Genomic DNA, 60,948 nt, shown 5'->3' on the forward strand with positions numbered 1-60,948 from the left:
GGCAGTGTGCAGTGTGATGGCTGTTGCATCGTCTGTGGATCTATTGGGGCTGTAAGCAAATGGAAGTGTGGCGAGGGTGTCAGGCAAGGAAGAGGTGATATGATCCTTAACTAGTCTCTCAAAGCACTTCATGATGACAGATGTGAGTGCCACGGGGCGATAGTCATTTAGTTCAGTTACCTTCTTGGGTACAGGAACAATGGTGGACATCTTGAAGCAAGTGGGGACAGCAGAGGGGGATAGGGAGAGAGTGATTACGTCCGTCAACACTCCAGCCAGCTGGTCTGGACATGCTCTGAGGATGCAGCTAGGGATGCCGTACAGGGCCAGCAGCCTTGCGAGGGTTAACATGCTTAAATGTCTTACTCACATCAGCCACGGAGAAGGAGAGCCCACACTCCTTGGTAGTGGGCCGTGTCGGTGGCACTGTGTTATCCTCAAAGTGGGCGAAGGTGTTTAGCTTGTCCGGGAGCAAGACGTCGGAGACCGCGGTGTGGCTGGCTTTCCCTTTGTAATCCGTGACTGTCTGGAGTCCCTGCCACATACGTCTCGTGTCTGAGCCGTTGAATTGCAACTCCACTTTGTCTCTATACTGACATTTGTCTGTTTGATTACCTTGTGGAAGGAATAACTACACTGTTCGTATTTGGCCAAACTCCCAGTCACCTTTCCATGGGTAATTGTGGTGGTTCGCACTTTCAGTTTTGCGCGAATGCTGCCATCTATCCACGGTTTCTAGGGTAGGTTTTAATAGTCACAGTGGGTAGAACATTTCCTTTTCACTTCCTGATAAACTCAGTCACCGTGTCCGTGCATTCCTCAATGTTATTCTTAGAGGCTACCCGGAACATATCCCAGTCCCTATGGGGTGCCAGGAAAATACCCTCTCACTCAATGTTGACAAAACAAAGGAGCTGATTGTGGACTTCAGGAAAGAGCAGAGGAAGCATGCCCCTATCCACATCAATGGGACAAGAGTGGAGCAGGTGGAAAGCTTGAAGTTCCTTGGTGTGCACATCACCAACGATCTGAAATGGTCCACCCACACAGACAGTGTGTTGAAGAAGGCGCAACAGCGCCTCTTCAACCTTAGGAGGCTGAATAAACTACACCTGCAAAGACATCAAATCAAATAAAATGTATTTATAAAGCCCTTCTTACATCAGCTGATATCTCAAAGTGCTGTACAGAAACCCAGCCTAAAACCCCAAACAGCAAGCAATGCAGGTGTAGAAGCACGGTGGCTAGGAAAAACTCCCTAGAAAGGCCAAAACCTAGGAAGAAACCTAGAGAGGAACCAGGCTATGAGGGGTGGCCAGTCCTCTTCTGGCTGTGCCGGGTGGAGATTATAACAGAACATGGCCAAGATGTTCAAATGTTCATAAATTACCAGCATGGTCAAATAAATGACATCTGCTAAAAATGTGTATGTGACCAATAAAATTTGATTTAGTTTCAGCCATTATACATGTATCTTGTTGTACTAAAGGAGAGCACAGCAGAGCCCTCCCAGTAGTATTCAGGTATTACATTTATTGTAAAACTTCTCTATTGATTTATAGAATGCACTCATACAGTATATACATGTTCCTACTGTATAAAGTATTTTGTTATATTTTGTGATAAAATATATTTTATTTATGTGTGCTACATTTGCATAAACACAACAGGCATATTTGCATATATGAATACATGTATGTTAAAGTGGAGGATCTGTCTACTGGCCTCCAGGCAGCCTCTCTACCTGCTTTCTTTCAGCGCATCTCATTTGTAAACATTTCAACTGTATATTTACTTTTTTCAATTCCACAAAAAATGAACACCCATCAAAATACCCATGAAAACCACCTCTCAAACACAGGAAATAGATAGCTGAAAAACACTCCTCAAACACAGGAAATAGATAGCTGAAAAACACTCCTCAAACACAGGAAATAGATAGCTGAAAACCACCCCTCAAACACAGGAAATAGACGGCTGAAAAACACCCCTCAAACAGGAAATAGACGGCTGAAAAACACCTCTCAAACACAGGAAATAGATGGCTGAAAAACACCTCTCAAACACAGGAAATAGACGGCTGAAAAACACCTCTCAAACACAGGAAATAGATGGCTGAAAAACACCTCTCAAACACAGGAAATAGATGGCTGAAAAACACCCCTCAAACACAGGAAATAGACGGCTGAAAAACACCTCTCAAACACAGGAAATAGATGGCTGAAAAACACCTCTCAAACACAGGAAATAGATGGCTGAAAAACACCCCTCAAACACAGGAAATAGATGGCTGAAAAACACCTCTCAAACACAGGAAATAGACGGCTGAAAAACACCTCTCAAACACAGGAAATAGATGGCTGAAAAACACCCTCAAACACAGGAAAAAATCAAACACAGAAATGGCTGAAAAAAAACACCCCTCAAACACAGGAAATAGATGGCTGAAAAACACCCTCAAACAGGAAATAGACGGCTGAAAAACACCTCTCAAACACAGGAAATAGATGGCTGAAAAACACTCCTCAAACACAGGAAATAGATGGCTGAAAAAAAAACACTGAAAAACACCCTCAAACACAGGAAATAGAGAAAAACATGAAATAGATGGCTGAAAAACACCCCTCAAACACAGGAAATAGATGGCTGAAAAACACCCCTCAAACACAGGAAATAGATGGCTGAAAAACACCCCTCAAACACAGGAAATAGATGGCTGAAAAACACTCCTCAAACACAGGAAATAGATGGCTGAAAAACACCCCTCAAACACAGGAAATAGATGGCTGAAAAACACCCCTCAAACAGGAAATAGATGGCTGAAAAACACCCCTCAAACACAGGAAATAGATGGCTGAAAAACACCCCTCAAACACAGGAAATAGATGGCTGAAAAACACCCCTCAAACACAGGAAATAGATGGCTGAAAAACACCCCTCAAAACAGGAAATAGATGGCTGAAAAACACCCCTCAAACACAGGAAAAACTGAAAAACACCCTCAAACACAGGAAATAGATGGCTGAAAAACACCCCTCAAAACAGGAAATAGATGGCTGAAAAACACCCTCAAACCAGGAAATAGATGGCTGAAAAAACCCCTCAAACACAGGAAATAGATGGCTGAAAAACACCCCTCAAACACAGGAAATAGATGGCTGAAAAACACCCCTCAAACAGGAAATAGATGGCTGAAAAACACCCCTCAAACAGGAAATAGATGGCTGAAAAACACCCCTCAAACAGGAAAAAGACAGATCCTCAAGTGGGCGGGGCATGTGCGTTGCTAGAACGTCTATTGAGACTGAAACCTTAGTACAATAAACTCCATGAAATGAAACGTCATCAAGATCACCAGTGTGCTTCTTATCCTAGTTTGCACAACCTTTTGAAGAAGGTAGTGTCTGTTTCCCCAGCACATTTCAAACAAAAATAGACAGGTAGGCCGTCAATGTAAATAAGAATTTGTTCTTAACTGACTTGCCTAGTTAAATACAATAAAACGTATGGCATTGTATAAGTGGTATGTTCTTGCTGGTGAATGAAGAGGGTAAGGGTACTATCATTTCAATGTTGTGTAATGAGGCTCCCTCATAGATCTGTGTCCCAAATGGCACCCTGTTCCCCATGGACCCTGGTCTAAAGTTGTGCACTATAAAGGGAAAAGGGTTCCATTTGGAACACCCCCCAGGGTTCTCAGTGGGTCATGCATTGTGTTGGTTGGCCCTCAGTGTTTGGTACCATGGTAACTGGAGGTTGGCCCTCAGGGTTTGGTACCATGGTAACTGGAGTTGGGCGACATGCTAGAGAGTTCTCTGAAGGGACCGACAGCTTCCCTTCTCCTTGGGCTCATCCCTATACTCAGCAGTCCAGGGGGACTGACGGAAGACAGACACACGGATGCAAGGATATGTGAATACACACACACACACACACACACGGACAGACGGTCACACACGCACTCAAGCACACACCTTTTTCCCAAAGGGCTGACAGAAGACCAACTAGTCTAGACAACACTGGTACCATCCCTCAGGATAGACTGTGTGTGTGTGTTAACATGTGTACTTTGACTAGTATGATGCAACTGTGTCAAGACATTAACTCAGTCGCTAATCAAGGAATCACACTAGGAGCTAAAGAGAGTTATTAAGAACATAGAGTTAGAAATGTTTTAAAGTGTCACTGCACAATAATACATTCATTGACAAAAAAACACATTGCAGACTACTAAGATAGCTTTTTGAGACACTAGGTAGACAAAGTAGGCAAGCCGGTACAATTGAAAAGTTTAGAACACCTACTCATTCAAGGGTTTTACTTTATTTTTTACAACTATTTTCTACATTGTAGAATAATAGTGAAGACATCAAAACTATGACATTTTATTTTACCACGTAAGTCAGTAAAGAACAAATTCTTATTTACAATGACAGCCTAGGAACAGTGGGTTTAACTGCCTTGTTCAGGGGCAGAACGACAGGGTCAGTACCTTTCGGTTACTGGCCCAACGCTCTAACCACTAGGCTACCTGCCTCCCTGTAACGCTCCGGGTGTCGTGGGTGTGGATTCAGACGCAGGAAACAGAGAGTCCAATGCTGTGCTCTTTAATGCACAAACGCACCACAGGGTGCTCACAACCAAACGGCCCCAAACACGGGGGACGAAAATAGTACAACTGAAATACACGACCAGGAACAAACACGTTCCTCTACTACAGAACCGAAGCCACCCGACCGGGAAGGGGAGCCACCCTCGGTCGGACTCGTGACACTCCCCCAAATAACACATATGGAATCATGTAGTAACCAAAAAAGTGTTAAACAAATCAACATATATTTTATATTTGAGATTCTTCAAATAGCCACCCTTTGCCTGGATGACCGCTTTGCACACTCTTGGCATTTTCTCAACCAGCTTCATGAGGTAGTCACCTGGAATGCATTTCAGTTAACAGGTGTGCCTTCTTAAAAGTTCATTTGTGGAATTGATTTCCTTTTTAATGCGTCCGAGCCATTCAGTTGTGTTGTGAGGTAGGGGTACAGGTAAGGGTGGTATACAGAAGATAGCCCTATTTGGTAAAAGACCAAGTCCATATTATGGCAAGAACAGCTCAAATAAGCAAAGAGAAACGACAGGCCATCATTACTTTAAGACATGAAGGTCAGTCAATCAGGAAAATTTCAAGAACATTTAAAGTTTCTTCAAGTGTAGTCCCAAAAACAATCAAGCGCTATGATGAAACTGGCTCTCATGAGGACTGCCACAGGAAAGGAAGACCCAGAGTTACCTCTGCTGCAGAGGATAAGTTCATTAGAGTTACCAGCCTCAGACCCAGAGGTACCTCTGCTGCAGAGGATAAGTTCATTAGAGTTACCAGCCTCAGAAATTGCAGCCCAAATAAATGCTTCACGGAGTTCAAGTAACAGACACATCTCAACATCAACTGTTCAGAGGAGACTGCGTGAATCAGGCCTTCATGGTCAAATTGCTGCAAAGAAACCACTACTAAAGGACACCAATAATAAGAAGAGACTTGTTTGGGCCAAGAAACACGAGCAATGGACATTAGACCAGTGGAAATCTGTCCTTTGGTCTGATGAGTCCAAATTTGAGATTTTTGGTTCAAACCGCCGTGTTTTTGTGAGATGCAGAGTAGTTGAACGGATGATCTCCGCATGTGTGGTTTCCACCGTGAAGCATGGAGAAGGAGGTGTGATGGTTTGGGGGTGCTTTGCTGGTGACACTGTGTGTCTTTGTGTAACGTGGTCTGGGTGAACGGATGATCTCTGCATGTGTATTTCCTACCGTGAAGCATGGAGGAGGAGGACATGTGATGATGCTTTGCTGGTGACACTGTCTGTGATTTATTTAGAATTCAAGATGCACTTAACCAGCATGGCTACCACAGCATTCTGCAGCGATACACCATCCCGTCTGGTTTGCGCTTAGTGGGACTATCATTTGTCATTTTCAACAGGACAATGACCCAACACACCCACAGGCTGTGTAAGGGCTATTTTACCAAGAAGGAGAGTGATGGAGTGCTGCATCTGACCTGGCCTCCACAATCCCCCGACCTCAAACGAATTGAGATGGTTTGGGATGAGTCGGACTGCAGTTAAGGAAAAGCAGCTAACAAGTGCTCAACATATGTGGGAACTCCTTCAAGACTGTTAGAAAAGCATTCCAGGTGAAGCTGGTTAAGAGAATGCCAAGAGTGTGCACGGTCATCCAGGAAAAGAGTGGCTATTTGAAGAATCTCAAATATAAAATATTGTTTGATTTGTTTAACAATTTTTTGTTACTAGTGATTCCATATGTGTTATTTCATAGTTTTGACGCCTTCACTATTTTTTAACAATGTAGAAAATAGTAAAAATGAAGAAAAATCCTTGAATGAGTAGGTGTTCTAAAACTTTTGACCGGTAGTGTACATATGAAGAATGAGGTAACCCATTTCTTATCAAGACAGTAGATTTTGTTTTCATTCTTATTTCATTCTTTGGATAAAAAGATTGGCATACATATCTGTCACGGGTCAAACTGTATCCCTTTACAACAAGTTAAATATCTGTCACGGGTCATACTTTATCCCTTTACAACAAGTTAAATATCTGTCACGGGTCATACTTTATCCCTTTACAACAAGTTAAATATCTGTCACGGGTCAAACTGTATCCCTTTACAACAAGTTAAATATCTGTTAAGGGTCATACTTTATCCCTTTACAACAAGTTAAATATCTGTCACGGGTCAAACTGTATCCCTTTACAACAAGTTAAATATCTGTCACGGGTCAAACTGTATCCCTTTACAACAAGTTAAATATCTGTTACGGGTCATACTTATGGGTCACGTGATGTATTGTTATCTCTACCTTCTTGCCTTCTGTGCTGTTGTCTGTTGCCCAATAATGTTTGTGCCATGTTGTGCTGCTACCATGTTGTGCTGCTACCATGTTAATGTCATGTGGTGTTGCTACCATGCTGTGTTGTCATGTGTTGCTGCCTTGCTATGTTGTTGTGGTGTCTCACTTGTCATGATGTAAGTTTTGTCCTATATTTATTTAAAAAAAACGTTTTTTAAATTCCAGCCGACCTTTGCCTTTTGTTAGGGCACCATTGTAAATACTTTGTCCTTTTACAACAAGTCAAATATCAAAATCCTGAATGCACGCACACACATACACACGCACGCACACACACACACACACGCACGCACGCACATACACACGCACGCACACACACACACGTACGCACGCACACACACACACACACACACACACACGCAAGCGCGCATAAACACACACATGGGCGTCTCCTGGATAGTATACATTTTAACGTGCCATTACAGAAGGAAATCTTAAATCCAATGTTGTGGTATCGTATCTCAGATAGGACTGTAATACATGAAGTAAACAAGAGAGAGAGTAATACCAGCTCTCCCTGTCCATGGCCAACCATTAACTATATTAGGATGAAAGAAGTTGAACAAAACCAGCTCTCTCCCTCCATGGCCAACCATTAACTATATTAGGATGAAAGAAGCTGATTAACTAAAGACTATGAACTGTCTGTGACACCGTGTGTCAGCGTGCTAGCTTGCATGTGTGAGGACGTTTTCAGCTTTGACACTGTAATCCAAAGTTCTCCCGGCCAGTTCAGTCAACATGTCTGACACATATTTTGGGATGGGACAACATCATGTAGTGTGGATCAAACTAAAGACAATTCTACAACAATCACAACACCTCCTCTGTCTCCTTATTCAATTCGACAAGACAAAGCTGCCCTTCCTCCCGGGGAAGTCCTGCCCGCTCCAAGACCGTTGACAACTCCACAGTGTCACGGACTTCTCCACGGTGTCTCCCACCCACAGTGCAAAGAACTTTGCCGTGACCCTGGACAACACCCTGTTGTTCTCCACAAACATCAAACCAGTGACTCAGTCCTGCAGGTTCATGCTCTAAAACATCCATAGAGTACGACCCTCCCTCACACAGGAAGAGAAACATCCGTAGATTACCACCCTCCCTCACACAGGAAGAGGAACATCTGTAGAGTACGACCCTCCTTCACACAGGAAGAGGAACATCCGTAGAGTACGACCCTCCCTCACACAGGAAGAGGAACATCTGTAGAGTACGACCCTCCCTCACACAGGAAGAGGAACATCCGTAGAGTACGACCCTCCTTCACACAGGAAGAGGAACATCCGTAGAGTACGACCCTCCCTCACACAGGAAGAGGAACATCTGTAGAGTACGACCCTCCCTCACACAGGAAGAGGAACATCCGTAGAGTACGACCCTCCCTCACACAGGAAGAGGAACATCTGTAGATTACCACCCTCCCTCACACAGGAAGAGGAACATCCGTAGAGTACGACCCTCCCTCACACAGGAAGAGGATTCTCATAATAATGGCCGGAACACAGCCAATAGAATGGCAGCCAACACATGGAAACCATGGAAACCAATGTGTTTGATGTATTTGATTCCATTCCACCAATTCTGCTCCAGTTCTTACCACCAGCCCGTCCATCATCCTCCTGTGATGGACAGTACGTGTAACTACATTACAAACTGACGTTTTGACCGCATGGAATTGGGGAGAATTACACATCCCTTTGACCTCAGATTGGTGATGTTGGTAGAAGAGCTTACAGTTAGCACGATGACACAATATTAGTTGCTTTAAACAGATCGATATCTTTGGTTCTGTACTGTTGATTATGTCATACGCGCTGGGGGTTGCAGCTATTATTTTCTTTCTCAAACGGCAAGGATCATTTCTGGGAGGTCTTTCTATAAGAGTTGCTGACCGCACACCAACACATGGATTTGAGAGTCAAACTGTCAACGAATAAGATTTTTGCAACAATCCAAAATGCAGCTGGCTGTCTTCTACAACTTGCACTCTAACCAGTAATATAAATATTATTCCCAGATTCTGTGTGTTTTTATAGTAAGGTTAGTTTGAACAGGACGTGTTCAAGAGGAGGCTGGTGGGAGGAGCTGTAGGAGGACGGGCTCATTGTAATGCCTGGAATGGAATACATGAAACGGTATCAAACACCGTGAACTCAGTTCCATTGATTCCATTCCAGCCGTTACAATGAGCCCGCCCTCCTATAGTTCCTCCCACCAGCCTCCTCTGAACCCCTTATTCTATTGAATGCAATGTAATATCAATATGAGTGATTGATAAGTAAGTGTTGCGTTTCTCTTTCCATTTTGACTATGCATCACTCCAATGGAGCTGACTGTCCTCTACATGTTGTCCTCTAACCAGTAATACATATCTCCAGTTGCCATGGTTTTTTGGTTAGTTTCAACAGAGTGTACAACCTTGATTTCCCCCCTAATCAATATGAGTGATGACTTGCCACTTGTCAAAATAAGTGTTTTTGGTGTGTGTGCAGTTTAAAAGGGGTTATTTTAAAATATAACAGTAATATGATTACTATTGTTTCACATGTATCGGTAGGCATAACATTTTCTATTTAGGTTTTCAATATATCACTAACTGTTTCTGCATATTGGTTATTGATTTGGACATGTTAAAACTGTGTTTTGACATTGGGACTATTTATCCAAACGTCTTGTCAACAGGAAGCAGCAACAGCATCATTTTCAACTTAAGTTAACACTTAATAGGAATATAAATTGAACTTTACAAAATGTATTTCCAATGGTATTGTACTTAATGAGGTAATAAGTGATGAATGAATCCCAAAACGTGCTGCGGGTGATTGAAGTCAACGTGTTCGCCCTGCTTAGGGCAATACTACAATACTCTGACTCCTGGAAAATAATGAAAGCCTTTTCGATTTTATTATTTTCTGTGAATCTTTGAACATTTCCCAGACAAATCTGTAAGAGCGTGTGTGTAGGTGGCAGGGAAGTCAGGCGGAGGAGAATCGAACTTGGTATAAATGGAGTTGTTTAGTAAACTATACAAAACTCCATAACCAAAAGTACAAAGGACCCGTCGCGCACCAACACATTATACACCAACATACAATAAAACAATCTCCAACAAGAACATGAGGGGAAACAGAGGGTTAAATACACAACATGTAATTGATGGGATTGGAACCAGGTGTCTGGGAAGACAAGACAAAACCAATGGAAAATGAAACATAGATCAATGATGGCTAGAAGGTCGGTGACGTCGACCGCCGAACACCGCACGAACAAGGAGAGGGACCGTCTTCGGCGGAAGTCGTGACAAAGTCGCTATTGATAAAGTGCAGAATATGTCCAAACTGATGTGTAAAGGTACATAACTTTCTATAAGAATGAGCGAGGCCACTGTCCAATATGATGTACAATGCCAAGGATTCTTTGGGCTACTTTCAGCTTGACACTTTATTCCTTTATGAAGACATAGTATTTATTCCTTTATGAAGACATAGTATTTATTCCTTTATGAAGACATAGTATTTATTCCTTTATGAAGACATAGTATTTATTCCTTTATGAAGACAGTATTTATTCCTTTATGAAGACAGAGTTGTCACGTTCTGACCCTAGTTATTGTGTTAATTGTTTGTTTTAGTTGGTCAGGACGTGAGTTGGGTGGGCATTCTATGTTTTGTGTGTCTAGGTTGTTTTTCTGTGTTCGGCCTAGTATGGTTCTCAATCAGAGGCAGGTGTCATTAGTTGTTTCTGATTGAGAATCATATTTAGGTAGCCTGGGTTTCACTGTTGTTTTGTGGGTGATTGTTTCCGTGTCTGTGTTTTACACCACACGGTACTGTTGTCGGTTTTCGTTATTCACGGTACGTTTATTGTTTTGTGTGGAGTGTTCAGTTTATGTGTTTAATAAACAACCATGGACACTTACCACGCCGCATATTGGTCCTCCGATCCTTCTCGCCTCTCCTCTTCAGACGAAGAGGAGGAAAACCCTTACAATAGTATTTATTCCTTTATGAAGACATAGTATTTATTCCTTTATGAAGACATAGTATTTATTCCTTTATAAATACATAGTATTTATTCCTTTATAAATACATAGTATTTATTCCTTTATGAAGACATAGTTTTATTCATTTATGAAGACATAGTATTTATTCCTTTATGAAGACATAGTATGTATTCCTTTATGAAGCCATAGTATGTATTACTTTATGAAGACATAGTATTTATTCCTTTATGAAGACATAGTATTTATTCCTTTATGAAGACATAGTATTTATTCCTTTATGAAGACATAGTATTTATTCCTTTATGAAGACATAGTATTTATTCCTTTATGAAGACATAGTATTTATTCCTTTATGAAGGGAATAAGGTTCTATTTGTAGTGCACTATGTAGGGAATAAGGTTCTATTTGGGACGTAGACCTCATCCACTCCTGTACGATTACCTGTATTCCATCTCAGAACATTCCTTTTCCTGGTCATGACGGACGGTGACCTGTATTCCACCTCAGAACATTCCTTTTCCTGGTCTTGACGGAGGGTGACATGTATTCCATCTCAGAACATTCCTTTTCCTGGTCTTGACGGAGGGTGACATGTATTCCATCTCAGAACATTCCTTTTCCTGGTCTTGACGGAGGGTGACCTGTATTCCATCTCAGAACATTCCTTTTCCTGGTCATGACGGAGGGTGACCTGTATTCCATCTCAGAACATTCCTTTTCCTGGTCATGACGGAGGGTGACATGTATTCCATCTCAGAACATTCCTTTTCCTGGTCTTGACGGAGGGTGACATGTATTCCATCTCAGAACATTCCTTTTCCTGGTCTTGACGGAGGGTGACCTGTATTCCACCTCAGAACATTCCTTTTCCTGGTCTTGACGGAGGGTGACATGTATTCCACCTCAGAACATTCCTTTTCCTGGTCTTGACGGAGGGTGACCTGTATTCCACCTCAGAACATTCCTTTTCCTGGTCTTGACGGACGGTCCTTTGAACAGCAGGTTTCTCTGATTGTGTTCTCTGCTTTATTGAAATGTGACTTTCTCCTCACATACCATGGGAGGGCTTTTCACATACCATGGGAGGGGTTTTCACATACCATGGGAGGGCTTTTCACATACCATGGGAGGGCTTTTCACATACTATGGTGGAGGCTTTTCACAATGTCAAGCTCTGATGTACTAGCCTAATATACATTAGTCTAGTGAGGCCAGAAGTGAACTGGTTAAATCACAGCTCCTGGGTAGCCTGTTAAATCACAGCTCCTGGGTAACCGGTTAAATCACAGCTCCTGGGTCACCGGTTAAATCACAGCTCCTGGGTCACCGGTTAAATCACAGCTCCTGGGTCACCGGTTAAATCACAGCTCCTGGGTAACCGGTTAAATCACAGCTCCTGGGTAACCGGTTAAATCACAGCTCCTGGGTAACCGGTTAAATCACTGATCCTGGGTAACCGGTTAAATCACAGCTCCTGGGTAACCGGTTAAATCACAGCTCCTGGGTAACCGGTTAAATCACAGCTCCTGGGTCACCGGTTAAAACACAGCTCCTGGGTAACCGGTTAAATCACAGCTCCTGGGTAACTGGTTAAATCACAGCTCCTGGGTAACTGGTTAAATCACAGCTCCTGGGTAACCGGTTAAATCACAGCTCCTGGGTAACCGGTTAAAACACAGCTCCTGGGTAACCGGTTAAAACACAGCTCCTGGGTAACCGGTTAAATCACAGCTCCTGGGTAACCGGTTAAATCACAGCTCCTGGGTAACCGGTTAAATCACAGCTCCTGGGTAGTGTCTTGGCTTCTAATTACTTCATTGCACCTTTAGTTACCCTTTTAATTAAGTCCCATACACTACCCCATATACAGGTCTCTGGTATAAAGTAGTGCACTATATAGGGAAGATGGTTCTATAGGGCTCTGGTCTAAAGTAGTGCACTATATAGGGAAGATGGTTCTATAGGGCTCTGGTCTAAAGTAGTGCACTATATAGGGAATAGGGTTCTATAGGGCTCTGGTCTAAAGTAGTGCACTAAATAGGGAATATGGTTCTATAGGGCTCTGGTCTAAAGTAGTGCACTATATAGGGAATATGGTTCTATAGGGCTCTGGTCTAAAGTAGTGCACTATATAGGGAATATGGTTCTATAGGGCTCTGGTCTAAAGTAGTGTACTATATAGGGAATAGGGTTCTATAGGGCTCTGGTCAAAAGTAGTGTACTATATAGGGAATATGGTTCTATAGTGCTCTGGTCTAAAGTAGTGTACTATAAAGGGAATATGGTTCTATAGGGCTCTGGTCTAAAGCAGTGTACTATATAGGGAATAGGGTTCTATAGGGCTCTGGTCTAAAGTAGTGTACTATATAGGGGATATGGTTCTATAGGGCTCTGGTCTAAAGCAGTGTACTATATAGGGCTCTGGTCTAAAGTAGTGCACTATATATCGGGAATAGGGTTCTATAGGGCTCTGGTCTAAAGCAGTGTACTATATAGGGCTCTGGTCTAAAGTAGTGCACTATATAGCGGGAATAGGGTTCTATAGGGCTCTGGTCTAAAGCAGTGTACTATATAGGGCTATGGTCTAAAGTAGTGCACTATATAGGGAATAGGGTTCTATAGGGCTCTGGTCTAAAGTAGTGCACTATATAGGGCTATGGTCTAAAGTAGTGCACTATATAGGGAATAGGGTTCTATAGGGCTCTGGTCTAAAATAGTGTACTATATATCGGGAATAGGGTTCTATAGGGCTCTGGTCTAAAGTAGTGTACTATATAGGGGATATGGTTCTATAGGGCTCTGGTCTAAAGCAGTGTACTATATAGGGCTCTGGTCTAAAGTAGTGCACTATATAGGGAATAGGGTTCTATAGGGCTCTGGTCTAAAGTAGTGTACTATATAGGGGATATGGTTCTATAGGGCTCTGGTCTAAAGCAGTGTACTATATAGGGCTCTGGTCTAAAGTAGTGCACTATATAGGGAATAGGGTTCTATAGGGCTCTGGTCTAAAGTAGTGTACTATATAGGGAATATGGTTCTATAGGGCTCTGGTCTAAAGTAGTGTACTATATATCGGGAATAGGGTTCTATAGGGCTCTGGTCTAAAGCAGTGTACTATATAGGGCTATGGTCTAAAGTAGTGCACTATATAGGGAATAGGGTTCTATAGGGCTCTGGTCTAAAGTAGTGCACTATATAGGGAATAGGGTTCTATAGGGCTCTGGTCTAAAGTAGTGCACTATATAGAGAATAGGGTTCTATAGGGCTCTGGTCTAAAGCAGTGTACTATATAGGGCTATGCTCTAAAGTAGTGCACTATATAGGGAATAGGGTTCTATAGGACTCTGGTCTAAAGTAGTGTACTATATATCGGGAATGTGGTTCTATAGGGCTCTGGTCTAAAGCAGTGTACTATATAGGGCTCTGGTCTAAAGTAGTGCACTATATAGGGAATATGGTTCTATAGGGCTCTGGGCATAAGTAGTGTACTATATAGGAAATAGGGTTATATAGGACTCTGGTCTAAAGTAGTGTACTCTATATAGGGAATAGGGTTCTATAGGACTCTGGTAGTGTACTCTATATAGAGTTCTATAGGGCTCTGGTCTAAAGTAGTGTACTATATATAGGGAATAGGGTTCTATAGGACTCTGGTCTAAGTAGGGTACTATATAGGGAATAGGGTTCTATAGGGCTCTGGTCTAAAGTAGTGTACTATATAGGGAATAGGGTTCTATAGGACTCTGGTCTAAAGTAGTGTACTATATAGGGAATAGGGTTCTATAGGGCTCTGGTCTAAAAGTAGTGTACTATATAGGGAATAGGGTTCTATAGGGCTCTGGTCTAAAGTAGTTTACTCTATATAGGGAATAGGGTTCTATAGGACTCTGGTAGTGTACTCTATATAGGGTTCTATAGGGCTCTGGTCTAAAGTAGTGTACTATATAGGGAATAGGGTTCTATAGGGCTCTGGTCTAAAAGTAGTGTACTATATAGGGAATAGGGTTCTATAGGGCTCTGGTCTAAAGTAGTGTACTATATAGGGAATAGGGTTCTATAGGGCTCTGGTCTAAAGTAGTGTACTCTATATAGGGAATAGGGTTCTATAGGGCTCTGGTCTAAAGTAGTGTACTCTATTTAGGGAATAGGGTTCTATAGGACTCTGGTCTAAAGTAGTGTACTCTACATAGGGAATAGGGTTCTATAGGGCTCTGGTCTAAAGTAGCGTACTATGTACAATGACATTGAGGTGCTTAATTGTTACTCAGAAGTGATTTGATGTTGAGATAAAAACGCCTGCATTGGACCTTTAACGTTGAGCTCATTCTTGTTCTATTGTTTAACTCCGCCTATAGACCTTTTAACCCCGCCTATAGGCTAGATCACAGACCTTCCCTCCCTTGTCTTGTCTGTCGCTTATTGGTTGAATCCTTTCCCTCCGAACCCAGCGGACTTCGAGCAGTTAACAGCACAGATGATGAAAACATATCGGCATACTAGGCAATGTAGATCGCGTTCAGGATTCCAATAATTTTACCTGACATTTGAGTGAATGACATCATTTGGTCTGGTAAATCCTCGCCGTGCAATCGGAAGCAGCATGTTTCGATTAGTTTATCTGACTGTTTCATGGATTCCTTGCGGGAATTTTGTTCAGTAGTCTACTCAGAATAAAGAGGTAAGTTGACGTTTTGTAACTGAAGTTTATTTGTTATTAGTCTGACCGACTTTGCACCGCTAATGATTATTTGAAGATGATTGATCATGTCAATCTCGATATTAGAATGTGGATTTCTTTTCACAGGTCACGATTGCTTAGAGAACATTTTGTTGAACTTCAGTGACCCATTGGCGCACGCAGCCACGTGAAAAGTAACGCTGATACTTTGTATCGATGGATGCAATCATGAAACTGTCGCAACAACTGCCGCGTTCAAAATAACTGGGAACTCGGAAAACTCCGACTTCAGTTTTTTCAAGACAAATGATAAATTGCAAAAAATGAACTCCCACTGGGAAAATTCGTTTTGTACGGTCATCCAACTCGGAATTCCACGATGGGAACTCGGCATCTTTCTGTGGCTCTGACTTTCCGAACAGAAGATCACGAACGTTATGATTTTTACAGCGGTCTTGGAAGCGCCAAACGTCCACTAGAGCACGTTTTGCATGGCCTGGTGCCCGGGTGGATGGAGATTTCACTTCATGACCAATGAAATGGTCTAAATAATTTAATTCCGCCCCTCCGGCGCACCGGGCCATGCAAAATCGATCCGCCCATTGTAGCGCGTTGAATCACCAAGCCAGACAACGTTCACATGCTAGTTGGAACAACGAAACTCAGATTTCCGACTTGCGGATCTTACATGTTGTAGTTAAAGGAGAATTGGTTCTGGAAACCAAAACAGCTAAATACTCCATCTAAACATGAATCGATTCTCAAATGTGGTGTGGTTTTAGAAACATAAGTTCCTCTACTTTCATATCACATCAAAATAATGTCACGAATGCAAAATACATTTACTGCTCACAGTTTTAACCTGGTTTATCAGTTGTAGCCGAGAGTGTTTTTTCAGTGACAACAGGTTTGTGGTGTCTGTCTTCCCTTTACACGCAGGTGTTCAGAGACGCAGATGGCTAATTAGCACAGGTAGTCAGTTCTGTCTTCCGTAAACAAGCGCTGTAAAATGGAAATATGCCCGTGTGGGAACGTTAACCCTATAAAGGCCTGTATCAATTTCACTTTTTTTATTTATTTTGTATTATTTCTTGCTATTATGAAAGATAATGTCCGTATGCTTTCATCCAAACACTCTGTAATGGAATGGAACTCAGAATCATGATCACGGGCTAGGGAGCTTCAGGATGGCTGCATCAGTTGGTTGAATCTTATAAACCTGTGCATGGTTTTACATAGTGACATTTGCATACTTTCCCTAAGAGGCTATTCATGCAAACAGCTATTAGACTATTCTGTGTCAAAGGTAGCCTACGTATTTGCAAATGCATCAACTTAATTTGCTTTAGAAAGTTGAGCTTCTTTGCAAACCTTTCTTTGTTGCAGCAGGAGGTATGACAATGACATGTCAGAGGCTAGACATGTAAATTCGTTATCTAGACTCCATTGGCACGTCTAGCATATACAGTATGTGTGTGTATATACATATGTACAGTACCAGTCAAAAGATTGGAAACCTACTCATTCAAGGGTTTTTCTTTATTTGGACTATTATCTACATTGTAGAGTAGTGAAGATGTCAAAACTATGAAATAATATACAGTTGAAGTCGGAAGTTTACATACACTTAGGTTGGAGTCATTAAAACTCGTTTTTCAACCACTCCACAAATTTATTGTTAACAAACTATAGTTTTGGCATGTCGGTTTGTGCATGACGCAAGTAATTTTTCCAACAATTGTTTACAAACAGATTATTTCACTTATAATTCACTATCACAATTCCAGTGGGTCAGAAGTTTACATACACTAAATTGACTGTGCCTTTTAAACAGCTTGAAAAATTCCAGATAATAATGTCATGGCTTTAGAAGCTTCTGATAGGCTAATTGACATCATTTGAGTAAATTGGAGGTGTACCTTTGGATGTATTTCAAGGCCTACCTTCAAACTCAATGCCTCTTTGCTTGACATCATGGGAAAATCAACAGAAATTAGCCAAGACCTCAGAAAATAAATTGTAGACCTCCACAAGTTTGATTCATCCTTGGGAGCAATATCCAAACGAGGTACCACGTTCATCTGTACAAAATTGTCTGTACAAACAATAGTATGCAAGTATAAACGCCATGGGACCACGCAGCCGTCATAACGCTCAGGAAGGAGACGCATTCTGTCTCCTAGAGATGAACGCACTTAGGTGCGAAAATCCCAGAACAGCAAAGGACCTTGTGAAGATGCTGGTGGAAACGAGTACAAAAGTATTTATATCCACAGTAAAACGAGTCCTATATCGACATAACCTGAAAGGCCGCTCAGCAAGGAAGAAGCCACTGCTCCAAATCCGCCATAAAAAAAAGCCAGACTACGGTTTGCAATTGCACATGGGGACAAAGATTGTACTTTCTGGAGAAATGTCCTCTGGTCTGATAAAACAAAAATAGAACTGTTTGGCCAGAATGACCATCATTATGTTTGGTGGAAAAAGGGGGATGCTTGCAAGCCAAAGAACACCATCCCAACTGTGAAGCATGGGGGTGGCAGCATCATGTTGTGGAGGTGCTTTGCTGCAGGAGGGACTGGTGGGACTGGTGCAAAATAGATGGCATCATGAGGATGGAAAATTATGTGGATATATTGAAGCAACATCTCAAGACATCAGACAGGAAGTTAAAGCTTGGTCCCAAATGAGTCTTCCAAATGGACAATGACCCCAAGCATACTTTCAAAGTTGTGGCAAAATGGCTTAAGGACAACAAAGTCAAGGTATTGGAGTGGCACTGACCTCAATCCTATAGAAAATTTGTGGGCAGACCTGAAAAGCATGTGTGAGCAAGGAGGCCTACAAACCTGACTCAGTTACACCAGCTCTGTCAGGAAGAATGGTCCAAAATTCACCCAACTTATTGTGGGAAGCTTTTGGAAGGCTACCCAAAATATTTGTCCCAAGTTAAACAATTTAAAGGCAATGCTACCAAATACTAATTGAGTGTATATAAACTTCTGACCCATTGGGAATGTGATGAAAGAAATAAAAGCTGAAATAAATCAATCTCTCTACTATTATTCTGACATTTCAATTCTTTAAAAAAGTGGTGATCCTAACCAACCTAAAACAGGGATTGTTTACTAGGATTAAATGTCAGGAATTGTGAAATACTGAGTTTAAATGTATTTGGCTAAGGTGTATGTAAACTTCCAACTTCAACTGTGTATATTAGTCATGAATCAATTGGACATTTTTAATAAGAAAGGAAGATGTTCTTAACCAAATACAGTTTGTTTTATTTCCTCAGATGTATAAACTGAAGGTAGAAGCCTAAGTATTATTGTTTATTAGTTTACTCCAATTGGGGGAAGGGTTGTTGGGGGGTTGTTGGGGAATATTTTACCCCAAAAAGATATGGGGGATTGGAAATGATGCAGACAGTTGCATTGTTGCTTCCATCAATCTTTCCTCAATATTAAGCTGATCCACCCCTTTAAAAAATATATAAAACAATTAACTGCAGAGGGTATCCACATCCAATGGACAGCAGTGGAGAAGGTGGAAAGTTATAAGTTCCTAGGCATACACATCACAGACCAACTGAAATGGTCCAGCCACACAGACAGCGTGGTGAAGAATGCGCAACAGGCGCCTCTTCAACCTCAGGAGGCTGAAGAAATTTGGCTTGTCACCCAAAACCCTCACAAACATTTACAGGTGCACAATCGGGCTGTATCACATCCTGGTATGGCAACTGCACCGCCCTCAACCACAAGGCTCTCCAGAGTGTGGTGCGGTCTGCACAACGAATCACTGGGGGCAAACTACCTGCCCTCGATGACACCTACAGCACCCGATGTCACAGGAAGGCCAAAAAGATCATCAAGGACATCGACCACCCGAGCCACTGCCTGTTCACACTGCTACCATCCAGAAGGATATATATATATATGGAATCATGTAGTAATTTCTAAACAAATCAAAATATATTTTAGATTCTTCAAAGTAGCCACCCTGTACCTTGATGACAGCTTTGCACACTCTTGGCATTCTCTCAACCATCTTCACCTGGAATGCTTTTCCAACAGCATTGAAGGAATTCCCACATGCTGAGCACTTGTTGGCTGCTTTTCGTTCACTCTGCGGTCCAAGTCATCCCAAACCATCTCAATTGGTTTGACGCCGGGTGATTGTGGAGGCCAGGTCATCTGACGCAGCACTCCATCACTCTCCTTCTTGGTCAAGTAGCCCTTACATAGCCTGGAGGTGTGTTGATCATTGTCCTGTTGATGGGATGGCGTATTGCTGCAGAATGCTATGGTAGCCATGCTGGTTGTGTGCTTTGAATTCTAAATAAATCACAATGTCACCAGCAAAGCACCCCCACACCATCACACCACCTCCTCCATGCTTCACGGTTGGAATCACACATGTTGAGACCATCCATTCACCTACTCTGTGTCTCACAAAGACACAGTGGTTGGAACTAAAAATCTCACATTTGTCCATTACTTGTGTTTTTTGGCCCAAGCAAGTCTCTTCTTATTATTGGTGTCCTTTAGTAGTTGTTTCTTTGCAGTAATTTGACCATGAACGTGTGATTCACACAGTCTCTTCTGAACAGCTGATGTTGAGATGTGTCTTTTACTTGAACTCTGTGAAGCATTTATTTGGGCTGCAATTTCTGAAGCTGGTAACTCTAATGAACTTATCCTCTGCAGCAGAGGTAACTCTGGGTCTTCCTTTCCATGAGAGTCAGTTTCATCATAGCGCTTGATTTTCTAAAAGTAATAATGGACTATTGTTTCTCTTTGCTTATTTGAGCTTTTCTTGCCATAATATGGACTTGGTCTTTTGCCAAATAATCTTCTGTATATCACCCCTACCTTGTCACAACAACTGATTGGCTCCAACGCCTTAAGAAGGAAAGAAATTCCACAAATTAACTTTAACATCTACTTGATCCATGTGTCCCCCCTCTAACTGCACTGTCCAATTTACAGTGAAAGAATACCATGCTACTGTTTGAGGAGAGTGCACAATTATGAACTTTAAATGTATTAATAAACCAATTAGGCACATTTGGGCAGTCTTGATACAACATTTTGAAGAGATGTGCAATGGTTGATTGGATCAGTCTAAAACTTTGCACATACACTGCTGCCATCTTGTGGCCAAAACCTAAATTGCACCTGGGCTGGCATAATACATTATGTCCTTTCTCTTGCATTTCAAAGATGGTACAAAAAATATTTTTCTCCTACATTCATTTCACATTTCCACAAACTTCAGTGTTTCCCTTTTCAAATGGTATCAATAATATGCAAATCATTGTGTTAGGTCCTGAGATACAGGCAGTAAGATTTGGGTATGTCATTTTAGGCGAACATTTGAAAAAAGGGTCGGCTCCATTTAAACAAGGCACACCTGTTAATTTAAATGCATTCCAGGTGACTACCTCATGAAGCTGGTTGAGATAATGCCAAGAGTGCGCAAAGATGTCAAGGCAAAAGGTGGCTACTTTTTTATTTATTTTTTATTTGACCTTTATTTAACCAGGTAGGCTAGTTGAGAACAAGTTCTCATTTACAACTGCAACCTGGCCAAGATAAAGCATAGCAGTGTGAACAGACAACACAGAGTTACACATGGAGTAATTAATTAATTAACAAGTCAATAACACAGTAGAAAAATATATATATATTTTTTAAAGAGTCTATATACATTGTGTGCAAAAGGCATGAGGAGGTAGGCGAATAATTACAATTGAGCAGATTAACACTGGAGTGATAAATGATCAGATGGTCATGTACAGGTAGAGATACTGGTGTGCAAAAGAGCAGAAAAGTAAATAAAAACAGTATGGGGATGAGGTAGGTAAATTGGGTGGGCTATTTACTGATGGACTATGTACAGCTGCAGCGATCGGCTAGCTGCTCAGATAGCAGATGTTTAAAGTTGGTGAGGGAGATAAGTCTCCAACTTCAGCGAATTATTATTATTATTATTATTATTATTATTATTATTATTTTTTATTTTTTTTTGCAATTCGTTCCACTCACAGGCAGCAGAGAACTGGAAGGAAAGGTGGCCAAATGAGGTGTTTGCTTTAGAAGAATCTCAAATCTAAAATATATTTGGATTTCTTTAACGTTGTTGTTGTTGTTGCTTACTACATGATTCCTTATGTTTTGTTTCGTAGTTTGGACGTCTTCGCTATTAATCTAAGTAAAGAAAACCCCTGGAATGAGTAGATGTGTCCACACTTTTGACTGGCAGTGTGTGTGTGTGTGTTTTGTATGTATCCACACACTGAGTATAACAAACATCAGGAACACCTTCCTAATATTGAGTTGCACCCCCTTTTGCCCTCAGAACAGCCTCAATTGCCGGGGCATGGATTCTACAAGGTGTCAAACATTCCACAGTTATGCTGGCCCATGTTGACTCTGATGCGTCACAGTTGTGTTAAGTTGGCTGAATGTCCTTTGGGTGGTGGACCATTCTTGATACACACGGGAAAACTTTTGAGTGTGAAAAACCCAGCAGCGTTGCAGTTCTTGCATCTACTACCATACCCCGGTCAAAGGCATTTAAATCTTTTGTATTGCCCATTCACCCCCTGAAGAATCCTTCTTTAACCCGTCTCTTCCCCTTCATCTACACTGATTTGAAGTGGATTTAACAGGTGACATCAATAATGTCATGGAAAGAGCAGGTGTTCCTCATGTTTTGTTCACTCAGTGTATGGATAACACCTAGTAAAATTAAATGATCATCCAGTCCTTTGTCCTCTCTTCCCAACTCCAGGGGTGGGTTGGGGCCGACTCCAGGGTTGGGTGGGTTGGGGTCGACTCCAGGGGTGGGGTGGGGGGTCCAGGGGTTGGGGTTGACTCCAGGGGTGGGTGGGGTTGGGGTCGACTCCGTGGGGTGGATTGGAAAGAGCAGGTGTTCCTCATGATTTGTTCACTCATTGTATGGAAAGCATCTAAAGGACCCTCAGACTATCCCTACGGTGAAGCCTAGTGGTGGCAGCATCACGCTGTGGGGATGTTTTTCAGCGGCAGGGACTGGCAGACCAGTCAGGATCGAGGCAAAGACGAACGGAGCAAAGTACAGAGAGATCCTTAATGAAAACCTGCTCAAGAGCGCTCAGGACCTCAGACTGGGGCGAAGGTTCACCTTCCAAAAGGAAACAACCCTAAACACACAGCCAAGACAATGCAGAGTGGCTTCAGGACAAGTCTCTGAATGTCCTTGAGTGGCCCAGCCAGAGCTCGGACTTGAACCCGATCAAACATCGCCGGAGAGACCTAAAAATAGCTGTGCAGCGACGCTCCTCATCCAACCTGACTTGAGAGGATTTGCAGAGAAGAATGGGAGAAACTCCCCAAATACAGGTGTGCCAAGCTTGTAGCGTCATACCCAAGAAGACTCGAGGCTGTAATCGCTGCCAAAGGTGCTTCAATACAGTACTGAGTAAACTGTCTGAATACTTATGTAAATGTCATTTTTCAGATTTTTATCATGCAGTATTGTGTGTAGATTGAGGGACAAATAACAATTGAATCAATTTTAGAATAAGGCTGAAACAATCTGGAAAAAGTCAAAGGCTCTGGATGCTTTCCGAATGCACTTCGTGTGCATATATACAAAAGTATGTACCCTTCATATTATTGGATTCGGCTATTTCAGCCACACCCGTTGCTGACAGGTGTATAAAATCCAGCACACAGCCATGCAATCTCCATAGACAAACATTGGCAGTAGAATGACCTTACTGAAGAGCTCGTGACTTTCAATGTGGCACCGTCATAGGATGCCACCTTTCCAGCAAGTCAGTTCATCAAATTTCTGCCTTGCTAGAGCAGTCAACTGTAAGTACTATTATTGTGAACTGTTAACATCTAGGAGCAACAACGGCCCAGCCATGAAGTGGTAGGTCACACAAGCTCACAGAATGGGACCGCTGAAGTGCGTAACGTGTAAAAATCATCTGTCCTTGGTTGCAACACCCAGGAGAAAGCTACCTGCCCGAATGCATAGTGCCAACTGTAAAGTTTGGTGGATGAGGAATAATAGATTGGGCCTGTTTTTCATGGTTCGGGACCCTTAGTTCCAGTGAAGGGAAATCCTAACGCTACAGCATACCATGACATTCTTGACGATTCTGTGCTTCTAACATTGTTGCAACAGTTTGGGAAAGTCCCTTTCCTAGTTCAACATGACAATGCCCCGTGCACCAAGCAAGGTCTATAGAGAAATAGTTTGTCGATAGTTGTGGAAGAACTTGACTGGCCTGCACAGAGCCCTAACCTCAACCCCATCAAACACCTTTGGGATGAATTGGCACGCAGACTGCGAGCCAGACCTAATCACCATAAATCAGTGCATGACCTGTTGGTAAAATTCTGATTAAATGACTGAACAAATCATTTTAAATGGAACTGTAACTAAGTAAAACTTATACTCTGTTTTATTATATCTGATTTAACAATATGAGTTCATAAGAAGGGGTTGTGAGACACGGACAAGGAGTAATTAAAGTTAATGAACACCATTCCAACTAGGAAGAAACAAATGGGTTGGGGACTGTGTAAACCCATAAGGTCGTTAGCCTATGGTTGACCCTACAGAAACTTAGCTCTGGGGTTTTTAGATAAGACAGTGAGTGCATTCCTAAGTTTTCTGTTAATTAGAACTGTCAGCTCAGTGGTGATCGATAATGTTGAGGGGTCAAAAGTTATCTGGGAGTGTGTTAGTAAGTTAGAATTAACTTTTCACCTCACTTTGTCCCGGTCCAGAGGAGGGGATTCTGTTAAAGCAATGAAATGACGTCATGATCTGTATATAAACTGTTGCTCGTGGTTAAGTGTCAGCACGCTCCGAGAATAAATTCTGTTACCTATTATTGAAAGACTGGTCTGCGTCTTTTATGCAAACAAGTATCTTACAATTCTCATAAAATAGATTAAGGGTTTTCAATTAATGAAAGCACATTGGCATAATTAAATTACAGTAACAGACCTCACTAAATATCTAACATCTAGTGGAAAGCCTTCCCAGAAGTGTGGAGGCTGTTTTATAGCGGCAAAGGGGAAACATCTCAATATTAATGCCTATGATTTTGGAATGAGATGTTAGACGAGCAAGTGTCCACATACAGTTGGTCGTGTAGTGTATGTAACCTCACAATGTACTGTGGTTCATAGACTTACTGCTTTCCTTGGTATCGGTCAATCAATGTGCCCGTTTTCTTCCTGCGTTGTTTCACTGATAATACAATGTTGTGTTGAAGAGAATGTAATGTTGTGTGACAGCAGAATGTTGTATTGAAGAGAATGTAATGTTGTGTGACAGCAGAATGTTGTGACAGCAGAATGTTGTATTGAAGAGAATGTTGTGTGACAGCAGAATGTTGTATTGAAGAGAATGTTGTGTTGTGACAGCAGAATGTTGTATTGAAGAGAATGTAATGTTTGTGACAGCAGAATGTTGTGACAGCAGAATGTTGTATTGAAGAGAATGTTGTATTGAAGAGAATGTAATGTTGTGACAGCAGAATGTTGTGACAGCAGAATGTTGTATTGAAGAGAATGTTGTGTTGTGACAGCAGAAATGTTGTATTGAAGAGAATGTTGTGTTGTGACAGCAGAATGTTGTATTGAAGAGAATGTTGTGTTGTGACAGCAGAATGTTGTGACAGCAGAATGTTGTATTGAAGAGAATGTTGTGTTGTGACAGCAGAATGTTGTGACAGCAGAATGTTGTATTGAAGAGAATGTTGTGTTGTGACAGCAGAATGTTGTATTGAAGAGAATGTAATGTTGTGACAGCAGAATGTTGTGACAGCAGAATGTTGTATTGAAGAGAATGTTGTGTGACAGCAGAATGTTGTATTGAAGAGAATGTTGTGTTGTGACAGCAGAATGTTGTATTGAAGAGAATGTAATGTTGTGACAGCAGAATGTTGTATTGAAGAGAATGTTGTGTTGTGACAGCAGAATGTTGTATTGAAGAGAATGTAATGTTGTGTGACAGCAGAATGTTGTATTGAAGAGAATGTTGTGTTGTGACAGCAGATTGTTGTATTGAAGAGAATGTTGTGTTGTGACAGCAGAATGTTTATTGACAGCAGAATGTTGACAGCAGTGTTGTGACAGCAGAATGTTGTATTGAAGAGAATGTTGTGTGTGACAGCAGAATGTTGTGACAGCAGAATGTTGTATTGAAGAGAATGTTGTGTTGTGACAGCAGAATGTTGTATTGAAGAGAATGTTGTGTTGTGACAGCAGAATGTTGTGACAGCAGAATGTTGTATTGAAGAGAATGTTGTGTTGTGACAGCAGAATGTTGTATTGAAGAGAATGTTGACAGCAGTGTTGTGACAGCAGAATGTTGTATTGAAGAGAATGTTGTGTTGTGACAGCAGAATGTTGTGACAGCAGAATGTTGTGTTGTGACAGCAGAATGTTGTATTGAAGAGAATGTTGTGTTGTGACAGCAGAATGTTGTATTGAAGAGAATGTTGTGTTGTGACAGCAGAATGTTGTGACAGCAGAATGATTGAAGAGAATGTTGTATTGAAGAGAATGTTGTTGTGACAGCAGAATGTAATTGTGACAGCAGAACGTTGTGTTGTGACAGCAGAATGTTGTATTGAAGAGAATGTAATGTGTGTGACAGCAGAATGTTGTGACAGCAGAATGTTGTATTGAAGAGAATGTTGTGTTGTGACAGCAGAATGTTGTATTGAAGAGAATGTAATGTTGTGTGACAGCAGAATGTTGTATTGAAGAGAATGTAATGTTGTGTGACAGCAGAATGTTGTGACAGCAGAATGTTGTATTGAAGAGAATGTTGTGTGACAGCAGAATGTTGTATTGAAGAGAATGTTGTGTTGTGACAGCAGAATGTTGTATTGAAGAGAATGTTGTGTTGTGACAGCAGAATGTTGTGACAGCAGAATGTTGTATTGAAGAGAATGTTGTGTTGTGACAGCAGAATGTTGTGACAGCAGAATGTTGTATTGAAGAGAATGTTGTGTTGTGACAGCAGAATGTTGTGACAGCAGAATGTTGTATTGAAGAGAATGTTGTGTTGTGACAGCAGAATGTTGTATTGAAGAGAATGTTGTGTTGTGACAGCAGAATGTTGTATTGAAGAGAATGTAATGTTGTGTGACAGCAGAATGTTGTGTGACAGCAGAATGTTGTGTGACAGCAGATACTGAACTCTAAGGTCCACCCCTGAACTCACTGCAGGAAGGATAATTATTAATTGGTCACGCTGGTCAGACTGACCCCGTACCGGAACCTGCTTTTCTACGTGTCAATAAGTAATATGTCATGAATCATAAGCCAACATCTCTCTTCAGTTGGTGTGTGTGTGTGTGTGTGTGTGTGTGTGTGTGTGTGTGTGTGTGTATACACACCTCTGCTCTATCCTCCTGACGTGTGGCTAGCTAACCACCAGTCCCTCCTGCCTGAGGTGTTGGAGAGATGAGACTGTAGAGCGCCTCGGCGTGGGCTGTAGAGCGCCTCGGCTTGGGCTGTAGAGTGGGTGGGCTGTAGAGCGCCTCGGCATGGTATGTAGAGTGGGTGGGCTGTAGAGCGCGTGGTATGTAGAGTGCCTCGGCGTGGGCTGTAGAGCGCCTCGGCGTGGGCTGTAGAGCGCCTCGGCGTGGTATGTAGAGTGGGTGGGCTGTAGAGCGCGTGGTATGTAGAGTGCCTCGGCGTGGGCTGTAGAGTGGGTGGGCTGTAGAGTGCGTGGTATGTAGAGTGCCTCGGCGTGGGCTGTAGAGCGCCTCGGCGTGGGCTGGTAGAGCGCCTCGGCGTGGGCTGTAGAGCGCCTCGGCGTGGTATGTAGAGTGGGTGGGCTGTAGAGCGCGTGGTATGTAGAGTGCCTCGGCGTGGGCTGTAGAGTGGGTGGGCTGTAGAGCGCGTGGTATGTAGAGTGCCTCGGCGTGGGCTGTAGAGTGCCTCGGCGTGGGCTGTAGAGCGCCTCGGCGTGGGCTGTAGAGTGGGTGGGCTGTAGAGCGCCTCGGCGTGGGCTGTAGATTGGGTGGGCTGTAGAGTGTGTGGGCTGTAGAGCGCGTGGTATGTAGAGTGCCTCGGCGTGGGCTGTAGAGCGCCTCGGCGTGGTATGTAGAGTGCCTCGGCGTGGGCTGTAGAGCGCCTCGGCGTGGTATGTAGAGTGCCTCGGCGTGGGCTGTAGAGCGCCTCGGCGTGGGCTGTAGAATACCCCTGTGCGCTAGATGGGGCGACCTGTCTACGTCTGTGGTTAGGTTGTGGCCCACATGAGTTAAATGTAGGTGACTGTTTACGTCACCATGATGGTATTTCCATGTCCTCTGCAAAGAGGTTGATAACACATCTCAGTATTACTGACAAAGCATCGGTGGTGTTTCCTTGAGAAGGTTTGAAATACATTCTTGAGTTTACTCCCCCTCAATATGTTCTGCAGTTACAGTTCTGTGGTGAAGGGGGATTTAATCACGTTTGTGTGAAGCAGAGATGACAGAGGGCAGGACAGAGGGCAGAACACATGTGGAGTCTCCATTCCAACCTCACCACAGTAAATGGCGTGAGTCATACGTGTTGCCTATTGCCTTATATAGCAAAACACAAGACAGGAATGGGCTGGAGACTTACAGCACTGTTTGGAGATGTAGAAGGTGGTACTTTAAACAGAGGCTGCTTTAAACTACTGTACTTTACTTCTTGTCCAGCTATTTTGGAACAAATGCTATTTTATGGTGATCTGTTTTTTTTCTTCCTCACAAGCTCCCAAGGCCTTGTGATGTTGTACTTGTCTTCTCTCTGAACAGGAAGAGGTGGATGCTTGTATTTTCAACAGATGTACTTATTCTTGTTTTGGTAGTTGACTGTGAGTTGAGATGTTTTGTTGTTGCTCGTAAGTGAACAGAGGTAGCCTGGTTCCTAGTCTGTTTGTGATAATATTCCACTCCTGTTTGACATATGACACGGAGTGGAATGTTAGCACAAAACAGGTCTGGATTTCAGGCTAGATCAGAAGAACTAAAACGTTGAACTTTTGACTTGAGTGACCTCATGTCTGAGACCTCTTTTTAACAGAAACACTCTATATTATTGTGCTTTTTGCTTGTATTTGAAAGACATGAACATTAATATTCATCATATTTGTAACCATAGAGTTGATCAAATGGGGACAGAGGAGCTAGTAACTCACTAGAACTTCAACTTTTGAAATCATTTGAACCGAACGACCTCATATCTGTTAAGCACTTTAAGCATTTGTAGTGAGAAATGTGCTGTATAAACATCTATTCTCTCCTGTGTCTCAGATCCTGGTCTATTATCGGACCACCACAGAGTCAACACATGATGAGCAACAGCAGTAAACGAGTTCAGCCAAGCTTCACCGTAGCCCCGGTGGTCCAGAGCAAGATGCCCCGGCTGGAAGGGCCCATCACTGGTAGCGTGGCGTCTACAGAGGCAGGAGGGCTCTCTAAACCAACCAGCCTGGCTCACTACCCCTCTGCCCCCCACCACACACCCCAGACCCAGGCTCTGCAGAACAACAGGGCCTACTTCACCTATGACCTTGGGGTTCACGACCTCTCTGACCCTGACCTCCGACCTTCCTGGAGCCCCTCTGAGGGGTTGCTGCTGAACAGGAGGAATGTGGGGGTTTCCCCTCAGAGTGTGGAGGAGGGGTCGTTACGAAACCACATAGTTTACAGCAGGGCAGAGACTTTTTCTACTGAGAGTAGTAGTGTTAGTGGTAGTAACTCTGTCTCTGCTACTGCTCAGGACACTCCAGCTAAGCAGGGTTTTACCTACTACACCAGGAGCCCAGCCGGGCTGAGGAGTCCCACCAGCGGGCCTGGGACCATCGCTATGCCCATTGCTGTGAGGAAGCAGCCCCCTGTTGGAGGAGTTAGCCTCTCCCCTCAGTCTGAGAACTCTGTCTGTCTGAGTCTGGCTGTTCCCAAACCGCTCTACGGACACCCCTCCCCTTGCTGTTCTGAGTTGGGCTGTACTGTAGGACAGAGGCACAGTCTGGAGCAGAGGGGGGGAGTACACAGGATCCATCCCCATCTTAATGTGTATGAGGGGTGGATGTATAGTCCTAGCTCCCACCACCACCCCAGGGCTCTGCAGCCGGAGCACGGTGTTGAGACAGAGAGACTATCAGACAGATTGCCTCTAAAAGATGGCAAGGACCACCAACACCACCCCAATGGAATCCCCAACAGAGCAGCATCAGCACAAAGGTTTCCTGTCTTCATGGAACCAACCTACAGCATTGGTTACCCATGTTCCCCGGCCCGTGCCGTACTAAGCCCCTCCTCATTTACATGTGACCCCCTCTCTTCACAGTTAAGCGCCTCCTCTTATGGGGCTGATCAATGTCAACGTCTACAAATCCCTTCTAAACGTCCAACCTATCACAGCTTGGTCTCTTCCCACCCCTCCTGCTCTTCCTCTCACCCCTCCTGCTCTTCCTCTCACCCCTCCTGCTCTTCCTCTCACCCCTCCTGCTCTTCCTCTCACCCCTCCTCCCATCCCTCTCACCCCTCCTCCCATCCCTTTCACCCCTCCTCCCATCCCTTTCACCCCCTCCTCCCATCCCTCTCACCCCTCCTCCCATCCCTCTCACCCCTCCTGCCATCCCTCTCACCCCTCCTGCCATCCCTCTCATCCCTTCCACCCTACAACATACAAACCCATGACCCCTTTGCACCATGGCGTTCCGGTAACATCACAGGTTTATCAGGGCCGCTCTCCTCCCAATGTGGCCAAATACAGCCAGCTCCCAGTCACACAGCCCATGTTTTACTACCACCCTCAGGCAAATGTGGAGGGAGAGAGTTGTGGAGCAGGGTTTAAAGATGCAGGAGGAGGAATGCACCGAGACTGGGAGGATGTTATGGTCCCTAAAGGTTCTAAACGACCCCTACCTCCCAGTTCCACCCAGACAGGACCCCACCTAGCTTCTCATCTTCCCAGCACAGCAACCCCCTCCCACTACCTTGTCACCCAGTCTATGTACAGTACTGATGTCCCCATGTCTGGCCACATGGCTCCTAGTAGCCACCCATACCTCAGGAGTTTTGACCAGCCCTCCTATCATCAATTGTACAGGATGCCCCTGAATGCAGCAGGTCAGATGAGAGCCCCTGCTATAGCCCCAGAGAGACCCTGTGCCTCTCCATCTCCCCCCAGCAGCCTACAGCGGACTGAGAGACCCCTGGACTACTCCCTGCCTCAGTACAGATCTCCAGTCACCTCTCCTCAGGTCTCCTCCCCCAGGAGACACCACCTATCTCGGGGAAACTCTGACTCCACACTCCCTGGAGCCCCACTGACTGTCTCCACCACACTGTCATGGGCTGACTATGGCCATCACAACCACCCAGCCAACCACCACCACAGCAACAACCATGCTACTACAGCCATGTGTACAACTGCTGTAAACTATGGCAACCACAACCACCACACAACTACAGCCAACCAGAACAACCACCAACACACAACTACACGTAACCATCACAACGCCACGTGTCGGGGAATGACTGGTTCTACTGTAGTGAGGCTTCGAGACAGTCCTGTCCCTCAGTCTAATGTGCATGGAGACATGATCACTACTGGTACAGAAACGCTGAAGAGATGGGCCTCGGACTCAGACCGACCCATCAACATAGACTCTCCCTCACCAAAACACACACAGGACAATGGGGATGACGTCATTGATGTGGAACTGTATCAGAGACGACAGAAGATGAAGACGAATGCAGAGGGAGATATAGCAGAGGGAGATATAGCAGAGGGAGGGAGAGCAGAGGGAGATATAGCAGAGGGAGGGAGAGCAGAGGTGAACGGAGAGGGAGGCGGACTCGATAGCTGTCAGTCTCCCTCTCCTCCCATGCCAGTCATCAACAATGTTTTCAGCCTGGCTCCATACAAGGCTTACCTAGAGGCTGCTGGCATGCTGTCTCTACCTGTTAGAGGATCTCAGAGAACTGACCGCCATCCTTCTGGACACCATACTTCTGGACGCCATCCTTCTGGTGTGCTCAAACCTGAGACCCAATCAGACCCTCACAGACGTCATCAACACAGACAGGAAACAGGCCCTACATCTGACCCACAAAGGCCTGAGAGAGACCCTGAACGAGAGGAAGGGAAGCCTGTATCAATCAATCACAGGATTGGTAACCATGTAGTCCGACCAGCCTCAGAACAGCAGAGGCCTGTAGTCCAGCAGAGGATTCTGGGTACTGTAGTCAGATCAGACAATACACAGAAGAAGCCTGTAGTGCCTGTTTTTAGTGAACCACCGCAGGAACCAGAGAGGGAGGTGGAAGTGAAGACTGACGATTTGCAGATTAAAGTGGTTAAGGAAGAGGAGGAGGAACCACAGCAAGAACCAGAGAGGGAGGTGGAAGTGAAGACTGATGACGACATGCAGACTAAAGTGGTTATTAAGGAAGAGGAAGAGGAAGAGATGGAGGTGGCAGCAGCAACAACAGAGCCGGGTGTGTTTGTACATGATCTCACCGTGGGTGTTATTAAGAAATGTGAATCTGATCAACTGGACAGTAAATTGTCAATAGCGTCAGATAAATATATTTCTATTATGTCGGCTACAGATAGATGTGTGATGGAAGGATCTTTTACTTACAACGAGCACCACCATCAGTCCCAAACTCCGCACCACCATCAGTCCCAAACTCCGCACCACCATCAGTCCCAAACTCCGCACCACCATCAGTCCCAAACTCCGCACCACCATCAGTCCCAAACTCCGCACCACCAGTCCCAAACTCCCAAACCACCATCAGTCCCAAACTCCGCACCACCATCAGTCCCAAACTCAGCACCACCATCAGTCCCAAACTCCGCACCACCATCAGTCCCAAACTCAGCACCACCAGCCCCTGTCCAACCACCATCCATCCCAGCCCCTGTCCAACCACCATCCATCCCAGTCCGACCACCATCCATCCCAGCCCCAGTCCGACCACCATCCATGCCAGTCCGACCACCATCCATGCCAGTCCGACCACCATCCATGCCAGTCCGACCACCATCCATGCCAGTCCGACCACCATCCATGCCAGTCCGACCACCATCCATCCCAGTCCAACCACCATCCATCCCAGTCCAACCACCATCCATCCCAGCCCCAGTCCAACCACTATCCACCCAATCCGCCGCAGCCCCACCTACGTCCCAAATCAACAACTCCACCCCAACCCCTCTCAATAAGGCATAGGATAGTTGGCGCGTTCACCCATAACATGCACCACCCTCCCCAGGCCCATCAGAAGCCCTATGACCAGACTGCTACACCACACCCCAAATCATCCAGCCCTCCCCAATCCACCAACCCAGCCACCACCAAACTGAACCTTCAAAACATCCCTCCTCAATGTCTCAAACTATCCACTTATAAGATCGTCCTGCCAGATAACATGCTCCGGGCTGTTGCTCCCCCTCCCTGCTCTACAGAGGTCCCACAGTCACCCACTGACCCTACAGCTGTAGCCAAATCCAGCCGCAGCCCTCGTGCCCTTTCAGACAGCAACTACAGCTCCCGACCAGCCAGACAGCACTTCCTAGAGCTGCACCTCTTACTTTGTAACCTGGTTTCCAGCTGTGTGTCCCACACCCCACCCACAGAGCTCCAAACCTGGCTGTCCCAGCTGGACATCTCCCTTACCTCCACCGCCATTTCCCCACCCAAGGCCCAGAAGGTGACCTCTCTGCTGGGTTCTGAGGCCAGGGAGGTGTGGCTGAGGGGACCAGAGACCCAGTCTGCCCTCCAGAATGTGCTCCAGAGACTGGGGCAGTATGTAGCCCAGAAGCAGTGTCCCTTCCCCCATGTGATGAGGGCAGGTGCGGTGTTTGTTCCCATGCTGGTGGTCAAGGAGCTGCTCTTCCCTCAGGTCCAGGGGGTCTACATCGACCAGGTTCTCCAGGTACAGTTGTGACGTACTGGATCTCGATCTAATCTTAAATCAATACATTTTAGCACCACATATAATACATAACGTCACTCATTTCATTACACGTGACAGGTCACTCATTTCATTACACGTGACAGGTCACTCATTTCATTACACGTGACAGGTCACTCATTTCATTACACGTGACAGGTCACTCATTTCATTACACGTGACAGGTCACTCATTTCATTACACGTGACAGGTCACTCATTTCATTACACGTGACAGGTCACTCATTTCATTGCAGTGCATTCGGAAAGTATTCAGACCCCTTGACTTTTTCCACGTCACGTTACAGCCTTATTCTGAAATAAGTATAAAGTATAAGCTTAATGAAGTATAAATAAATAAAATTTCCTCATCAATTTACACACAATACCCCATATTGACATCACAATACCCACCCCATAATGACAAAGCAAAAACAGGTTTAGATATTTTTGCAAATTTATAAAAAATATAAAACTGAAATATTCCATGTACATAGTACTGAGTAAAGGGTCTGAATACTTTTGTTGAAGTACCTTTGACAGTGATTACAGCCTCAAGTTTTCTTGGGTATGACGCAACAAGCTTGGCACACCTGTATTTGAGGAGTTTCTCCTATTCTTCTCTGCAGATCCTCTCAAGCTCTGTCAGGTTGGATGGGGAGCGTCACTACACAGCTATTTTTAGGTCTCTCCAGCGATGTTTGATCATGTTCAAGTCCGGGCTCTGGCTGTGCCACTCAAGGACATTTAGAGACTTGTCCCGAAGCCACTCCTGTGTTGTCTTGGCTGTGTGCTTAGGGTCATTGTCCTATTAGTCTGGGGCGAAGATTCACCTTCCCGAGCTCCTGAGCGCTCTGGAGCAGGTTTTCATAAGGATCTCTCTGTACTTTGCTCTGTTCATCTTTCCCTCGATCCTGACTAGTCTCCCAGTCCCTGCTGCTGAAAAACATTCCCACAACATGATGCCACCATGCTTCACCGTAGGGATGGTGCCTGGTTTCCTCCAGATGTGACGCTTGGCATTTCGGCCACAGAGTTCAATCTTGATTTCATCAGACCAGAGAATCTTGTTTTGCATCATCTGAAAGTCCTTTAGGTGCTTTTTGGCAAACTGATCCGCTTTTTACTGAGGAGTGGATTCAGTCTGGCCACTCTACCATAAGGTCTGATTGGTGGAGTGCTGCAGAGATTGTTGTCCTGCTGGAAGGTTATCCCATCTCCACAGAGGATCTCTGGAGCTCTGTCAGAGTGACCATCGGGTTCTTGGTCACCTCCATGACCAAGGCCCTATTCCCCCAAATGTTCAGTTTGGCTGGGCGGCCAGCTCTAGGAAGAGTCTTGGTGGTTCCAAACTTCTTCCATTTAAGAATGATGGGGGCCACTGTGTTCTTGGGGACCTTCAATGCTGCAGACATTTTTTGGTACCCTTCCCCAGATCAGTGCCTCGACACAATCCTGTCTCTGAACTCTACGGACAATTCCTTCAACCTCATGGCTTGGTTTTTGTTCTAACATGCACTGTCGACTGTAGGACCTTATATAGACAGGTGTGTGCCTTTCCAAATCATGTCCAATCAATTCAATTTACCACAGGTGGACTCCAATCAAGTTGGAGAACTCAATTGCGAGTCTCATAGCAAAGGTTCTGAATACTTATGTAATTAAGGTATTTCTGTTTTTTATTTTTATACATTTGCAAAAATATATAAAAACCTGTTTTCGCTTTGTCATTGTGGGGTATTGTGATGTCATTATGGGGTATTGTGATGTCATTATGGGGTATTGTGATGTCATTATGGGGTATTGTGATGTCATTTTGGGGTATTGTGATGTCATTTTGGGGTATTGTGATGTCATTGTGGGGTATTGTGATGTCATTATGGGGTATTGTGATGTCATTATGGGGTATTGTGATGTCATTATGGGGTATTGTGATGTCATTTTGGGGTATTGTGTGTAGATCGATGAAATTTTAAAATTTTCTTTACCCATTATAGAATAAGCCCATAACGTAACAAAATGTGGAAAAAGTCAAGGGTCTGAATACTTTCTGAATGCACTGTATACAAAAGTATGTGGACACCCCTTCAAATTAGTGTATTCTGCTATTTTAGCCACAACCATTGCTGAAGTGCGTAGCACATAAAACTTGTCTGTCCTCGGTTGCAAGACTCACTACTGAAACTGCCTCTGGAAGCAACGTCAGAAGAACTGTTTGTCGGGAGCTTAATGAAATTGGTTTTCATGGCCGAGCAGCCGCACACAAGCCTAAGATCACCATGCACAATGCCAAGCATTGGTTGGAGTGGTGTAAAGCTCACCACCATTAGACTCTGGAGCAGTGAAAACGCATTCTCTGGAGTGATGACTCACGCTTCACCATCTGGCGCTGACGAATCTGGGTTTGGCGGATGCCAGGAGAACGCTGCCTGCCCGAATGCGTAGTTCCAATTTGACTGGCCTGCACAGAGCCCTGGCCTCAACCCCATTGAACACCTTTGCAATGAATTGGAACACCTACTGCGAGCCAGGCCTAATCGCTCAACATCAGTGCCCGACCTCACTAATGTTCTTGTGGCTGAATGGAAGCAAGTCCCCGCTGCAATGATCCAACATCTAGTGGAAAGCCTTCCCAGAAGAGTGGAGGCTGTTATAGCAGCAATGTTCCATCATCTAGTGGAAAGCATTCCCAGAAGAGTGGAGGCTGTTATAGCAGCAATGTTCCATCATCTAGTGGAAAGCATTCCCAGAAGAGTGGAGGCTGTTATAGCAACAATTTTCCAACATCTAGTGGAAAGCCTTCCCAGAAGAGTGGAGGCTGTTATAGCAGCAATGTTCCAACATCTAGTGGAAAGCCTTCCCAGAAGAGTGGAGGCTGTTATAGCAGCAATGTTCCTACATCTAGTGGAAAGCCTTCCCAGAAGAGTGGAGGCTATTATAGCAGCAATGTTCCATCATCTAGTGGAAAGCCTTCCCAGAAGAGTGGATGCTGTTATAGCAGTGAAGGGGGGAGAAACTCAAAATGAATGCCCATGATTTTGGAATGAGATGTTGGATAAGCAGTTGTCCACATACTTTTGGTCATGTAGTGTATCACATTTCATTTGCTGTTTGTGTCTGATGAATTACCCATGTCAAGTCTCTGTACGTAAAGCACATTTCTGTCAAGACTACAAAGTAGCCTGGGTACCAGTTTGTTTTGTGCCAACATTCCACTCCATCTACTTGTTGGCATATGACACATAGTATGAGGAGTGGAATGTTAGCACAAAACAGTTCTGTATTTCAGGCTTACAATAAAGTTGATCTAATGTAATGACAGGAGCACAAGGTGGAGTTGAGACCTACCACGCTGTCTGAGGAGAGACACCTGGTGACGCTGCAGAAACGACCATGTTCCTCCAAGCTCCGCAGGCTCCTGTCACTCAAACACCTGCCTAACATCTACCCTGACGTTCTCAACCTCTACTATCACAGCTGTGTCTGCAAGAGCCTTGGTGAGTTAACCGTTAGCCTGCTAGCCTGGCCCTTGATAGAGCTTGGGTGAGTTAGCTGTTAGCCAGGCCCCAGAGGGTTAGATCACAGTTGGCCAGAGAGGTACACTACAAAGCAGGATCAATGAGTTAGCTAACTTTGATAAATAAACGGAAATAGCTGTTGAGTGTCTGGTTCTGGTTCATTTAGAAAGCTAAACTTCTATCTGTGTTTGGTTGTTGAGCCCATTTTAAGATTATTATAACAACAAAAATGTGTTATTTCAGAATATTTAGATAAGTTAGCTGGCTAATTCATTGAATCTAATTTGTAGTATACCACTCGAATGCTTGTATCTCAATCACTGGTGTACATACACATTAGTAAAGATACATGTTCTAGATAGTGGAAATCTAATTTACTTATCAATGACATTGTGACGGATGTCAAGGATATGGACAATGTCGGCCAGTCATTAATTAATTTATTTTGGTTCCCATTAGCTGTTAGAATCAGCTTTTCCTGGGGTCATGCCAATAAATATTGTTATGTTCAGTCCATAATGGACTGTCTCTTTAGCAGGAAACTGCACTGTTGGCTCTTATTTTTCTGATAACAAAAGTATAAATAATTTCAAATTCCGTATAATAAGCAAACCGGCTGGCATGATTTTCTGGTTTTCAACAAATTAATTTATTGAAAAAATAAAGCAACTGTCTTTTTTCCCCCCTCACTTAGCTAGCAAATGCAGCTAGCTAGTTTAGTTACTCATACAGAGAGATGCTATGTTAGTTAGCTGGCTATGGCTATCCAACAGAGGGATGCTATGTTAGTTAGCTGGCTATGGCTATCCAACAGAGAGGGATGATATGTTAGTTAGCTGGCTATGGCTTTCCAACAGAGAGGGATGCTATGTTAGCTAACTGGCTATGGCTTTCCAACAGAGAGGGATGCTATGTTAGTTAGCTGGCTATGGCTATCCAACAGAGAGGGATGCTATGTTAGTTAGCTGGCTATGGCTATCCAACAGAGAGGGATGCTATGTTAGTTAGCTGGCTATGGCTATCCAACACTGGAACTCTTCCAAATCAAGGAAAGCTTTTGGTTTTATTAATTAATTGCCACCGGGGCAATAATAAACCAGTGTAGCTAATAAACAGCTTACTGACTGCACACTGTAACATTACTGCATGATTGTAGCTGGTTTACTAACGCATTAGTTCTATTAGCTATGTTGACTAGGACGTTACTTTAGCTAATACGGGGACAACGATCTAGGCTGTGTGTAGCGGTTTGGCTTGGAAAGATTTTTTTTGCCTGGTCACATACCGCTGATGTGTTGCTCATTTGAAGTCCACAAACGAAGGGAAAATGTGAGAGGAGGAGAGTGCATAGAGATTAGAATGAATACAACATGGCTGCTATGAAAGTGAACTGTGTTTTATGCGTGATCAGGGGTGTATACATTCTGCCGATTCTGTTGAAAAACATTTTTTAAACCATCAGTCAATCAAATGTATTTATAAAGCCCTTCTTACATCAGCTGATGTCACAAAGTGCTGTACAGAAACCCAGCCTAAAACCCCAAACAGCAAGCAATGCAGGTGTAGAGGCACGGTGGCTTGGAAAAACTCCCTAGAAAGGCCAAAACCTAGGAAGAAACCTAGAGAGGAACCAGGCTATGAGGGGTGGCCAGTCCTCTTCTGGCTGTGCCGGGTGGAGATTATAACAGAACATGGCCAAGATGTTCATAAATGACCAGCAGGGTCAAAAAATAATAATCACAGTAGTTGTCGAGGGTGCAACAGGTCAGCACCTCAGGAGTAAATGTCAGTTGGCTTTTCATAGCCGATCATTGAGAGTATCACTACCTCTCCTGCTGTCTCTAGAGAGTTGAAAACAGCAGGTCTGGGACAGGTAGCACATCCGGTGAACAGGTCAGGGTTCCATAGCCGCAGGCAGAACAGTTGAAACTGGAGCAGCAGCACGGCCAGGTGGACTGGGGACAGCAAGGAGTCATCAGGCCAGGTAGTCCTGAGGCATGGTCCTAGGGCTCAGGTCCTCAGAGAGAGAGACAGAGAAAGAGAGAGAGCATATAAACGGAAGCAAATGAAACGGGGATAAAAACACCAGAATTTGTCCAATAGAAACTCTCGTTTGCAACTGTTGGATTAATGGTTACACCCTAGATAAGTTAGATGCAGGCAAGAGTGTGCAATGTGGTATTGTGTAATTTTCTGTCATCTCAAATTTTTCTCTCGACATTGTAAACTTTCATTCATAGGCTAGGTTGTAGCAACCTCATGATGGGTACAGGAAAAATAGCCTATTTTTGGGTGAATGGAATATGAATGAGAGTCATCCAATATGCTGTAATAGAAATAAGGCCATCTTCATGAAAAATAAAATCATCCTCCCTCATCATAAACTGCACGTGTGTGTGTGTCTCTCCATTGTGGCCTGACTGACGGCGTTTGGAATCTGGGTGAAAGCAGAAGCAAATGTCTTACATTGAGTATTACTGAGAGGCTGAACAGAAACATAGTCACATGCCTGCTATCTGTGTGAACTGGAGATGTTGCATGGGGACCTGAATAAAATGGGAACCTTGAAGGGGACCTGAATAAAATGGGAACCTTGAAGGGGACCTGAATAAAATGGGAACCTTGAAGGGGACCTGAATAAAATGGGAACCTTGAAGGGGACCTGAATAAAATGGGAACCTTGAAGGGGACCTGGATAAAATGGGGACCTTGAAGGGGAACTGGATAAAATGGGGACCTTGAAGGGGACCTGGATAAAATGGGGACCTTGAAGGGGAACTGGATAAAATGGGGAACTGGATAAAATGGGGACCTGGATAAAATTGGGACCTTGAAGGGGACCTGGATAAAATGGGGACCTTGAAGGGGAACTGGATAAAATGGGGACCTTGAAGGGGAACTGGATAAAATGGGGACCTGGATAAAATGGGGACCTTGAAGGGGAACTGGATGCAATGAAAGTAATAACAAAAGTAAAAACAATTTGGGCCAGTTTCCCAGGTCTGCTTTTTATATGGGCCAGTTTCCCAGGTCTGCTTTTTATATGGGCCAGTTTCCCAGGTCTGCTTTTTATATGGGCCAGTTTCCCAGGTCTGGTTTTTATGTGGGCCAGTTTCCCAGGTCTGGTTTTTATGTGGGCCAGTTTCCCAGGTCTGGTTTTTATACGGGCCAGTTTCCCAGGTCTGGTTTTTATATGGGCCAGTTTCCCAGGTCTGGTTTTTATATGGGCCAGTTTCCCAGGTCTGGTTGGTGGTGTTCTGGAGATTCCCCAGACATAGGAAGCTTACTTAGCCTGGACTAAAAAGTTGTTTCAATGGAGTTGAGACTCCTCTGTTATTCAGTTGGTCTCCTTTTTGTTATTGGCACACACACTGAGCTCTGTTGTTTTCATTACCCTTTACTCACTTAATTACTTTCCTATTGTCGAGAGGTGAACCTGCAAGTAAACATTTAATTGCACTGTGTGCTCAACATGCTGTATATCATGTGTATATGCCAAATAAGCAACTGTGAACCCCCCCCCCAACCCTAACCCCCACACACACTGTCATGTTTGGTGATGAAAAAGTATGTGTTTGCAGAGGAAGGTACTGTGTGTTCAGTATGTCTCCAGTAATCAGTCTGTGATTGATCGAAATCACTGATGATGTCGTGTCTGTTTTTGTCACACGAACCCGTCTGTTAACCAGATCCAGGTTGGTTTAGAAAAGAACATTTGGATTTAGCGAGGGACTGGATCTGGTTAAATCGTATGATCCTATTGGCTTGTTTGATTTGGGAGTCCATTCATTGCTAAACCCAGAATGGCAGTATTAATGCAGAAAGAATGTCAACACCTTCAAGGCTTGCATGGTGTAAAATGTGTGCTGTTGCTACAGTATTATATTTCCCATTTCCCATATATAGGGCCCTACTGTTGACCAGGGTCCATATATAGGGCTCTACTGTTGACCAGGGTCCATATGTAGGGCTCTACTGTTGACCAGGGTCCATATATAGGGCCCTACTGTTGACCAGGGTCCATATGTAGGGCCCTACTGTTGACCAGGGTCCATATGTAGGGCCCTACTGTTGACCAGGGTCCATATGTAGGGCCCTACTGTTGACCAGGGTCCATATGTAGGGCCCTACTGTTGACCAGGGTCCATATGTAGGGCCCTACTGTTGACCAGGGTAGGGTCCATATATAGGGCTCTACTGTTGACCAGGGTAGGGTCCATATATAGGGCTCTACTGTTGACCAGGGTAGGGTCCATATATAGGGCTCTACTGTTGACCAGGGTAGGGTCCATAGGGCTCTACTGTTGACCAGGGTAGGGTCCATATACAGTGGGGCAAAAAAGTATTTAGTCAGCCACCAATTGTGCAAGTTCTCCCACTTAAAAAGATGAGAGGCCTGTAATTTTCATCATAGGTACACTTCAACTATGACAGACAACATGAGAAAAAAAAATACAGAAAATCACATTGTAGGATTTTCTATGAATTTATTTGCAAATTATGGTGGAAAATAAGTATTTGGTCAATAACAAAAGTTTATCTCAACACTTTGTTATATATCCCTTTGTTGGCAATGACAGAGGTCAAACGTTTTCTGTAAGACTTCACAAGGTTTTCACACACTGTTGCTGGTATTTTGGCCCATTCCTCCATGCAGATCTCCTCTAGAGCAGTGATGTTTTGGGGCTGTTGTTGGGCAACACGGACTTTCAACTCCCTCCAAAGATTTTCTATGGGGTTGAGATCTGGAGACTGGCTAGGCCACTCCAGGACCTTGAAATGCTTCTTACGAATCCACTCCTTCGTTGCCCGGGCAGTGTGTTTGGGATCATTGTCATGCTGAATGACCCAGCCACGTTTCATCTTCAATGCCCTTGCTGATGGAAGGAGGTTTTAACTCAAAATCCCACGATACATGGCCCCATTCATTATTTTCTTTACACGGATCAGTCATCCTGGTCCCTTTGCAGAAAAACAGCCACAAAGCATGCTGTTTCCACCCCCATGCTTCACAGTAGGTATGGTGTTCTTTGGATGCAACTCAGCATTCTTTGTCCTCCAAACACGACGAGTTGAGTTTTTACCAAGAAGTTATATTTTGGTTTCATCTGACCATATGACATTCTCCCAATCTTCTTCTGGATCATCCAAATGCTCTCTAGCAAACTTCAGATGGGCCTGGACATGTACTGGCTTAAGCAGTCTGGAACTGCAGGATTTGAGTCCCTGGCGGCGTAGTGTGTTACTGATGGTAGGCTTTGTTACTGTGGTCCCAGCTCTCTGCAGGTCATTCACTAGGTCCCCCTGTGTGGTTCTGGGATTTTTGCTCACCGTTCTTGTGATCATTTTGACCCCACGGGGTGAGATCTTGCGTGGAGCCCCAGAATGAGGGAGATTGTAAGTGGTCTTGTATGTCTTCCATTTCCTAATAATTGCTCCCACAGTTGATTTCTTCAAACCAAGCTGCTTACCTATTGCAGATTCAGTCTTCCCAGCCTGGTGCAGGTCTACAATTTTGTTTCTGGTGTCCTTAGACAGCTCTTTGGTCTTGGCCATAGTGGAGTTTGGAGTGTGACTGTTTGAGGTTGTGGACAGGTGTCTTTTCTGGATTTTTTTTCTCATTTTGTCTGTCATAGTTGAAGTGTACCTATGATGAAAATTACAGGCCTCTCTCATCTTTTTAAGTGGGAGAACTTGCACAATTGGTGGCTGACTAAATACTTTTTTGCCCCAATGTATAGGGCTCTACTGTTGACCAGGGTCCATATATAGGACTCTACTGTTGACCAGGGTAGGGTCCATATATAGGGCTCTACTGTTGACCAGGGTAGGGTCCATATATAGGGCTCTACTGTTGACCAGGGTCCATATACAGTGCCTTGCGAAAGTATTCGGCCCCCTTCAACTTTGCGACCTTTTGCCACATTTCAGGCTTCAAACATAAAGATATAAAACTGTATTTTTTTGTGAAGAATCAACAACAAGTGGGACACAATCATGAAGTGGAACGACATTTATTGGATATTTCAAACTTTTTTAACAAATCAAAAACTGAAAAATTGGGTGTGCAAAATTATTCAGCCCCTTTACTTTCAGTGCAGCAAACTCTCTCCAGAAGTTCAGTGAGGATCTCTGAATGATCCAATGTTGACCTAAATGACTAATGATGATAAATACAATCCACCTGTGTGTAATCAAGTCTCCGTATAAATGCACCTGCACTGTGATAGTCTCAGAGGTCCGTTAAAAGCGCAGAGAGCATCATGAAGAACAAGGAACACACCAGGCAGGTCCGAGATACTGTTGTGAAGAAGTTTAAAGCCAGATTTGGATACAAAAAGATTTCCCAAGCTTTAAACATCCCAAGGAGCACTGTGCAAGCGATAATATTGAAATGGAAGGAGTATCAGACCACTGCAAATCTACCAAGACCTGGCCGTCCCTCTAAACTTTCAGCTCATACAAGGAGAAGACTGATCAGAGATGCAGACAAGAGGCCCATGATCACTCTGGATGAACTGCAGAGATCTACAGCTGAGGTGGGAGACTCTGTCCATAGGACAACAATCAGTCGTATATTGCACAAATCTGGCCTTTATGGAAGAGTGGCAAGAAGAAAGCCATTTCTTAAAGATATCCACAAAAAGTGTTGTTTAAAGTTTGCCACAAGCCACCTGGGAGACACACCAAACATGTGAAAGAAGGTGCTCTGGTCAGATGAAACCAAAATTGAACTTTTTGGCAACAATGCAAAACGTTATGTTTGGCGTAAAAGCAACACAGCTCATCACCCTGAACATACCATCCCCACTGTCAAACATGGTGGTGGCAGCATCATGGTTTGGGCCTGCTTTTCTTCAGCAGGGACAGGGAAGATGGTTAAAATTGATGGGAAGATGGATGGAGCCAAATACAGGACCATTCTGGAAGCAAACCTGATGGAGTCTGCAAAAGACCTGAGACTGGGACGGAGATTTGTCTTCCAACAAGACAATGATCCAAAACATAAAGCAAAATCTACAATGGAATGGTTCAAAAATAAACATATCCAGGTGTTAGAATGGCCAAGTCAAAGTCCAGACCTGAATCCAATCGAGAATCTGTGGAAAGAACTGAAAACTGCTGTTCACAAATGCTCTCCATCCAACCTCACTGAGCTCGAGCTGTTTTGCAAGGAAGAATGGGAAAAAATGTCAGTCTCTCGATGTGCAAAACTGATAGAGACATACCCCAAGCGACTTACAGCTGTAATCGCAGCAAAAGGTGGCGCTACAAAGTATTAACTTAAGGGGGCTGAATAATTTTGCACGCCCAATTTTTCAGTTTTTGATTTGTTAAAAAAGTTTGAAATATCCAATAAATGTCGTTCCACTTCATGATTGTGTCCCACTTGTTGTTGATTCTTCACAAAAAAATGCAGTTTTATATCTTTATGTTTGAAGCCTGAAATGTGGCAAAAGGTCACAAAGTTCAAGGGGGCCGAATACTTTCGCAAGGCACTGTAAAGGGCTCTACTGTTGACCAGGGTCCATATATAGGGTCCTACTGTTGACCAGGGTCCATATATCGTCTATATGTCGTCTGAGATTCCCAAAGATTGGAAAGCAGCTGCGGTCATCCCCCTCTTCAAAGGGGGGGACACTCTTGACCCAAACTGCTACAGACCTATATCTATCCTACCGTGCCTTTCTAAGGTCTTCGAAAGCCAAGTCAACAAACAGATTACCGACCATTTCGAATCTCACCATACCTTCTCTGTTATGCAATCTGGTTTCAGAGCTGGTCATGGGTGCACCTCAGCCACGCTCAAGGTCCTAAACGATATCTTAACCGCCATCGATAAGAAACATTACTGTGCAGCCGTATTCATTGATCTGGCCAAGGCTTTCGACTCTGTCAATCACCACATCCTCATCGGCAGACTCGACAGCCTTGGTTTCTCAAATGATTGCCTCGCCTGGTTCACCAACTACTTCTCTGATAGAGTTCAGTGTGTCAAATCGGAGGGTCTGCTGTCCGGACCTCTGGCAGTCTCTATGGGGGTGCCACAGGGTTCAATTCTTGGACCGACTCTCTTCTCTGTATACATCAATGAGGTCGCTCTTGCTGCTGGTGAGTCTCTGATCCACCTCTACGCAGACGACACCATTCTGTATACTTCCGGCCCTTCTTTGGACACTGTGTTAACAACCCTCCAGGCAAGCTTCAATGCCATACAACTCTCCTTCCGTGTCCTCCAATTGCTCTTAAATACAAGTAAAACTAAATGCATGCTCTTCAACCGATCGCTACCTGCACCTACCCGCCTGTCCAACATCACTACTCTGGACGGCTCTGACTTAGAATACGTGGACAACTACAAATACTTAGGTGTCTGGTTAGACTGTAAACTCTCCTTCCAGACCCATATCAAACATCTCCAATCCAAAGTTAAATCTAGAATTGGCTTCCTATTTCGCAACAAAGCATCCTTCACTCATGCTGCCAAACATACCCTTGTAAAACTGACCATCCTACCAATCCTCGACTTTGGCGATGTCATTTACAAAATAGCCTCCAATACCCTACTCAACAAATTGGATGCAGTCTAACACAGTGCAATCCGTTTTGTCACCAAAGCCCCATATACTACCCACCATTGCGACCTGTACGCTCTCGTTGGCTGGCCCTCGCTTCATACTCGTCGCCAAACCCACTGGCTCCATGTCATCTACAAGACCCTGCTAGGTAAAGTCCCCCCTTATCTCAGCTCGCTGGTCACCATAGCATCTCCCACCTGTAGCACACGCTCCAGCAGGTATATCTCTCTAGTCACCTCCAAAACCAATTCTTTCTTTGGCCGCCTCTCCTTCCAGTTCTCTGCTGCCAATGACTGGAACAAGCTACAAAAATCTCTGAAACTGGAAACACTTATCTCCCTCACTAGCTTTAAGCACCAACTGTCAGAGCAGCTCACAGATTACTGCACCTGTACATAGCCCACCTATAATTTAGCCCAAACAACTACCTCTTTCCCAACTGTATTTAATTTTAATTAATTTATTTATTTTGCTCCTTTGCACCCCATTATTTTTATTTCTACTTTGCACATTCTTCCATTGCAAAACTACCATTCCAGTGTTTTACTTGCTATATTGTATTTACTTTGCCACCATGGCCTTTTTTGCCTTTACCTCCCTTCTCACCTCATTTGCTCACATTGTATATAGACTTGTTTATACTGTATTATTGACTGTATGTTTGTTTTACTCCATGTGTAACTCTGTGTCGTTGTATCTGTCGAACTGCTTTGCTTTATCTTGGCCAGGTCGCAATTGTAAATGAGAACTTGTTCTCAACTTGCCTACCTGGTTAAATAAAGGTAAATAAATAAATAAATATATAGGGCTCTACTGTTGACCAAGGTAGGGTCCATATATAGGGCTCTACTGTTGACCAGGGTCCATATATAGGGCCCTACTGTTGACCAGGGTCCATATATAGGGCCCTACTGTTGACCAGGGTCCATATATAGGGCCCTACTGTTGACCAGGGTCCATATATAGGGCCCTACTGTTGATCAGGGTCCATATATAGGGCTCTACTGTTGACCAGGGTCCATATATAGGGCTCTACTGTTGACCAGGGTAGGGTCCATATATAGGGCTCTACTGTTGACCAGGGTCCATATATAGGGCCCTACTGTTGACCAGGGTCCATAGGGCTCTACTGTTAGGGGGCCTCTACTGTTGACCAGGGTCCATATATAGGGCTCTACTGTTGAGGGTCCAGGGTCCAGGGTTATATAGGGCCCTACTGTTGATCAGGGTCCATATATAGGGCTCTACTGTTGACCAGGGTCCATATATAGGGCTCTACTGTTGACCAGAGTCCATATATAGGGCTCTACTGTTGACCAGGGTAGGGTCCATATATAGGGCTCTACTGTTGACCAGGGTTCATATATAGGCGCTCTACTGTTGACCAGGGTCCATATATAGGGCTCTACTGTTGACCAGGGTAGGGTCCATATAAAGGGCTCTACTGTTGACCAGGGTAGGGTCCATATGTAGGGCTCTACTGTTGACCAGGGTTCATATATAGGGCCCTACTGTTGACCAGGGTCCATATATAGGGCTCTACTGTTGACCAGGGTCCATATATAGGGCTCTACTGTTGACCAGAGTCCATATATAGGGCCCTACTGTTGACCAGGGTCCATATATAGGGCCCTACTGTTGACCAGGGTCCATATATAGGGCCCTACTGTTGACCAGGGTAGGGTCCATATATAGGGCTCACTGTTGACCAGGGTCATATGGAATAGGGGGCCATTTCAGATGCTTCTTGGAGTTTTTTTTACCATCCCATAATACTAGTGCTTCATTCCCAGCAGGTCACCGTGGTAACAGGCTGGTTCTGGAAATCCCCCTCTACTGCGCTGTTATTTCCTTCCTTTAACAATGAGAGCTGAGTCTGTACTGAGTCGTTCCTCTATATGCATAGTCACACTACTGTACCTAGTCGTTCCTCTATATGCATAGTCACACTACTGCACTGAGTCGTATAGTCACGCTACTGCACTGAGTCGTATAGTCACGCTACTGCACTGAGTCGTATAGTCACGCTACTGCACTGAGTCGTATAGTCACGCTACTGCACTGAGTCGTATAGTCACGCTACTGCACTGAGTCGTATAGTCACGCTACTGCACTGAGTCGTATAGTCACGCTACTGCACTGAGTCGTATAGTCACGCTACTGCACTGAGTCAAAGTTGGGGCAAATCATATTTTCACTTGCATTGATCTCAATGGGAGACTGAACTTTCATGGAAGTTAGGATTCACTCCTTCATTCTTTATAAAATGTTTAGTAGGCAAAAACGGTTCTCAGGTTTTATAAATGTGATTTCAGGTTCTTGAATATAATTTCTAGTAATGGGAGAGATACTACTATAATTGTATTAATAAGCATGTTTTCCATTCCCTCTCCATTTTCGAACTGTTAACATTTTAATTTCATTTCAAATCCATTCCATTTATTGTTTTGCAGAGTCGCCGTCACCTGATGCTCCCCAAAAGACAGCCCAGGTATCTGCTGCTTTCTGCTCTGTTACCCCTCCGTTTACTACATCACTGGCTACGTTTCCATGCACACTAACAATCTGATATTAAACTGATTTATGGCAGTAGGCCGGGTACGACATTAGTCACCTTTTCTCTGCTTATCTTAAATCGGCATACAACGATGCTAAAAAAAAGAGGAAGTTTTTTCAATCTTTTATTTATTTAAACAGGAAGGGCTCATTGAGATTTAAAATCTCTTTTTCAAGAGCGTCCTGGCCAATATATTACAAAAATTACAGACAAACAACATGAAAAACTACAAGTAATCTAGTAAAAACCATAGAATTCACAAGAGTATGACAAAAACATTGACAGGTCAGGAAATCAGTCTCAAGATCATTCATCAGTGATTTAAAAACACAGATCGGGACAAGTTCTTCGAGTTTAAAAGTATTTTGTAAGATGATGGCGCAGAGGACATAAAATCCCTTTTACCAAATTCAGTTTGGAACAGTTAGCAGGATAAAGTCCAGCGAATGAAGAGAGTACCCAACACATTTCTGAACAATACAAATGCCCAAATAAAAAGGTAGTAAATCCAAAATGGCTTTGTAAATAAAAGTATGACAGTGACTGAGCCTACAAGTGACTAGAGAAGGCCAGCCAACCCTGGTATACAAAGTGCAGTGGTGCGTAAGGGTTTTGCAGTTTAAAATAAATCTCAAAGTGCCATGGTAAAGGGTGTCAATTGATCTCAAACACTGAGCATTCATATAATGATGTAATTTTTAGGACATGTGAACAGCTTCATCAGAGTTACAGTGGCGTGTTTGATCTGAGCATGTGCCAGCAGAGCCTCCCCCTCACTAGTTCTAACCAACTCAAGTTGGTGGAGTGGTCTGGTTGGTGGTGGAGTGGTCTGGTTGGTGGTGGAGTGGTCTGGTTGGTGGTAGTGGTCTGGTTGGTGGTGGAGTGGTCTGGTTGGTGATAGTGGTCTGGTTGGTGTTTGATCTGAGCATGTGCCAGCAGAGCCTCCCCCTTATGCGCGACTGCTTCACAAAAATAACATGTTAGAACGTTTATTTTGATTTGCTGATTTTTCTGCATTTATCATAGTCCTATCATGTCGCCTGATTTCAGATGTCGTGTTTCCAAGATTATTAGGGAACTGTTCTTCTTGTAACGCATGGAAACGTTTACATCAAACTATATCAATCTGACTTCACAATAATCATCTTGTTGTGTGCATGTAACAATACTCACAAACAATCCAGTATCACACTAGTTCTAACTACACAACTCAAGTTGAAATGTCAACTAACTCTACCTATGATTATTGAACTAATAACCCTTAGAGTTAATAACACTGTGATAACTGCTGTTAATATTCGACCATATTAACAACATGACTACCTTCTTCCTGTACATGCATCTTTATGTACATTTTATATCATCATGGTGTGGCTGGTGACACTTCTGCTTCTTGAAAGTCCAATATCTTGAAAACTTGACTGCTGACATGCAAAACATTTCAAATGAAAACAATGGATTTTTGCCTTCTGTAGGATTACTCATAGAACAGCTAGCCTCGTCCCAGATCGTGTTTGGCATGACCATGGGAGTTGGCTTTACAGCCCAAACAGATCTGGGATCAGGGTATAGAACAACTAGCCTCGTCCCAGATCGTGTTTGGCATGACCATGGGAGTTGGCTTTACAGCCCAAACAGATCTGGGATCAGGGTATAGAACAACTAGCCTGATCCCAGATCGTGTTTGGCATGACCATGGGAGTTGGCTTTACAGCCCAAACAGATCTGGGATCAGGGTATAGAACAACTAGCCTCGTCCCAGATCGTGTTTGGCATGACCATGGGAGTTGGCTTTACAGCCCAAACAGATCTGGGATCAGGGTATAGAACAACTAGCCTGATCCCAGATCGTGTTTGGCATGACCATGGGAGTTGGCTTTACAGCCCAAACAGATCTGGGATCAGGGTATAGAACAACTAGCCTGATCCCAGATCGTGTTTGGCATGACCATGGGAGTTGGCTTTACAGCCCAAACAGATCTGGGATCAGGGTATAGAACAGCACCATGTGATACAGTGCAACTAAAACTCAGACGTTTGTTGTAAGGAAGGAAGTGGTGGCCCATTTATAGGGACCTGTATTCTGTCCTCTGGGTTAGTGACCGGATGGAGTAGTTAAACGTGTCCATAACCAAGCTACCCCTCTCTCTCTCCTTTTCACATCTCTTTCTTTTGTCCGTTTCATTTCAAATGTCCATTTTGCCTTTTATTTTTAACCAAGTCCCCCCCCAAATAAACAATTTTAAATTCGCCTTTCAACCTTTCATCTCAAACCTCCATTTGTGCCCTACAGAAATGTGTTGGAAAAAACAACACTGACACCATATCACTAGCAACTCTAACTTTTTTTTTTAAGAAGTAGATTTTAAACTTGATATATATTTGGTAAAGTTTGGTTAAAAACACACACTAGTCTTTGACATTAAATCAGTCACAACTGTTGAGATAATCTTTTGACCTCTGTCAACATAACTGATTTCACTAACTGAATCATCTAATCCAGCCAGATAGTTGGTTATTTCCTGTTCTCTGCTGAGTGCTGACTTTGTTAGTGTTCACATGTGGGTCACATGGGGGTCACATGGGAACTTGACTTCTATCTGACCCTTTTCTTCCTGTATTAGCAAAAAATAAATATTCAGACCTGGGTTCAAATACTTTTACACTAGGCTGGATTGTGCTTTGCCTTGCACAAAGGAACCAATGGAAGTTACAATTTACTAACCCTGCCCAAATGGAACTGTAGGCAGGCTAAAGCAAACGCAAAGTATTTGAAAGATGTTGAAACCCAGGTGTGTTGGTTTATTCATGTTCAGACTGTGTTGTCATGTAGCCTGTATACTGCAGCACTATTAGTATTCTCACCTTTCACTAGGAGGCTGAGGTAAACACTGTTCAGTCATTGGGTGCCTGCCAAATGAGTCCTGGTCAAAAGTAGTGCACTATTTCAGGAATAGGGTGCCATTTGGGACTCATTGTTTTCTGATTTTAATAGATGAACACTGTTTTAGTCTCAGCGAAATATGAGTTGGGTGGAGGGGCCTGGTGGAGGTGCCTGGTTGGTGGTGTGGTGGAAGGGCCTGGTGGAGGGAACTGGTAGAGTGTTCTGGTTGGCGGTGTGGTAGAGTGGTCTGGTTGGTGGTCTGGTGGAGTGGAGTTGAGTGGTCTGGTGGAGTGGTCTGGTTGGCGGTCTGGTGTAGTGGTCTGGTGGAGTGGTCTGGTTGGTGGTGTGGTCTGGTGGAGTGGTCTGGTTGGCGGTGTGGTCTGGTGGAGTGGTCTGGTTGGCGGTGTGGTCTGGTGGAGTGGTCTGGTTGGGGGTGTGGTGGAGGGAACTAGTGGAGGGGCCTGGTGGAGGGACTGGTGGAATGGTCTGGTTGGTGGAGTGGTCTGGTTGGTGGAGTGGTCTGGTTGGCGGTCTGGTGGAATGGTCTGATTGGCGGTCTGGTGGAGTGGTCTGATTGGCGGTCTGGTGGAGTGGTCTGGTGGAGTGGTCTGGTGGGTGGTCTGGTCTGGTGGAGTGGTCTGGTGGGTGGAGTGGTCTGGTGGAGCGGTCTGGTTGGTGGAGTGGTCTGGTGGTGGAGGGGCCCGGTGGAGGGAACTGGTGGAGTGGTCTGGTTGGCGGTGTGGAGTGGTCTGGTGGAGTGGTCTGGTCTGGTGGAGTGGTCTGGTGCAGTGGTTGGTGGTCTAGTGGAGTGGTCTGCTTGGCGGTGTGGTGAAGGGGCCTGATGGAGTGGTCTGGTTTGGCGGTGTGGTGAAGGGGCCTGGTGGAGTGGTCTGGTGGAGTGGTCTGGTTGGTGGTGTGGTCTGGTTGGTGGTGTGGTGGAGTGGTCTGGTTGGCGGGGCCTGGTGGAGTGGTCTGGTTGGTGGTGTGGTCTGGTTGGCGGGGCCTGGTGGAGTGGTCTGGTTGGTGGTGTGGTGGAGTGGTCTGGTTGGTGGGGCCTGGTGGAGTGGTCTGGTTGGTGGTGTGGTCTGGTTGGCGGGGCCTGGTGGAGTGGTCTGGTTGGCGGGGCCAGGTGGAGTGGTCTGGTGGAGCGGTCTGGTTGGTGGAGTGGTCTGGTGGTGGAGGGGCCCGGTGGAGGGAACTGGTGGAGTGGTCTGGTTGGCGGTGTGGTGGAGTAGTCTGCTTGGCGGTGTGGTGAAGGGGCCTGATGGAGTGGTCTAGTTTGGCGGTGTGGTGAAGGGGCCTGGTGGAGTGGTCTGGTGGAGTGGTCTGGTTGGTGGTGTGGTCTGGTTGGTGGTGTGTTGGAGTGGTCTGGTTGGCGGGGCCTGGTGGAGTGGTCTGGTTGGTGGAGTGGTTTGGTTGGCGGGGCCTGGTGGAGTGGTCTGGTGGTGTGGTGGAGTGGTTTGGTTGGCGGGGCCTGGTGGAGTGGTCTGGTGGAGTGGTCTGGTTGGTGGGGCCTGGTGGAATGGTCTGGTTGAGTGGTGGAGTGGTCTGGTTGAGTGGTGGAGTGGTCTGGTTGAGTGGTGGAGTGGTCTGGTTGAGTGGTGTGGTGGAGTGGTCTGGTTGGCGGGGCCTGGTGGAGTGGTCTGGTAGGTGGTGTGGTCTGGTTGGCGGGGCCAGGTGGAGTGGTCTGGTGGAGTGGTCTGGTTGGTGGTGTGGTGGAGTGGTTTGGTTGGCGGGGCCTGGTGGAGTGGTCTGGTGGTGGAGGGGCCCGGTGGAGGGAACTGGTGGAGTGGTCTGGTTGGCGGTGTGGAGTGGTCTGGTGGAGTGGTCTGGTCTGGTGGAGTGGTCTGGTCTGGTGGAGTGGTCTGGTGCAGTGGTTGGTGGTCTAGTGGAGTGGTCTGGTTGGCGGTGTGGTGGAGTGGTCTGCTTGGCGGTGTGGTGAAGGGGCCTGATGGAGTGGTCTGGTTTGGCGGTGTGGTGAAGGGGCCTGGTGGAGTGGTCTGGTGGAGTGGTCTGGTTGGTGGTGTGGTCTGGTTGGTGGTGTGGTGGAGTGGTCTGGTTGGCGGGGCCTGGTGGAGTGGTCTGGTTGGTGGTGTGGTCTGGTTGGCGGGGCCTGGTGGAGTGGTCTGGTTGGTGGTGTGGTGGAGTGGTCTGGTTGGTGGGGCCTGGTGGAGTGGTCTGGTTGGTGGTGTGGTCTGGTTGGCGGGGCCTGGTGGAGTGGTCTGGTTGGCGGGGCCAGGTGGAGTGGTCTGGTGGAGCGGTCTGGTTGGTGGAGTGGTCTGGTGGTGGAGGGGCCCGGTGGAGGGAACTGGTGGAGTGGTCTGGTTGGCGGTGTGGTGGAGTAGTCTGCTTGGCGGTGTGGTGAAGGGGCCTGATGGAGTGGTCTAGTTTGGCGGTGTGGTGAAGGGGCCTGGTGGAGTGGTCTGGTGGAGTGGTCTGGTTGGTGGTGTGGTCTGGTTGGTGGTGTGTTGGAGTGGTCTGGTTGGCGGGGCCTGGTGGAGTGGTCTGGTTGGTGGTGTGGTCTGGTTGGCGGGGCCTGGTGGAGTGGTCTGGTTGGCGGGGCCTGGTGGAGTGGTCTGGTTGGTGGTGTGGTCTGGTTGGCGGGGCCAGGTGGAGTGGTCTGGTGGAGTGGTCTGGTTGGTGGTGTGGTGGAGTGGTTTGGTTGGCGGGGCCTGGTGGAGTGGTCTGGTGGAGTGGTCTGGTTGGTGGGGCCTGGTGGAATGGTCTGGTTGAGTGGTGGAGTGGTCTGGTTGAGTGGTGGAGTGGTCTGGTTGAGTGGTGGAGTGGTCTGGTTGAGTGGTGTGGTGGAGTGGTCTGGTTGGCGGGGCCTGGTGGAGTGGTCTGGTTGGTGGTGTGGTCTGGTTGGCGGGGCCTGGTGGAGTGGTCTGGTTGGCGGGGCCAGGTGGAGTGGTCTGGTGGAGTGGTCTGGTTGGTGGTGTGGTGGAGTGGTTTGGTTGGCGGGGCCTGGTGGAGTGGTCTGGTGGAGTGGTCTGGTGGAGTGGTCTGGTTGGTGGGGCCTGGTGGAATGGTCTGGTTGAGTGGTGGAGCGGTCTGGTTGAGTGGTGGAGCGGTCTGGTTGAGTGGTGGAGCGGTCTGGTTGAGTGGTGGAGCGGTCTGGTTGAGTGGTGGAGCGGTCTGGTTGAGTGGTGGAGCGGTCTGGTTGAGTGGTGGAGCGGTCTGGTTGAGTGGTGGAGCGGTCTGGTTGAGTGGTGGAGCGGTCTGGTTGGTGGTGGAGCGGTCTGGTTGGTGGTGGAGTGCAGTTATCTGGTCTGTTGCAGTTCTGTGTCTAGTCACTGTGGCAGTTTAGACTGGACGTGGGACTTTGTCTGCTCTCCTTTCTCCAGGGAAATGTTCAACTTTGATTTACTTCGTCTTTCTGTCATCCCCGTTAACGTCTTTCTGTCCTCCCGTTAACGTCTTTCTGTCCCCCCGTTAACGTCTTTCTGTCCTCCCGTTAACGTCTTTCTGTCCCCCTGTTAACGTCTTTCTGTCCTCCCGTTAACGTCTTTCTGTCCTCCCGTTAACGTCTTTCTGTCCCCCCGTTAACGTCTTTCTGTCCCCCCGTTAACGTCTTTCTGTCCCCCGTTAACGTCTTTCTGTCCTCCGGTTAACGTCTTTCTGTCCTCCCGTTAACGTCTTTCTGTCCTCCCGTTAACGTCTTTCTGTCCTTCCGTTAACGTCTTTCTGTCCTCCCGTTAACGTCCCCCCTCCCGTTAACGTCCTTCTGTCCTCCCCGTTAACGTCTTTCTGTCCTCCCGTTAACGTCTTTCTGTCCTCGTCGTCTTTCTGTCCCCGTTAACGTCTTTCTGTCCTCCCGTTAACGTCTTTCTGTCCTCCCGTTAACGTCTTTCTGTCCTCCCGTTAACGTCTTTCTGTCCCCCCGTTAACGTCTTTCTGTCCCCCCGTTAACGTCTTTCTGTCCCCCGTTAACGTCTTTCTGTCCCCCGGTTAACGTCTTTCTGTCCTCCCGTTAACGTCTTTCTGTCCTCCCGTTAACGTCTTTCTGTCCTCCCGTTAACGTCTTTCTGTCCTTCCGTTAACGTCTTTCTGTCCTCCCGTTAACGTCCTCCCGTTAACGTCCTTCTGTCCTCCCGTTAACGTCTTTCTGTCCTCCCGTTAACGTCTTTCTGTCCTCCCGTTAACGTCTTTCTGTCTGTAACGTCTTTCTGTCCCCCGTTAACGTCTTTCTGTCCTTCCGTTAACCCCGTTAACGTCTTTCTGTCCCCCCGTTAACGTCTTTCTGTCCCCCGTTAACGTCTTTCTGTCCCCCGTTAACGTCTTTCTGTCCTCCCGTTAACGTCTTTCTGTCCTCCCCCGTTAACGTCTTTCTGTCCCCCCCGTTAACGTCTTTCTGTCCCCGTTAACGTCTTTCTGTCCCCCCGTTAACGTCTTTCTGTCCCCCCGTTAACGTCTTTCTGTCCCCCCGTTAACGTCTTTCACTCTTTTGTTCTTCATATCTCTTGATTATTTTTGGTGAACTGCAATCAAAGAACAATGTGATTTATCCTCCTGTCATTTCATGTTGACACATTAGGCGACATTAAAGACATCCTAACGGCCATGTTGCCTGTGTTTCAGGTGTAGAGCCATGTGACACGGCCAGGACACCAGAAGGAACGCTGTGTTCAGAGGATCGTTGGAATAGCTCTGCCAGTGGGCTATGTTCACTGGCCACTAACACTGGACCATGTTCACAACCCACCAACTGCTGTGACATTGGAACACAGACCACCACCTCACCACAACACCTGGAGGAATGTATCAGTCTGTCTCCGTCTCAGACCCCGAGCTGCAGAGCCACAGCTAGCCTCTCCTCTCAGAGACCGAGAGATGACCCGAAGAGAGGATCATCATCATCCTCACACTTTAAGATGCACAAGAGGAAAGAGGGGAAAGGCAAGAAGAAGAAGAGCTTCCCCAAACCTCTGTTTGTAGGGACGAGGGATCGCACAGTGTTGGAGGGTGGTGGGAACACAGAGCAGGCTGGAGACTGGAGCATTCTAAAGAACACTGTTAATCAGGAGGAGGAAAGGAACGGCCGGCCGGTGTGGAGCAGTGACAATGCAGGCAGTGACTCTGACAGGAGGGATGGAAAGAGTGATGGAGAGAAAACGGGAAAGGGGGATGGAGAGCGGAATGGAGGCAATAAGCTGGAGGAAGAGCCACCAGCCACACCCCTGCTGGAGGAGGAGGAGTCTAACTCCTGGACATGCCCTTTGACCTCAGACGAGCTGTCTTCGTCTCCTAGCAACAGGGATCGAGCCTCCACACTATTGTCCGTGCCGTCCTACAAGACCCCATCCTCAGGTTCAGCCTGGTCCCAGGGCCTCAGGACGAAGAGCCAGTCAGGGATGATCCTCAAGCTGAGGAAGGTGTTGTTTCCTGAGGGACGTAAAGGACAACAGACGCGATACCAGACTGTCTCTGTCTCAGACCTTGAACTGCGCCGACACAGTCAGCCTCCTCTCTCAGACAGCCAGCCTCTCCTCTCAGAGACACAGGATGGGGAGGCCAGGGGAAAGAGGGACAGGGAGGGGGACAGAGGAGAGGCCAGGGAAAGAACCAGGGATGGATGTCTTTCCAGGAGGATGTCCTCCAAGCTCCCCCAGCGAGGGCTGCATTTCGGGGGCATCTCTTCTACCCTGCGCCACCTCACCACCTTCTCATCCTTCAGCCGACTGCCCTCCTCTCTGTCCTCCTCCCTGCACCGCTCCGTCATGAAGATCAAGTACTGCCCCTTCTTGTCTGCCTGCCACAGCTCTGACCACCGCCGGCGCCGCTGGATCCTTCGCTCCGCCGTGCAGCGCGCCCGCTCCGTCATGAAGATCTACTACCCAGACCTGGTGGGGAGACGGATACAACACCTCTACGAGGAGGGGGACGGGACGGAGGTGTGGTACAGGGGTCTGGTGGTGCAGGTACATGAGCCACACCCTAACCCCCTGAAGACTGTGTTCCAGGTGAAATATGACTCTGAACCAGAGTGGCAGTACTACTTGGAGCTGCTCATAGACTATAAGAAGGGTTGGCTAAAAATAGAGGACTGAGACAGGGCTGAGACAGGATTGAAGGCTAACTGGGCGTTTTGTCTTGTTTGGTTTTTGAAGAATGGCTGGCTTGAAGAAGAGTGAATCCTGGTGAAACATTATTTTTCCTGTGTGTGTGTGTGTGTGTGTGTTTTCACTGGTTTGTGTGTTTTGACTGTGTTGTTTTTCAATAGTTTGATATGTGTATCGGTGCTTTTCTCTGGGCCACTTTGTTTTTGCATCGCCTGGTGCCCCGGGTGGGTGGAGATTTCACTTTAGGACCAATGGAATGGTCTACAATATGCAACTTCCACCCCACCCTGTTCACCGGACGACGCAAAACAAACTCGTCCAATGATCCTCAAGTTGGTCTTTGCTAGTTTGTTGTTAAACTGTCAGCTGCTGGCTGCCTCCCAAAGGAATGCTGTTGGACAGGATGGAGATGATTTTTACTTAAGACAGACCGATTGGTTAAACTGTGCTCCTTGCAACATGGAAACATAAATCTACCACCCATTATGTTAAATTGTTTGTATTTATTCATCCTATCAGTTAACTGTAATTGTCTCCGGTTCACAAAATAATCTTCTTAGACAAGATTTAGGCAGTTTTAATGAATCTTTCCTCTGGAAAAATGTCTAACAGTCTTAATTTATGTTAAGCTAGTAAGGCCATCACAGATGGCATCTCAAATGGCACCCTATTCCCTATATAGTGCACTATTTTAGACCCAAATGGCACCCTATTCCCTATATAGTGCACTATTTTAGACCCAAATGGCACCCTATTCCCTATATAGTGCACTATTTTAGACCCAAATGGCACCCTATTCCCTATTACAAACAAAAAACTACATTAAGTTTTAAAAGGCGTTGGTCTAAATCCAAAAAAGAAAGGAAGTTGACATGAGCACCACCATCCCTAACCCCACCCCTAACCCCACCCCTAACCCCACCCCCCTAACCCCTAACCCCCCCTAACCCCTAACCCCTACCTAACCCCATCCCCACCATAACCCCCTAACACCATCCCTAACACCATCCCCAACCCCCTACCTATATCCCCCACCCCTAACACCATCCCTAACCCCCCTAACACCATGCCTAACCCCCACCATCCCTAACACCCCCACCCCTAACACCATACCTAACACCATCCCTAACCATCCCTAACCCCCTACCTAACACCCTAACCCCATGCCTAACCCCACCATCCCTAACCCCACCATCCCTAACCCCACCATCCCTAACCCCTACCTAACCCCTAACCATCCCTAACCCCCTAACCCCCCTAACACCATCCCTAACCCCCTACCTAACACCATCCCTAACCCCTACCTAACACCATGCCTAACCCCATACCTAACACCATGCCTAACACCATCCCTAACACCATCCCCTAACACCATAACACCCTAACACCATCCCTAACACCATCCCTAACCCCACCCCTAACCCCACCTAACCCCCCTAAACCCCCTAACCCCTAACCCCCACCCCTAACACCACCCCCCCTAACACCATCCCTAACCCCATCCCTAACCCCACCCCTAACCCCACCCCTAACCCCACCCCTAACCCCACCCCTAACCCCACCCCTAACCTACCTAACACCATCCCTAACCCCCCTAACACCATGCCTAACCCCCCTAACCCCCTACCTAACACCATCCCTAACCCCCCCTACCTAACACCATCCCTAACCCCTACCTAACACCATGCCTAACCCCCCCTACCTAACACCATCCCTAACCCCCACACCATCCCTAACCCCCTAACCCCCTAACACCATCCCTAATCCCCCCCTACCTAACACCATGCCTAACCCCCCCTACCCTAACACCATGCCTAACCCCTACCTAACACCCCACCCCCTAACCCCTAACCCCCTACCTAACACCACCTAACACCATCCCCCCTACCTAACACCATGCCTAACCCATCCCTAACCCCACCCCTAACCCCCTACCTAACACCATCCCTAACACCCCTAACACCTAACACCATCCCTAACCCCTACCTATGCCTAACCCCCCTAACACCACCTAACACCATCCCTACCTAACCCTACCTATCCCCCCTAACACCCTAACACCATCCCTAACCCCTACCTAACACCATCCCTAACCCCTACCTAACACCATGCCTAACCCCCTACCTAACACCATCCCTAACCCTAACCCCCTACCCCATCCCTAACACCATGCCTAACCCCGTACCTAACACCATGCCTAACCCCTACCTAACACCATGCCCTAACCCATCCCTAACACCATCCCTAACACCATCCCTAACCCCCTACCTAACCATGCCCACCATCCCTATGCCTAACCCCTACCTAACACCATGCCTAACACCCCCTACCTAACACCATCCCTGCCTAACCCCTACCTAACACCATGCCTAACCCCTACCCTAACAACATCCCCATGCCTAATCCCTAACACCCCTACCTAACACCATCCCTAACACCATCCCTAACACCCCTACCTAACACCATCCCTAACCCCCCCTACCTAACACCATCCCTAACCCCCTACCTAACACCATAACCCCCTAACACCATGCCCCCATACCTAACACCATGCCTAACCCCCCCTAACACCATCCCTAACCCCCTACCTAACACCATCCCTAACCCCTACCTAACACCATCCCTAACCCCCTACCTAACACCATCCCTAACCCCTACCTAACACCATCCCTAACCCCTACCTAACACCATCCCTAACCCCTCCCTAACCTAACACCATGCCTAACACCATCCCTAACACCCCTAACCCCTACCTAACACCATCCCTAACCCCTACCTACCTAACACCATGCCCCCCTACCTAACACCATGCCTAACATCCCGTACCTAACACCATGCCTAACCCCCTAACCTAACCCATGCCTAACACCATCCCTAACCCCGTACCTAACACCATGCCTAACACCCCTAACACCATCCCTAACACCATCCCTAACCCCCTACCTATCCCCCTACCTAACACCATGCCTAACCCCTACCTAACACCGCCTAACACCATCCCTAACACCATGCCTAACCCCTACCTAACACCATGCCTAACCCCTACCTAACACCCTAACACCATGCCTAAACCCCCTAACACCATCCCTAACACCATGCCTAACACCCCTAACTAACACCATGCCTAACACCATACCTAATCCCTAACCCCTAACACCACCTAAACCACCATGCCTAACCCCCTACCTAACACCATCCCTAACCCCTACCTAACACCATAACACCATCCCTAACCCCCTAACACCACCTATCCCCCTACCTAACACCATCCCTAACCCCCCTACCTAACACCATGCCTAACCCCATACCTATCCCCCTACCTAACACCACCCCTAACCCCGTGCCTACCTAACACCATGCCCCCCTACCTAACACCATCCCTAACCCCCTAACACCTAACACCATCCCTAACCCCCTACCTAACACCATCCCTAACCCCCTACCTAACACCATCCCTAACCCCTACCTAACACCATACCCCCCTAACACCATCCCTAACCCCCCTAACCCCCCTAACACCCCCTAACCTAACACCATCCCTAACCCCCCCTACCATAACCCCTACCTAACACCATCCCTAACCCCCCCTAATAACCCCTACCTAATGTAACAGTATAACTAACACCATTAACCCCCTACCTAACACCCCTACCGCCCATACCCACCATCGCTAACCCCTACCAGGGACCCTCTGCACACATCAACAACAGTCACCCACAAAGCATCATTACCCATCGCTCCACAAAAGCCGTGGCCCTT

General features: G+C 45.7%; 1 protein-coding gene across 1 annotated transcript; it reads left to right on the plus strand.

Annotated features, from left to right (window-relative positions):
- Positions 1-32,894: 32,894 nt before the first annotated feature.
- Positions 32,895-57,682, plus strand: lg19h15orf39 (linkage group 19 C15orf39 homolog). The gene is made up of 3 exons (XM_024380206.2): positions 32,895-33,575; positions 36,915-37,089; positions 55,709-57,682. The coding sequence occupies exons 1-3, from the start codon at positions 32,895-32,897 to the stop codon at positions 57,175-57,177; spliced, it is 2,325 nt and encodes a 774-aa protein (XP_024235974.1). The 3' UTR covers positions 57,178-57,682.
- The last annotated feature ends 3,266 nt before the right edge of the window (positions 57,683-60,948 follow it).

The sequence above is a fragment of the Oncorhynchus tshawytscha genome, linkage group LG19, assembly GCF_018296145.1.
Source record: "Oncorhynchus tshawytscha isolate Ot180627B linkage group LG19, Otsh_v2.0, whole genome shotgun sequence".
Taxonomy (NCBI): Eukaryota; Metazoa; Chordata; class Actinopteri; order Salmoniformes; family Salmonidae; genus Oncorhynchus; species Oncorhynchus tshawytscha.

Bases quoted from the DNA above. Each gene is read 5' to 3' on its own strand.
- lg19h15orf39 (XM_024380206.2), top strand. From the start codon at position 32,895: ATGCACCACCCTCCCCAGGCCCATCAGAAGCCCTATGACCAGACTGCT. The intron at 33,576-36,914 runs GTACAGTTGTGA...ATGTAATGACAG, and splicing joins ACATCGACCAGGTTCTCCAG to GAGCACAAGGTGGAGTTGAG. The intron at 37,090-55,708 runs GTGAGTTAACCG...CCTGTGTTTCAG, and splicing joins CTGTGTCTGCAAGAGCCTTG to GTGTAGAGCCATGTGACACG.